This window comes from Rattus rattus, chromosome 2 (assembly GCF_011064425.1).
Source record: "Rattus rattus isolate New Zealand chromosome 2, Rrattus_CSIRO_v1, whole genome shotgun sequence".
Classification (NCBI taxonomy): domain Eukaryota; kingdom Metazoa; phylum Chordata; class Mammalia; order Rodentia; family Muridae; genus Rattus; species Rattus rattus.
The window spans coordinates 157,388,604-157,460,692 of NC_046155.1; the positions used below are offsets into that span (position 1 = coordinate 157,388,604).

General features: G+C 41.5%; 2 protein-coding genes and 1 pseudogene across 2 annotated transcripts; all 3 read right to left on the reverse strand.

The window, feature by feature from the left end:
• Positions 1 to 5,799: 5,799 nt before the first annotated feature.
• LOC116894404 (keratin-associated protein 8-1) lies at positions 5,800 to 5,985 on the reverse strand. Its single transcript, XM_032896110.1, has one exon. The coding sequence runs from the start codon at positions 5,983 to 5,985 to the stop codon at positions 5,800 to 5,802; it is 186 nt and encodes a 61-aa protein (XP_032752001.1).
• Positions 5,986 to 9,826: 3,841 nt separating this feature from the next.
• Positions 9,827 to 25,619, reverse strand: LOC116893351 (annotated as a pseudogene).
• Positions 25,620 to 27,671: 2,052 nt separating this feature from the next.
• Positions 27,672 to 28,290, reverse strand: LOC116894405 (keratin-associated protein 7-1). The gene has a single exon (XM_032896112.1). It carries the CDS (start codon positions 28,245 to 28,247, stop codon positions 27,984 to 27,986), a length of 264 nt encoding a protein of 87 aa, XP_032752003.1. The 5' UTR covers positions 28,248 to 28,290; the 3' UTR covers positions 27,672 to 27,983.
• Positions 28,291 to 72,089: the final 43,799 nt, after the last annotated feature.

A 72,089-nucleotide genomic window follows, 5' to 3' on the forward strand; every position in this document is an offset into this window, starting at 1 on the left:
TTTGTGATATTTCTCTCAGATGCCACAAAAATAAATAAAAGCGTATTGTTTCCTGGCTTAAATGATTTTTGAAAATATCATTACCATTATCAGAGATTTAAAATATGTTCACTTAACATTCATATAATTTTTACTAAAGGGCCAATATAATATATGAAAATGGTGTGTTATATTTTAAGGCTAAGGTGGTGATTGAGACAGGTGAGATACCTTGTGGCTATCAGCTTTTAGTTCTTTTGAGAGCAATGGGCACTTACTCTCTGTCATAGGAAGACAGGAAACAAAACTTCCAAGAAGCACACCCAAACAGGAAGTCCCTCCCACTTTGCCAATCTACATCTGTATACTGTGACTATGTCACTGGGACTTTCTTAATCCCAGTACATAGATGTGTGAAATTAGAACAATGGAACATAGAATGAAGCCAATCATGTGTGGTTAGAAAGAGGAATAATGTCCTGCTACAAACATAGAAATCATTACATCACAGTTCTCTTACCTATTTCCAGCTATTTTTATCTTCGAATAATGGTGAAAACATCTAAAATAAAGATTAACGAAGTCCTAAGAAATCCGTGGTTTAAAGACTTGTTCTAACAAAACATTCATCTCAATAGTAAATATGCTACTCTGAGGACTTATGCCAAACTTTATTTGAGAAATGACTAGGTAGATGGTTGATTGGTTGGTTGAATGGGCGAATGGATGGATGGATGGATGGATGGATGGATGGATGGATGGATAGATGGTTTCAAAATATACCTTATTTTCACATGTACAATTAGAACATGTCCATTAGACAAATCAATCATAACTTGAATCACTGAGAGGAGAGGAGTCATCATTTGATGGCTAGGAAATCAAATATCAGAATCACATTAACAATGAAGCATCCTTGGTGAGGATGTGGAGAAAGAGGAACACTCCTCCATTGTTGATGGGATTGCAGACTGGTACAACCATTCTGGAAATCAGTCTGGAGGTTCCTCAGAAAATTGGACATTGAACTACCAGAGGACCCAACTATACCTCTCTTGGGCATATACCCAAAAGATGCCCCAACATATAACAAAGACACATGCTCCACTATGTTCATAGCAGCCTTATTTATAATAGCCAGAAACTGGAAAGAACCCAGATGCCCTTCAACAGAGGAATGGATACAGAAAATGTGGTACATCTATACAATGGAATACTACTCAGCTATCAAAAACAATGACTTTATGAAATTCATAGGCAAATGGATGGAACTGGAAAATATCACCCTGTGTGAGGTAACCCAATCACAGAAAAACACACATGGTATGCACTCATTGATAAGTGGATATTAGTCCAAATGCTCAAATTACCATAAATGCACAGAACACATGAAACTCAAGAAGGATGACCAAAATGCAGGTGCTTCACTCCTTCTTTAAAAGGGGACCAAGAATACACTTAGGAGGGGAAGGGAGGCAAAGTTTAGAAAAGAGACTGAAGGAACGCCCATTCAGAGCCTGCCCCACATGTGGCCCATACATATACAGCCACCAAACTAGATAAGATGGATAAAGCAAAGAAGTGCAGGCTGACAGTAACTGAATGTAGATCTCTCCTGAGAGACAGACCCAGAATACAGCAAATACATAGGCAAATGCCAGCAGCAAACCACTGAAATGAGAACGGGACCCCCATTGAAGGAATCTTAGAAAGGACTGAAAGAGCTTGAAGGGGCTCAAGACCCCATATGAACAACAATGCTAACCAACCAGAGCTTCCAGGGACTAAGCCACTACCCAAAAACTATACATGGACTGACCCTGGGCTCCAACTGCATAGGTAGCAATGAATAGCCTAGTAAGGACACCAGTGGAAGGGCAAGCCCTTGGTCCTGCCAAGGCTGGACCCCCAGTGAATGGGATTCTTGGGGGAGGGCAGTAATGGGGGGAGGATGGGGAGGGGAAGCCCATATAGAAGAGGAAGGAGAGGGGTTAGGGGGATGTTTGCCTGGAAACCAGGAAAGGGAACAACATTTGAAATGTAAATAAGAAATACTCAATTTAATAAAGATGAAAAAAAGGAAAAAAAAAGAAAGAAAAAGAATGAAACATCTTCACTTTCTGGTTTACTCTCTGTGTTTGAAGTTATTATCAAATTGTAAAGAGAAACTTTCTTTAGATGAGAAAATAATATTTGAGAAAATATTTGTGTTATACATTTATTCTTCTATATTTGAAATTGTTAGCAATTGAATGTGAAATGTTCTGAGCAGGTTCCTGTGTTCAAACATTTAGTTCCCACTGTATGGCATTGTTTTTGAGAGGCTCCAGAACCTTGGAAACTGCAGCCTACATAGCAGGAATGGTCCAGTAAGATCAGGTTGGTGGAGGGTTTAACCCACTTCTGGACCTTTTTCTGCTTCTTTGTCTACCTGTATGTGAACAGATGCTCCCCCACCTACCAAAATGGAGCCCTGGTACCACACCTTCCCCTTTGTGCTGTCCTCTGAAACCATGAGTCAAAAGAAAGCTCTCTGCCCTACAATTGTTTTTCCAATCATTTTGTCACAGGATAAAAAAGGTGACTTAAACCCAGCTGTTTTTATAAAGTAAATAGAATTTGATTTTGTAAAGTGTTTGGTTATCTTCCTTAGGTATTCATTTGCGTTGGGGAAGAGTGACAATGAGAAGAGGAAATGAATCTGGAATAGAAGCCATGTTCACCTTTAGAAGGATGAATTCTTTGACTGGACGTTTCCCTGTGCTGTGGAGGATCTCTCTTGATCTCTGTAACGAGAAACTATTCCCATAGCCAATTAGAAGCTGACTTTGCCTTACAAGCTTGAATCCTCTGCTTTTCTGGGAATTCAGAGAGTTCATACTACATACACCATGAACAGATAAAATACCAGTAGAGTAAAATGAGTGGGAGGGAAAATCATTTTATTATTTTTCTTAAATGTGTGAACAATGAAATGTGATTATGAGATGCCTTACATCTAATAGACTCTGCTCTCTTCAGATTCCTGACTGTATTGTTTTATGGGAAGCACTTATACAGGTTAATATGACCAGATGCACTCGTCACATACAAAATGACACTCAGAGAATACTTCCCTAACCTCGAAGGAAGGACTGATAATAAGCATCTTCAAAACAAACTTTATGGACCACTGGGAAATGTTCACTAAGACATAGTAGCAGCAGATATTCTGTTAAAATGATCTCAGGACTTTGGAACACCCCTGTGAACCAAGATGGGTAAATAGATATTAATATTCTCATATTCAGTTGCCACTGATGAGTTATTCTTGCTCAATATCCAAGAAGTTTCAAGGTCTAATGGCCCAAGTAGAGGGTCTACCTAAAATGAATAGAAAACTTAAAATTGGGACACAGCTAATCAGAGATGGTTGGATATGTAGATTGTAAACATGTTAAAAATAACTTCTGAAGAACCTTGAAGCATTCAAACACCTCTCCTTTTATGGAGAGAAAGTGTCCATGAGACATCATGATATGTTCAGTAAGAAAAATCATAAACAGAGTGGAAATCACACTGCCTGAGGTTTAAACAAGAGCTGGAAAGTGCAATAACTCATCACAGAATTCTAAAAATACCAGGATTCATCCAAGAATAATATCTCTCTCTCTCTCTCTCTCTCTCTCTCTCTCTCTCTCTCTCTCTCTCTCTCTCTCTCTCCCTCTATAGATAGATAGATAGATAGATAGATAGAGATAGAGAGATAGAGAGATAGAGAGATAGAGATATAGAAATAGATATAGATATATAGAGACAGGTAGATGATAGATGATTAACAAATAGATGATAGACATAAAAATATATAAATAATAATGAATTAATAATAATAAATATATAAATACATAGATAGATACATAGATCATACATACATACTTAGGTGATAGATAGATAGATAGATAGATAGATAGATAGATAGATAGATAGATAGAAAGACTATAGTCTGTGCATATGTGTGTATATCTGTGCATGTATATATATGCACGGGATGTATGTGTATGCATGTAGAGTGGCACCAAAACAGTGTTCCTTAAAGTATAGGTGCAACATCACCTCTAGAATCCCTGAGATGTTTAATAAAAGCTGCAGAATCCCTGGACCTTATCCAATTGTGTACCAAATCAGGATCGCTAGAGATGAGGCATGAGAATTTACATTTCACATCAGATATGCAGGCTCCTTTCCTGCTTACATATGCTTTAGTAGCACTGGATTAGATGATATCTGATATCTGATGAGCCCCAAAATTTTATAGCAGTCAGTCATCATTCCAAATCAGTGTATTTCCTCATTCCAATTAGTTGATTTTTTTTTTAAATCTCCCTTTACCTATTCTATTGTAACTTGCAGGTTGAGCTAAATCATAGTTCTTAGCATGAGTTAACGTTGTGGTTATAAGAAGGTTGCACTGGCTGTCATGATGTCCGTTGTTTTTAAAACAAAAATTGATATGCTACAAGGTATTTCTGAACTTAGTGTTTGCTGAAATACATTTTTTGGATGAAATATGTTGAAGAAAATTATCTTATATGATCTCTCCAATTTTTACCTATTTAGCTGAATGATATGCAGTAAAATTGTTTCCAGATAGTCAGTGAATACGCAGAATTCAGGCAAATTGCCCATTGCTAGGAATATTTGTGTCATACCCAAAATGTTTTCAACAGAAGGATTGAGACGTTTTCGACATGTCTTCTAAAAGAGCTATTGCTCTCTTCTCTAATGGAGCACAGAGAAAGGCTGATATATCTTCAGAGATACTCATTCGTTATAGCTCATATCTTTTAATAGTGCAGCTCACTACCAAATATTGATTCTTCAAAGATTAAGAAGCTTCCCATCATTGTCTCTAACCTGGGTGTCTCTAAGCTATAAAGTAGACATCTAAGATGATTTGATACAGGGAATTTATTGCTTCGCTTAACAGAATCTCAGACTCTCAAAGGATGTGTGTACCTTCTCTATTACTTAATGCTCCAGAGTCCTTAAAGAGGGGACATGGTGCTAAACTCTGCAATCGGTATTCCCTGGGAGACAGATCACAGTGAGTTTCATCTACACTAACACGGAATACCTGTGGAAGTTTCTCCTGCACTGGTTTACTTGGAGAAAGGCCGGGACAGTGGGATAAAAGGGGGAGGCCAAACAATGTATACCTGACATGAGAGACGTCAGACTCATAAAATCCCTCCTTCACTGTCTCACTCCGGTCCAGCTTCCATGCCAAAATAATTCACAACATAAGAAAAGCCCAGTGAAGCAACTCTTTTTGGGAATAGTAACCACCCTCTTGCCAATTTATCACACAAGATCAAGGATTATTTGCCTCTTCACAACTCCTAAGGCTAAGTCATTAAAATTAAACCTGCTTCCCTTCCCCACTGAATGTATCAGAAAATATGCACATACCAAGAAAGGAAACTCCACTCAAGGAATGAAATGCTGTGCAAGCTCAGACAAATTTATTGAGAATTTGACAGACACGTCCACACCTTCACCATGACAGGGAATCATGAGAGTCTTGACATACTCAAAAGCAACACGTGCTACAGTGGTTGCCAAGCTTCTGGAAAAGTCCCAATAGAAAGCATCCAGGAAAGGCAGAGTAAGGCATCAACTAGATGTTCAGTTCCTTTGTTGGAGACTCAGTTGTAAGATCTGGCAAAGCGGCTTCTTGGGAGAGGTTGATGAGCAAAGGATAAAAGGAGGTGAAGCTGGAACCGGGAGGCACCATGGAGCCTTCATGAAGAGATGGATCTGTGCCTAGGGGATCACAGCAAATCAGTAGAGAGCATATGGCCAGTATCTTCTGTAAGCCCCACAGCCATTGTAGCCGTAGCCAAGGCCATAGCCAACTGGAGAGTAGGTGCTACCATAGCCACAGCCAACACTGTAGCCCAGTGGGTAGCCGTAGCTGCCCCAGTAGCATCCTGGGAAGACAGAGCCCTCAAAGTCGGTGTAGTACATGATGTCAGGAGTGGAAGGCTTAGGTAGGAGAGGAGTGAGTGTGATGGATTCTGTAGGCTCAGATGGCCTTTATATACCCTGACTGAGAGGTGTGGCTTAAGAAAACACAGGGCCCTCATTTTCATTCTTGAGACCAATTTGCACTACACAAAGCTCGTTAATTTGCCATGCTCTTGCCTAAGAGTCTATGAGAAAGCTCTTTGTGATACAATGCAAGGAGACGATTCCATCAAACAAGTTATGTGCCTTCCAAAATGGGTTATTACAGGGACTTCAAAAGCGCTTGGTCTCGCAGACCCTATATATAATTTCAGTTAGCAGGCTTTGTAACGCCAAGAAAGAGTCCGATGTTGTTAGATCTAATCCAGTCATCACCTGCTCTGAATTTACACAAGCACAGTTAGAATTCAGTAGATGTGTGTTGGACACTTTAAGTCAAATAGTAAAGCTATGAGTTTGTCTCAGAATCAGTGTCTCTCTTACCATTTGCTGGATTTAAGAATTCTTCCTTTATTGACTTTTTTTTTAGTGTGTAAGATACTTACCACAGACCTCCCCCATTTATAAGCTAATCTGTGCGGGAAACTAACCTGTGTGGAAAAGTTAATTGGTTAGACCCCCATTAGAATCATATCTAGTAGTACATGTCTGTACATGTCTATACCACCCCTGCAATTAAAAAAATCTGTGACATCAAAGTATCGTTTGTTGATGAATCCCAATGCTAATGTCATTCCAGTCTGATTTGTTGATCTAATACACTATTTCAGGCAATATTTAAAGTAGCAACATGGCAAAAAAACAATAAAAATGATAGAAATCTTTATCCTAAAATGAAGACTACTCTTCTATTAGATCAAGTGAGAGCATTTTATCTGAAAAATATGATAATTTTTATGATGCGTCAAATGATACTATGAACTCATCATCATACTTTTTAAAAAGCCATAAACTGAACATCTTTTGAATTTCAAGTAATTGTTAGATGCTAGAGATTGTAAAAGTGAGTGAGAAATGGTAGCTACCTTGGAAATGATCAATGAGTGAAATACATGTTATCCGTTTCATTTTTAGAATGATTATTTGCCCTAGAATGGGAAGCCTAGACCAGTCTCCTTTGAGTGGAGATTTAGTACACAAATAGGAATTGGAGGATGATTAGAGTTATCAAAACTGTCTTGGACCATATATGATGTAACATCATTCTCCCAAAACCTTCAGGGAGCCTTCCTTTCATGGAATTTTATATGAGACTTACAAAAGTACCACAGATGAGGGCACATGGCATGAAATAGAAAACAAAGTATGATCAAGCCAGACAATACAAACCAGAAACCTGTTACGGACCAGCCCTCAGACTTTACTTAACATCCCAGACGTGATTTTATTCTATCAACAGCCAAGGGGGCATAGGTTGATTCCAAGGACAAAATGAGCCTCTGAGAAACTCAAAGCTATGCCAGTGTTCTAACCACTAATTGTTTAATTACAGCAAAAACAATTCTGAAAACACAGAGTTGCCCCACCACCCCGCTTCATAAACAGGGTGCTCCTATGCTGATTCAGAACTTAAAATTGAAACTCTTCATGTGATGTACTACCAAAGGGGGCCAGAAAATTGCCCTTAGCTTCATTCATAAAGGTAAAGATACTAGAATACATTCCCTAAAATCCTTGGAATGAGTTATAATACATTGCAACCATCATCATGTTGTTTCATCAAATAACAAAAATACAGGTATGCTTGGGATGGAATAAAATCAAACGAAATATATTGTATAACAGAAAAAAAGATTTGGATCAATGCCAAGGTTCAATCATAAAGGCCTTATTAAATAAATTCCTCTCCCACCCCCCACTCCCCATCTAATCTGGCGCATGCTGATTTCTGCCATTGCTGATTTCTTGCCAGCTTTGTGTGTGAGTGACAGTGGGGAGTGAAGAATTTATATATGCCATCCTTTTAAACAAGCATAACCCCTTTTAATAGAAAATAGCCTGGATTCTATTCACAATTCATACAGAAAATATGCATAGAGAAATTTTCAGGAAAACCCATTGTTTCTCAACAAGCCATTTTGAAAAATAATGGCCTACTAAACCTCGATTGAATATATGAAAGCCTTTTTTCTAATATATGATTCTCAAAGAGGATCCAGGTTCCACGGTCTGATCTTTGGACATGTTGGGAGCCTTCCTCATGAAAAGGGAAACAATATAAATGCAAAATCAGTGCAAAGGTAAAACACAATTTAATTAATTAATTAACTAATTAATTAAATACTGTTTTTACTACTTAGCTGCCTGAGAAACTTCTATATTTCCCATAAACAAACTTCTGGCACTGTCACTTCAAGCTGTTCCCTCTATCATCCCGAACTGGATGTGACAACAGAGATGCACCCTGGGATATAATCTTTAGCCATGAACGCTCACAATGCCTAGTCCAGATGAATTGGCAGAGTCGTGGAGAGGAGAATTTCTGGAAGCTGTGCCTTTATGGAGTAGCATTGTTGGATACAGAAGTGGCTGAGAACCAAAGTAACCTAACCCATCTATTCCAAGTTAAGTGTGTCTGTACTTTAATTTCTGCCTACTCAGACCCTGAAAGACATCTCTCTGGACTTTATCATGGCGTCCACTGAGTTGTAGAAAACTTCTGAAGGAATCTGAACCAGTCAGCACTAACCCAAACCAAGGATAGCTCAAATGTCTCCCCTGCACCCCCTTCCCAACATGTCACATCAAGTCCCAGGAAGAGAAAAGCATATAGTCACATACGGAATGACAATATTTGAGAGGTGGTTGCTGGACAGTCATTTGCAAGCTCGGGGTGTTTTTCTCATTCAATGCCCTTCCTAAGTGTTGTACAATTAACAGTTGTATTTCATTTTTATTTCTTGTCTTCTATTTAAGTTAACTTTAATATGTGTAAAGATAAAGTGGGAGAAATCCTGTTTCTTGATTCTCTGCAAAGGAAAAAGAAATGTGCACTAATTTCAGAAGTCCCAGCAGCTTCAGGTGTAAAGCCTCTATCTAGTTCCCTAATTCACTAAACATGCTCAACAAGTAGAAGGGGCTGTTTATATTTTTGCTGTGTTTGTTTATATTCTTCTGAAGGAATCTGAACCAGTCAGCACTAACCCAAACCAAGGATAGCTCAAATGTCTCCCCTGCACCCCCTTCCCAACATGTCACATCAGGTCTCAGGAAGAGAAAAGCATATAGTCACATACGGAATGACAATATTTGAGAGGGGTGTTAGGAATCAAGGCTCTGATCCTGACCATTCTAGACAAGTGCTACCATGGGGCTACGCCGCGAGACCACTAATGAGATTCAATACAACAGTGTTCATCCTAGAATACAAAATTATCTTTCAATAAGCAAAGGTGTATTTTAAAAGTTGTAAACTGAATATTTCTTGAGTTCCAGGTAATCATTAGATGCTGGAAATTGTAAAATATGGTGAAAATGATAACTACAGTTGAAATGATCAATGAATCATTCACAAATGATCAATGAAATGCATGTTATGTGTCCTACTCTAAAAGGGCCAAAGGAGAGAAGGTACAATTCCACCTAAAGAAGTGGGGGCTGACCAGCAAAGCTCCATCATGGAAGGAATAGATGCACTGATTTTATCTTGAAAATTCACATTTTACTACTGAACACTGGTAAAGGAAACAGTTGGGTCTGTTGTAATAAAAAAAAAAAAAAAGTAATTAAGAGCAAATTCCCTAAGGAATTTGCCTTCCAGGAATCACTTGTGGTTCAATGGACTCTTGGATGTAGAAGAATGAATGAAAGGCAGTGATGTCAGAAAGGACTACTTTGACCGTCATCTCCACATGACAAAGCCATTACACTCATGGAGTCTTAGCGATGGTGATGCATTGCACAAGATCAGGCCAATAAACACTTCAATATGTTCGTGTTCAAAGTTCCTATCTCTAGTTGAGGAGCTATTGAGAGTTTATGGCACTAGGGAAAAAGGAGGGTTTTTTGAGGTAGGAGGGGGGATTTTGTCCCTGGTCAGTTGGCCACTCTCCAGTGGATGACCCTGTACATGGGCAACACAAACTATATTGAATGAGTTATAAAAACATACACTAATAACATCTCTAAAGAGGACATAAAATTACTTTTTTCAGTCTGCTACCCACAGCCAAAATGTTTAGACAACAAACCTTTATTATTATATAACAAACCTTATTATACAACACACACACATAGTTTAAAAGATTTCAATACAAGTAACATGGAAAACCAATGGCAGAGCATCATATTACTGCCTTTTCCCCATCACCATTCATGCATACATACATAAATACATACATACACACACACACACACACAAACACACAACAACAACAACAACAACAATGACAACAACGACCAAATCGGCTATCCATGAATTGTATTAGGATCACTTGGGAGACCATTTAAGAAGCTTTAGCAACATGTTGGAGACAAAACCCTGAGGGTAATGAGGGGAAATGATTTGAAACACCCATAATGTTACAAAATCATCAAAGATTCTGACTATATTCTAATTATCTGTCCTTATGCCCAGAGATGAGTGTAGTCCCAATCCCTCATCTGTCTTTACAACAGAGAACATTACAGAAAAAAACACAACCAATGACAATGCAGAGTTGCGGAGCCCAGCTCAATTTATACATCTATAACACAATTCCTAAACCTAAGACTCAAGAACTGTTTTGGAAGATGAGGAAGGAAGACCGTAAAAGCCGGAGGATCAGGGAATGTGCTGTGAGAGTGTGTCTTCTAGCAATGTCAGAAGCTCACCAGTATGACTGTCTAAACATGAGCTAAACAGGAACTGCATAAATTGATGTACTAATGTGGAAAGAGGAAGCTCATGAGACCTCTACACTACACAAAGAACTACAGGGAACTAAAGAGTCCTGAGAATGGGAGAAATAGAAATAGTCTTCCTCTGGGAAGAGCACACAATCGGTTATTCAATACCAAATGCTCATCCCTGAAAATGTATACAAATAAGTAACATTAGACATATATATATATATATATATATATATATATATATATATATATAGAGAGAGAGAGAGAGAGAGAGAGAGAGAGAGGTCTATCACAACTATTAAAGAAAATAGGGCCATGAATTAGAAAGAGAGCAAGGGGATATTCAGGGGAGGTTGGAGAGAGGAAAGGGGAATGATATAATTATATTATAATCACAAAATCCAAAAAAATAACTATTTAAAGTAAAGACAACAGCATTATTTTGCTCATACCATACCATCCCCTAGACATGTATAATTCAAGACTGGGAGATAACTTCCAAGTGTGTGGGGACTCTTCACAAGAAAATAGATAAAGTAAATCCACAGGTTCTATAGCCTTTCAAAGGGCTTGCTGGAGTTGTAACTCATGCAAATCACCAAGGAGACATCCACAAACAGCTGGGAACAAGAAAGGCAGGAACTGTGGAAATCAGCCACATGGCAGAATCCACTGAGGCCCCAGGGACCTGCTTTCCAGTGACCTTAGCAGCCCTCCCCAGTTGGTAAGTCCAAATCATCTGTGGCCAAGAAATGCTCACAAAAAATAAAAATGCTAAGGGGAGTTCTTCCAGCCTAAATCAAAGGATAATAATTACAAATATGAAAACCTATGAAAGTACAGACTACCTGGTAAAACACAGCACACTGTTTAACTCAGAGCACTCTAGTATTACAAGTGTGGTGAAGTTGTAACTCTGGGGTGGAAGTTAGAAGATAAAAAACCATTAAAAAGAACTGCCACATAATTTGTAGTGGTTATACACTATGAAAAGTTGTAAATATTTACATCAAAAAACATAAAAGTAGGAGAGGAAAAAACGCCCAAGCATTTGTGTGTAAGATCAAAGTTTGGAGGCCACTTAAAATAGTTTTTTGTATGTAACCCTCCTGACACTAAAGAGTATCTACAGTGCTTATGGAAACCAGAAGGGGAAAAAAATGAATCAACACAGAAAAGTATTAGCTGACAAAAAACAAAGCCAGAAATAAAAACAAAAATGTATAAAGCTGCCAGGGAACAGCTCGTAAACGGCGACTTACCAATTATATAAATGTTGAAGTCCAGTCAAAAGGCATTGAGAAGCTGAACGAATACCAAACAAGACCCAAGTGTTCTCGGTCTGCACGAGAATCTCTTCACTTTTCGGGACACAGTTGGACTGAAAGTTAAGAGATGATGGAAGGAGTTACACAATTGGAGAGCAAAAGGAAGTGGAAAGAGACCCACATTTATCACATCAAACATTCTTCAAAAACTGTGACATGAAAGGGCGTCCATTGTGTTAATAAAGAGGAAATTGATCAAGAAAATTAACCCTTGTTAACATGTCTGTACGCAACATCAGAGCTCTTAATTATATAAAGCAAATGTTAGCAAATCCAAAGGGAGAAATGGGCAGCAATACAACCACAGAAGACTTTAATATCTCAACTCAACAACCAGCAGGTCATTCAGATAGAAAACCGGTGAGGACACACTGGCTCTGGACCCCCCTTTAGACCAAATGGTTGAACAGACATGATCTGAACTTCATTTAGCAGCAGCCAAACAGAAATTCCTCTCAAGCACACCCAGGGCGTTCTCCAGGGTAAGTCATCTGCTAGGACACAGGGACTGTGGGGTGACTGAAGTGATATGAGTTAATCTTTTTATCTGTGGTAGTATGAAACTGGGCATTGACAATTGAAGAAATTAAAAATTTACAAATAGGACGAAATTAAGTTCAGCCTTCTCCACTCAGACAGTGAACCAGAAACAGTAATATATGAAACACATATATGAAATGCAACCAAAGGAGTAATAAGAGAAAACATTTCTAGAAATAAACTCTACATTACACCTCTAGCCCACTGCCATCTGACCCAGGTGGACAGAGAACCTCTGAAATCACCCCTGCCTAGTGTCACAGGGTCCAAATGGGCAAACCATGCCTGAGACAACCCCAGACAACCAGAGGCCCCAGGCACCAGTAAGATGAGCAAGTAAGTGGTGACCCTGCCTCAGAGATGGAAGAGAAAGGGAAGCAGAAAGATATGTGCACAATAAAGAGAAGACCTGGAATTGCAGAGTCAAGGGTATTAGGGAACAGCCTGATGTGAGTAGCCAGGAAATGCCACCTAAGTCCATGGTGAGGTCCTGACCCATACTGCTGCTGAGGGCTATGTCTGGGTTTGTGGCCCTATAGCAATGGGGTCTATTACCACCAAAGACCAGGCAGATGTCCCTGGTCTGGGGCCATGATGATGTCTGAGAGCTGTGCAGAGCTGGCCCCACCCCTTTTCTGGGCATTATAGAAGAGCTGGCCCCAAAGACCTGAGAGGAGGAGAGCTGGGTCTGCCCCTGAACAGCAATCAGGAGAATAGGCCCTGCCGTTGGCCCAGGAAGCAGAGTAGAGCTGGCCCTGGTTGTGGGGCTTTCCGGAGAGTTGGCCCTGCCCCTAATCTGCCCACCATTCAGTGGCATGGTCAAGGGAAAGATGCTCTCACCCCTCTTTGCTTTTTGCCATCTGCAGCAGGTGGGGAGCTGGCCCTGGGTTCTTAAGAGTGAGGGAGCTGGCCCTGGCCTTCACTGACTATAGCACTCTGGAGAGTGGGCCTTGCACCTCGATTGGGCAGCACAGCAGAGCTACTGGCATGGGGTGAGTGAATAAGCCTTGAGGTTGTGAGCACTGCAGAAGAACTCACCCTGGTGGTGAGGGTGTAGGGAATCTGGTGGGATGGCCAACTCAACTAACACCCAGACCCAGATCCAGGGCTTTGAGTTCACCCAACCCAAAATGCACACCATCTATGAACTGCTGGAGCACACAAAGGAACCATTCCTGGAGATCCAAACCTGCAGGCCCTCCATGACACAGGGAAGTAGCAAGATATCTGAGAGGAGTCCTGGTGAGGACCCAGTATTGATACTGCAACAGAAGTCACAGACTGATGACTCATTGCAATGAACTTCTGCAAGAAGTGTGCGCAAAAGGGTGTACTGTAGGACACACTGTCACACACTACAGCTTCCTCAGTGAGATTTGTTTTTCTCTCAAGGGGGAGGTTGCAAGGGTGGAGGGTGGGGGTTACTAAGAAACAGGAGATGAGTGGGATTGGGTTGCGTCCTGTGAAAGTACCAATAAAAAGTTAAATATTAAAAAAAAAGTACAAACCAATCAACCACATATTTCAAAGAATCAGAACAATTAAACAATGCCCAAAGTTGGTAGAAGAGAGAAAGCAAAAGTAACAATTAGAGGATCAATAGACAAAGTCATCTAGAAAGAGCAACACAATGGCTTGTCCAGACAATAAGATAGAAGATTTACATAAAATGAGGAACAAAAGAAAAGTTATTATCACTGATAATACAGATCCTAAATATAGAACCCTAAAAACCACTATGATCAAGTCAAAAGATTAGGTATTCTGAAAGAAAATAGGTTAATTCCTATAGCATGTAACCTACCAAAAATAGGAAAGAAAGATCAAATATGAGCAAGTCAATAATGACCAATGAGAGTGAATCATAGTGAAATATCTGCCCCCCCAAAAAAATATTAAATATGGAGGAAGATGACGTCACTGTTGAATGGAGGAACAACTGACAACCATGTTTCTCAAACTCTTCCTGAGGCTGAAGTAGCAGGAATGCTTCCAAGCTCACTCATCAAATCCAACATCATCCTGAGCAGGAAGCCGGGCAAAGCTCCACACACCATGAGAATTATAAACCCATGAGTATAGATGCAAATCTATTCAGTAAGATCCTAGCAGATTCAGTTCAGTGGCTTTATAAGGGCACCATAAACCATAGGATAAAAATGGCTCCCCTTAGGGGTTGGGGATTTGCTCAGTGGTAGAGCGCTTGCCTAGGAAGCGCAAGGTCCTGGGTTCGGGTCCCCAGCCCCGGAAAAAAAAAAAAAAAAAAAAAAAAAAGAAAAAAAATGGCTCCCCTTAGACAAATCAATAAATGCAATGCAGGCCCTTAATAAAGTGAAGGACTCAAGTCTCTCGGCTGTCGGAACAGATGTTGAGAGTAAATCAGACAGCATTCAACAGCTTTTCTTGGGAAAAGGAATGCACCTGAATGAAACAGAAAATAAATTAACTGCGTTCGGAGAAAACAAAAGTATATCTGTAATACCCACAATTCTCGGAATAAAGATTGTATCTTCATTTTTATGATTATGTAAAAGCCTCCAATTCATACTACTTCAGATTCCTTGTGTTTGAGTGAGGTGGGGTGCCAGGTGCCTTTAATCCCAGCATTCAGAGAAGCAGAGGCAGGGGGTTCCCTGTGAGTTGGAAGCCACCTGGTTTGCATAGTGAGTTCCAGCCAGGCAGGCCTACACGGTAAGCCCTTATCTCAAAACAGAGAACAAAACAAAACAAAGATTCTCTGTGTGTTACTCTTTCTGACTTAGCAAGTATCTGCTCATTTTCAAGATTCAGCACATGGTGCTTGCTCTGCATGAAACGGTTTTTACCTCTGCAAACTTCAAATACCAGCCAATTCACAAGAGTGAATGAGGGGGCTATGCCTTCCCATCCCCCTCGTCTAACATTTACATATAGTCTCATGTCAGCCAGCCATCTTTCTCACACCAGTTACTTATCACAGCCACCATTTAAGCGGTTCTGATGTGCCTAAGAGCTCTCTGCTTGTTTCCGTGGGAACAAAAGTGATGTTTTTAATTACATGGGTTTCCCACATCTGGATTTCTACGATGCAGGTTTTCATATACATTACTTGAATTAATTCTTGAAAGAACAGTCTAGGCCTAAGTTGGACACTCACTTGCAGCAAGAATGCTGGCAAATTACATTTTAGGGCTCAAGTTTCTCAACTGCAAAATGAGATGAGCTGGCCTCCTGGGACTTCTCACTCTGCACCTTAGGAGTCTCCCATCACAGTCCCAGCTAAGCCAAGGTCACAATTCAACCTTCTGTTTTTATAAGTTGTTCACTTAGGCATGTCACTGTGGGATGCTCTTCCAAGCACCTCATTACAATCCTGCTAAGATCCACTAATGAACTCCCACCTCCCGTTCCTTTAAAAGAGAAAGCAGAGATATGAACAGCAGAGGGGAATTGCTGAATGCATATTACGCTCATCATGGTGCCAGAGCTCCATAATTGTCTGAAACGTTAACCTGTATGAGAATCCCCAAGATGCTCTTTGGGATGAATACTTCTCAATTCCGGTTCTGTGTGTTGTGCTTCCATGGTTGGGGGTAGGGACAAGAAAACCTCCATCATTAGGGAGACCAGGTGATTCCCATGAAAGTGGCACACGGTTATACCTAGAGTGATACACAGTTCCCTGTAGTAAGGTATCTGAGGACAACTATTCTAACAACATAGAAAATAGTGAGGAACTAGAGAGGGACCCAGTCACAGCCAGGCTTTATAAGCAGAGGTGATTTGATCTGCTATAAGCAAGTTGGCCCTTCTCCAGATGTTTACAATGCTGAGAGGCATTTTGTCATGCCTGAAAGAAAGGAGGAGTGTGTTACTTAGAAAGCAATAGATAGAAGCTAGAGACCCTGAAAACCATCCCAAAATGTGCAGGGCCACTCTCCTCAACAAGAATTATCTGCTTCAAATATTGGTAGAGCTAAAGTCAAGGCGCCATCAAGTCAAATGTAGCTGCCATGTCAGGAATGGTTCTACAGCCCTGTTATCCCAGCATTTGGGAGGTAAAAGCAAGAGCTCCAGGTGACAAAAGTTATCCTTTGGTTTACAGCAAGTTCAAGGACAGTTTGAGCTACAGTGATCCTCTTCTCTCTCTCTCTCTCTCTCTCTCTCTCTCTCTCTCTCTCTCTCTCTCTCTCTCTCTCTGTGTGTGTGTGTGTGTATGCCTCTCTCTCTCTCTCTCTGTGTATGTGTGTGTGTGTGTGTGTGTGTGTGTGTGTGTGTGTGTTTTACATGATACTATGAATATTGGGCCATATGCCAAAAATATGTCACTTGATAACATCAAACTGCTGACTAAGCCTAGGTGCTAACCTAAGACATCATTTCAACACCTTGAAATGCTACCTCAGTGCCTCAGGGCTAACCACATTTGGTGAGACAAGTTCATTAATTATCAAGCATGAGTTTCATTAGTAAGGCTTACTATTTGATGTAGAACTTGTGTGGTTTTCTAAAGAAATAGCACAATACCACAACAATGCCTGGGTGTGAAATAGGCTCCCTGACTCCTGCAGACAAAAACCTCACGTGTGATTCATACCAACATGAAAAGGGTACTGCCAGGAAAACACAGCTTCTCTTTTGGGGACCATAAGCTTTTCATCATGAGTAGGCTAAGATGGTCTCTCTTCTAACTCATTCTACTCTTTGAATTGGGAGAGCCCTGGTCTGCTTACACAACATAAAAGTAGCATGAAGCCAAACACCTAAAGGAATGTAAATGTGTTGGTTAGTGGGGAGCAGTTCCTTCAAACATTCTAAGACAGGCCCAGCCTCACTGCTGAATGAAGTTTGACATTGACTAATCATTCATTGGCCTCTGGACCACATGTGGAGTATTCCACTCATGATCCTTGAGATGAGGACCATATTCTCCCCAAACAGTGCAGTGGAAAGACCCATCCACTGCCATTGGCAATCCTTTATGGTCTTTACTGGCCAAAGTGCATGATGAAATTTAATATAGATCTTAACTTTAAAACTAAGACCATAACTAGTATGCCGAACCGTCCTATTCCATTTGAGAATGCCGTGGTTGGGAAGTCATTAAGCTAGTGCAGTGTTACCGTGCAAGCTTGAAGACTGAGGTTAGCCCCAAAATCCATGTTAAAAGTGCTCGTGCTTGTCATCACAGAACTGGGGACATGACTAGACAGGTGGAACCCCAGACTTCATTACACAGCCATCCCAGACTACTTAACAAATTCCAATGAGTCTTTTACAAAACAAAAGGAAGAATGTCCCCGAGGATTGGCAACTCAGGTTGACTTTGACCTCTGACCTACACACACCTACACACACACACACACACACACACACACACACACACACACACACACACCAAAGTAAAGACTTAACAGTTCTAAAAGTGCATCCTACTGCCTTGAACCTAGAAGCTTCCAACCAGAAACAGTAAGGTGTACATGCAGAAGACATTCTTTAGACAGGAGAATGATTAGAAAGACAGAAAAAACAATAAACTGTATAAAATAGATCAAATTGCATTCTCAAGGTAATGTCAGAAGGCGCAGAGACAAGACGCTACAATAAAAATTGGTGTGTAAGAAATAACAGCACACTCTCAGCGACAACAATATTTAATGCACTTGGAGACATTGTAGAATACCCAAAGAGCTTCCTGCCTAGGAAGCCTTAGAACCAAGAGAATTTCCCTTTATTTAACACACGGCTCTCCTGCTCCAATTATAACTGGTATTCTTATACTCTCCTGGGAAATAAATCACATGATCCAGTTTTCCCATAATAGCAGTGAAAAGAGAAGAAAGTTATAATAGAAATAATTTTTGAGAAGAAAACTTCCTTTTTGGTGAGGATGGTAATGCTCTCACTGGCAGTTTAGGAGTCAACAATGAGAGGCATCTTCCTCTCCTGCCTGTGGGATGAAATCAGTAAGACAGGACTGGTGCTCAAACCTTATGTGCACACAGATCACCTGAGACTCTTATTAAAGTCGCAAGTCCAATTTGACAGCAGAGGCTCCCAAGATGCTGCACTGGGTAAGCTTCCCAGTGATGTCTGTGTTTCTTGTCTGTAGACTAAATTTTAAGTAAGTAGCAATGGATTTGACTTTTTCTACAAAATTGCAAATAATTTAATTACTTCAGCTGATATTTAATAAGGGTGTAAAAAATGGTGCTAAATGTAACACAGTGCTTATCCTGGAGAAATTTACAAAATGAACAAAAACATTGAGAAAATCGGAGCTGTCCATTAATGAAGGCACTGGTGGCAGGGTTGGGGAATCACTAACAACCCAGAAAGACTGATGGTCAAATAAGGTGTCCATTCCTTTCTTCCCAAGCACAACCTTTCGAAATTTCTTCCCGACCCAACAACTGCAAGTCAAATGAGGTCACTATGAGACAGTGAGGATCAGAGTCTCCACTCCCTTCCTCCTATTCACAGCCTCAGAACTCAAATGAGACCAGGTCACCTGGAGGCAATGGGAACAAGCATGCTAATCCCCTTCCCATAAACAGCCTTTAGAACTCCAAATCAGATGAGGTCAATCGAGGATGATAAGATAGTAACACAACCCTTGCAAGGACCATTTCATAATCGTGTCTGAAAACAAACAGAAGGAAGGACATTACCCAGTGAGCTTAGCAATGATTACAACAATTACATCGTGAGCTTTGTTCGAGCTCTTAAGTAAAACTTATCAACACAAGCAGTTATGGTCTCAAGCTCCCTTCCAAACAGTACCTGAGGTAGGCATAGTAATGGTCTTTCAGAGGAGCAAGGACTCTAATCCCTGAGATCTACAATGTGCTGGACACACAAGAGAAGATAAGGTTGGCAATAAGCTGGCCTTGAGGTGGGAGGTTTTTGTATTTTGTCTTAGTTGTCCCTGATGCAGTAACAAGAACCTTTCTAAGTGGGAGAGAAAGCCAGGGAAACTAGTGCTGGAATCTTGGAGTGATTTACAGCTGTCTTTGAAGAATGAGGGTGTACAAGCTAAGAATGGTGGGTTTCCTATAGAAATTTGAAACTCACCAACTGTCTTCTAGGAACTCTGGAATGAATGTTAACTTTCCATGACTTTATCTCTGAGCCCAGGAAGAGCCACTTTCAACTCCCAACCTCTAGAGCAGTGAGAAGATGAACGTATGTTGCCTTAAGCTGCTGAATCTGTGGTAGTTACAAGAGAAATATACAACTACTATAGTCTCTAATGCAAATAATTCTCCTACTTCCCTCAGTGCCTTCCAGAACACCCAATCCAAGACCAAACTCTGTAACAATCCCTAGAGACACCTTCTGGTGAGATGCCCTGCAGTTTCCAATGTCATGGAGTCATAGGGCAACAAGTTAAGAGATCTAACTTCACTGAGTAAAAGTATATTCCTGCAGTTGGTGGAAGATACTTCAGTGGAGATCCCGTCAATGCAATGGAACAATATTAATAAACTGAGTCATATCTTCTAAAGTAGAACAGGAAAGGTTACTAGAAGTTGAGTAAGACTTCCTGAAGGCTCTGTAGGAGTTTTCTAGAAGAGAGTAGAAGAGAACAAAGAGTTATGAAACTCCCCTCTTATCTGAGGGGAACTGAGCCTAGAGAAAAGAGTGGGCTTCTGTGCACTTCTGACTGCTCCTTTTTCAGAGGACTATGAGGAAAATTTTATATTCCTAAACAACTTATGAGAGCTAGCTACATTTTACTTATACATTTAGCTTGTTTTGTGTATCTATGGAAGAAGGATTAAAGACTAGCAGGTAGAATAGATCTATACCTAAGATAAGGATACACCAAGAAATGATGAAGCATGAATTGAGGCAGAAACATTAGGAACAAAGATTTAATGTCATTTCTTAGACATAATGAAAAAGAAATACCATAGGACTTGGCACTGAGATTTAAAATGGAAACTAATAATTACTTAATCTTTTTTAAGCATGTGACCATTCTGAAAGATCTTGTTAATGTCAGTTATGAATCAATTGGCAAGCCCATAGCTAATGTTTTTTCTTTTCTTGTCAATGGCAAGCCGGTCAGCATGTGCAGCACCAGAAAGACTTCTTCATCTTGGTACTATCAGTTCAAGACTCGTTTTCCCATTTGCTAAATATTTACCCATTGGGACAAATTAATCTCTAGCAACGTTGTCAACTGAAACCAGTCTCTCCCAAGATATTTGTCAGATTTAAATAAAATTCTATTCACACATTTTATAAGCTGTTACTGACTAGGACGAATTGCAGTGACTGTACCAGTCGAGGGGGTGGACTTCTGCATGATGGAAAGGAGGAAACAGAAAAGAAGGAAAGGCTGCAGAGCTTTTCTCCCTTAGCATTTGCATGGCATCTCCAGATACTAAGAGAGGTTGTCCTTGGGGAAGAGGTCATTGGGTCAGTTCCAGCTTGATTCCTTCAAGTCCTGTTTTCAACGTGTGCAGTGTCCTCAGCAATTGGGCCCTCGCCTTTACATTTTGGGATGTAGTCATATGAAATACCTATATTGATTCTGGAATCTTGTGGAGTCCCTTGACCAAGAACTAAAAGAGAGGACTCCCATATCTGGCACCAAATTTTTTGTTAGATGGTCTATAGCTTTGGGAAGAGCATTATCACCACAAATGGATTAACTTCATTTAAACCATTTAATGCATATAGTATAACTATTTTTAAGTAAAAATATACTGTTTCCTTGTGGCTCTTTCAAACATCCGTGGTGTTATTTATCCCTCTTGCTTCCCACTCCCTTCAGGTATTACCCCCTCTTCTTTTTTTCCCAGTTAAAGTCTTCAAAGTTTTTCATATTTATCCATCCTAAGAGTGCAAAAATCAAAGAATTATATAAAGACCCCATTATAAAGTGGGCTATAGATTTGCACATAGAGTTCCAAATAAAAATGTCTAAGAAATGACTTTTTAATGCTGAAAATCCTTAGCAATTAGGGAAATGCAAATTAAATTAATTAATTAAGATAGATAGCCAAGATAAAGAAAAAGACTGACAAGGCACACTGGTTCCAATGTGGGGTAAGGGAAACTTTGATTGGATATTAGTGGGAATGCAGACTGGTGCAGCCACTATGCAGATCAGGGTGGAAATCTTTCAGAAACCTAAAGTAGATCCCCATTTAACCCAGCTATTTCACTCTTTGGAATCTGCTCAGAGGAACTGACATCTGACTGCACAGTTGCTCAGCCATACTCATTGCAGCTCTAGTCATGATAGCTATGAAAAGAAAACAACCCGGATGCCCTTCAATGAATGGCTTAATGATGAAAATGTGGTACACACACATAACGGAATTCCATTCAACTGTAAAGATGCAGTTAAGTAGATGGGACTAGAAAATATACTAATTTAACCCAGACCCAGAAAAACAAATGTCACATGTTCTCTTATAAGTGTGGATCTTAGCTCTGACTCTTTAGATTTAAATAAGTGACTTGGCATAATCAAAGAAACTAGGAAGGTAAGGGGAGACCACAATGGGATGGAAGACCTCTAGAAGAAGGGTAGTAAGACACGGGTGCTATGAGGAGAGAAATACGATGGAGGGGAGGGGACAGCTTTAACTGAGAGAGCAATGGAGACTACTAAAGAAATCCATTGATTTTATCAAACCGAAGATAATAATGGATGGTGTGGCCTTCCCAAGGTGATTTACCTACGTCTCTGGAAACATCAGACAGATTGTAAGAACCAAAGAACCACACTGTCTGCTACCAAGCACTGTCTTCTCTATGAGAGGAAAGCCACGCCCATGAAATACCAACACCATGGTTACCCAGGAAGACCTATGTCATAACAACACCAAGTCATATGCCAGTATGGATGGGGGGTGGAAATCTCACAAGGCCCCACCCTTAGATGAGAGCTATGGACAGCTAATGACTGCTGAGAGAGGGACGACCATAATCAATTATCCAGGAGCAAGTTGTCAGCCCCAAGCATACATATATGTATTATAAATATGCATATATGTAACTATTTAACATTAAACAGTTAAAAAGACATGAGAGAGAGAGAGAGAGAGAGAGAGAGAGAGAGAGAGAGAGAGAACATAAAGAGAGGAGTAAGCAAATGTTTCCTTCAAATTCTGAGGAAAATAGTAATACAGACACTAGGACTAGATCAGAAACATGGACAAGGTAGCAAAAAAAAAAATCAGCTAAAGACTGGAAGACTGGGAATGAAAATTAACAGGGTCACTAGTGACCTGTGCTTTACAGCCTGGTCTATTGTTTAGACTAAAGCTTGGTCTCTATCACGTTAAAGTGGATCCTGCTTGTCAGTGAACTCTGTTCAATGCGTAGCCTTGCAGAGCATCTTAAGAGCAGGCCATGATAAATGGACGATTATCTACAATTGTAAGACTGTGGTAGCTTACATTGTGATGTCAATGAGAATACTCAACAATGACAGTGCGGCAATGCAAACACTTAACATGGATATAGTTCATGTTTCCCAAATTCATTCTCACAAAGGAACTCAGGATTCTGGGAAACCCTATACACACAACCACAAAAAAAAAAAAAAAAAAAGTCCGAGAAGAGTTCTTGGACTAGTTTGTTGAACTGCAAAGAAGTGAAACCATCTAATATGGACATAGGCCATTTCACAAGACATAGGAGCCGGTATGGGCTTTACCTCCATGTCCAGAATACTCTGAATAGTACATTCAACAACAATATTAACTAATGTAAACAATTAAGTAAAATAAGAAACTATGAACCAGTGTCAATATTTGTTGAAATAAAAAAAAATAAGCAAATGCAACAAATGAAGAAGAAAAGCACAATACTAAATGGTAAATGCAATAAGACTTTTAAAAAAAATGTTATTTCTAAATAGGGAAATGACTTTACAGGGGAGAAACTTAGAGATGAACTGATATTATCAACCAAATCTGCATAAGCCAACACAGTCCAGCTCTGGTGAGGAGCACTGAGGTCACAGCTTCACTTCTTTGGTTCTGCAAGATGCACCACATGACTCAGTAGCAAGGAAAGCCAAGAACTTTCAACAGAGCATTTGGTCCATAGTCTTCAATTTGACTGATGCCAAGAAACATAAAGGCTGAGGATTGATCCAGACTGAAGAACACTAAAGAGACATACATTATACATGTTTGGGCCCTGAGGGGAAAGGGAGCTACCAGCGTCAATTCCAGACAACTGACTGAAAGTTTCTCAGTGAATGTGCACTGTGGGTTGGGTGGGGGAGAACAACAGCAAAAGACCTTGCCTCAGTGCAAACTGTAGAGTGACTGACATACTTTGAAGGAGACTATTAATGCCCTTTACTATTAAATCGTGGATTTAACACCCTTTTAATGGCTTTCATATTAAATAGTGAACAACTAGGGAGACTGTGTTTTATCTCATTGCCCCTAGAACTTAGAGTGGTGCCCAGTGTTGTCATGGCATAGTGAGTGTCTACCAACTGAAGGGATTCCCTCTTGAAGACATTCAGCTTCCAAGTCAGGCTCTACCTGTGGAATGGTTACATAGTTTCAAAGGACTAAACACAGTGCCCAGAGCCAATACTTTTTTTTTATTATCAATCATTCCATTCATTTACATCTCAAATAATATCCCTTTCCCAGTTATCCCTACACAACCCGTCATACCACATCAACCCTCTACACCCTACCCTTTGCCTCTAGGAAAGTGCTCTCCCATCCACCCACCCATTTCCCCCTGTGCTGGGGCATCAAAACTCCACAGGACCAAGGAGTTTTGGTGCCCCTCCCATTGCTGTCAGGCAAGACCATCCTCTGCTACCTATGTATCTAGAGTCCTGGGGTTCTCCCTGTACACTCCTTGATTAGTAGTCTAGTCCCTGAGAGCACTGGGTGGTTCAGTCAGCCAGCATTGTTCTTCCTATGGGGTTCAATCCCCCTCTGTTCCTCCAGTCCTTCTGCCACCTCCCCCAGCAGGGTGTCCACGCTCAGTCTGATGGTTGGAACCAAACATCTGCATCTGCATTGGTCAGGTGCTGGCAGAACTTCCCAGGGAGCAGTCACACCAGTTCCTGTCAGCAAGCACCTCTTGGAAACAGCAACAGTGTCAGGCGAGGTGTCTGCAGGTGGGATGGATCCCCAGGTGGGGCAGTCCCAGGTCAGCCCTTCCTTCAGTCTCTGCTCCATTTTTTATCCCTGCCTTTCCTTTGGGCAGGAACATGTCTGGGTTAAAAACTTTGAGGCGGGTGGGTGGGCCTATCCCTCGACTGGAAGCCATGCCTACCTACTGAAGGTGGTCTCTTCAGGTTTTATCTCCCATTCATTGCTCCTTTTGGCTAATGTCATCTCCATTGGAGGCAATACTCCTCCTGCCCCTCTAACAGATCTTGCCTCAAGTTTATTTGTAAAAACAGCATAGGACACTGGTCATCTGCAAATAGCATGTAGGTAGGTGTGTCACAGCCGTCCGTCTTCACACTGGCAGGAGCCTTTTCTGTGCAGCCTTCACAGGGGCCTGGGCACCTTTGGGAGCCTGAGCTGGAGCTGAAGCCTGGACCTTAGCTGGAGCTTTGGCCTCTGTCATGGTTTGAACCTTGGGCTTTGGTTGGCAGAGTCTACAACCCTTGGCCGTGTAGCTTCAAATCCTCTTCCCAAGCTTGGGGTGAGCAATGAAAGCCAGACGGCTGAGTTTGCAGCTGGGGCCTTTTGGCATCTTGGGCTTGACGGCCTGAGGCTTCACAAGGGCCTTGATGGCCTCTGCTCGAGCACTCACTGCCTTTGCATTGTTGGCCTGCATCTTCTTCAGGCCTTTCTTGTTCTGCTTCTTGGCAAAGCACATGTTCCTCAGGAACTTGTCAACCTCCCTAAGAGATTTGTATCTTTGTGACTGGGATTTCTTGATGCCATTCCTGTGCCATTTGATGGACTAGTTGTGTGTGGTGTGGTTCTTAGATTTGGCCATGTCTGTACTGTAACCAGCAGCTCCTGCAGCACCTGGGACCAGAAGACACAGCCAATACTTCTTAATGCATGAGTATATGAGATTTTTTATGGTCTATACCATATTTACTCTTATAAAGCAGAAACCCAGAGCAAATACTTCTTCATGCATGAGTATAGGAGATTTATAATGGACCATACCACATTTACTCTCATAAAGCAGAAATTTAACAAGTTCAGTCCATGAACAATTAATCGAGCATATTCTTAGAGTAAGAGTATAACAAACACTTGACATATGAATGAATGGTTCTCAGCTCAGAACCTAACCTGAGAACAGGACAGGGAATGGATTGCCAGTGTACCCCTCACTCCATCTCGAGTGCTCTTGATGGTACCCATCATTCCAGAGAAAAGACTTCATTTTTCTTACTAGATATCCGTATAATTAGAGGTGAAGAAGTCAGAGAAAATGAAACCCACCTACTGAAAAGGGGGAAGTACACCATATGAGTTCAATAGTTAGCCTCACTTTATCGTTAACACCTTAGGAGTTTCTAAGCTGAATCCAGTTAATTGTAATTAACTCCTCAATCTGCGGTCTTTGGGTCTCACAAAAGCAAACAGTACAGATATTAAGAGAATGATCACTCTGCACTGAACTATTTGTCTAATTAAAAGTAACAACTGCCGGTTGTTTGGACTAAGTCTGGGACAGTTCACTCTTCTACATTTATTTGCATTTGCTCTTTAAAGTTTCACACAATGTGTTTTTATCATAGTCTTTGTCCCCTCTCCCTTTTGCACCCTTGTTTGTTTGTTTTTTGTTTGTTTGTTTGTTTGTTTTGAGTCCTTCAAGGCCAGTTTGTGCTGCCCAAATATTCTTAGATGTGTTATCTTCCACAGTTGTGTGGTCAACTGACCAGGGGTGACACTCTTAGGGGAGACATCCTCTTCCCTCTCCCAACAGCTGACAATTGTCAATATCCTTACAGCCTAGGTGAGATTGTGTGACCAGCCCTTATCTACATGCAGAGACCTTCTCTGGCTTGGGCTTTAACAGGCATTTCACACACTGCCACAACCACTGTGAATACATATGTGCAGCTGCCCCATTCTGCCCACAAGACACTGTTTCCTGATAGCCAGCAGCTGCTTCCGGCTCTTACATTCATTCTGTCTTCTCTTCTGCAATGGTCTCCCGAGCCTCAGACGGACAGAGGAGGTGCTGCCTGTGTGTTCTTCGATGCCTAAGCATCTTTCTTTTATTCTCTGCATCTCGGCTAGTTGTGGGTCTCTGTGTTAATCATCATCTGTTATGAGTACGAGCTTCTCAGATAAGTGTTGAGGGATGCATTGATCTGTGGGTATAATAATATCATTAGCATTTGGTTTTATGTTAAATACAATTAGTAAAATAATGCTAGGTTCTCCTCCAGGGAGTTTGGCCCAATAATAGTGCCAGGTATGAGTTTCTTGATCTTGTGGAGTGGGTCTTAAGTTCGGTCAGAGAGTGACTCTTATTTCCTTGATAGTCATACCACTTTTACACTGGTGGCCTGGTGGCCTTGTTTCATACACACACACACACACACACACACACACACACACACACACATGCGCACGCGCGCACAAACATGAATAAATAAGGCAACAATGCCCCACCTAGCCAATGCCCGTGACCATCCTTGACACTAGAGGCTAAAAGATAAAAAGCCAAGAGCAAGGAACTGGTTGCTTCCTTTGGAGTTCCTGGCCAGTGAGGACCCAACAACATTAAGGTTAGTACCATTGTTCTTGGTTACCTTCCAGAACGTGATGCTAAGACCCTATTGCCGAAGACACCCTATACTTGGGTCACAGAACGTGGAGAAATCAAGCTGGGACCGACCTGGAAGCTTCACCCCTGCTTGCTAGCTTGCACAGTGCTGGAAGGTGCTATGCACACTGCTGGAGGAGAGCACTGATCCTCAGCCATACCCACTGTGGACTGTAGTTAAGATCAGCCATTGGGGATTGAAAGTGGTTGATGAATTCAAGAGCGGACAAAACAAAAGAGCAGAACAAATGTATGTATAATGCATGAAACAAATTTATTGGAAGACTAGCACTAAGACCCTGCCCACACACCCCAACTGGAAATACATTTATGTTGATGTAGTTTCCAGCCTCTCATGAAAGAGCGCGTCTTGCTTCTCTTAGCTGTAGATGAGTTTCAGCTCGGAGATGGGCTCCCGCTCAGCATTACTGAAGAACCAGACCACAGTGTTTTGTGTCTGTGTCTTGCAAGCGCAGTGGGAGGCTGGGAGGCAGACATTGCTTTTCAGGTTGTTTCTTGGGACGGTAGCTGGTTGAGGGTCCTGTAGTCTCCAGAGCCGTTGGTCCATCAGTAGGTGCTGTAGCCGAAGCCAGAGCCAGAGCCCCAGGGCCTGTAAAAGCTGCTGCCATAGCAACAGCCTGGATTCTGGAAGTTACTAACGCCACCATAGCAGAAGTTGCGGGAGCTGTAGATGGTTCCACAGCCATGGTTCAGGGGGGAGCCCAAAGGCACGACACAGTTCAGGGGGGTGGCTCTGTAGGTTCCGTGGAAGTTGGTTCCATAGCAAGGATACCCTGGGAAGTAGTTTCCACAGCAGAAAAAGCGAGTCATGGTGGCAGGTGTGGAGAGGGAGTGGATAAGTTGTATAGACAGTGAAGAACAAGTGACCCAGGTGTGAATGAAGCATCTCCCCCGTGCTCCCCTTTTTATACCTTGAGCTGGTGGACAGGACACACCAGTCACTGCATGCCTGCCCACAAATTTGCATAAGTAAACCTATTATGAAATGTGCATAAAGAAACCCACAGACTCTTTGCCCACATTTTTGTTAGCTTTTCTGTTTACAAAGGAATGTGTGCTATCTTCAAAGCCGGTGACCATCCTTGACACACCAAGGAATGCTTTTCATAGGTGCCCCATGCTTTAACTACTGTTCTGATTGCATCATCCGAGGCTCTAAATCTTCTGCCTAGAAACTCCTCCCAGTTGACATTACAAGGCTAAACGAGGCTAAAATGCTTGGTCAAGAACATAAACACCCAAACCAGGACATAACCACTCTCTGAGACCTTTTACTCTTGGGTAAAAAATCATTCTAAAACACTAGGCAAAAACACTATAGACCTTACGAATTTCACTTCCTGTATCATTCCAAAATACTGGCACTTGAGAGAAGAGTTTATTTGGTGGTGGGGGACATCGTTTAGAGCCTGTAGTGGCTGCAGAATGGTGTGAATACATTAGATATTACTGAACCATTGGCTTTTAAAGTGCTTGCTTTGTATAAATTCATCTCGATACTTTTTTTTTCAAGAGCACTACTATAAAAAAATCATCTGACCAGTTCTTTTTAAAATGGCATGAAGTTGGAAGGGAGATGGAAAATACATTGGTGAAGGGGTGGAGGAGGGAGAGGGAGAGACACAGTGTAGATGTGTATTAATTTTTAATTAAAAATGAACAAATCTTTTCACAGAGGCTATAAGAGCACCATATAATATGATAGCTCATGGAAAAAAAAACTACCAGTAATTTTTATTTGTCTCCTTTATGAGCATCTTCCTTGTTAACACATATTTATTTTTTTATGGAGAACATACAATCTTTACTTGTAAATCTTAATCATTGCCAAACTATCTTGTTGTGGTAGCGGTGTGCTGGAACCGAGTGGAATAGGGCCCATTTCAAAGTCAAGCTGTACACATTTGGTTCTAAGTGGCTGCTAGTAAACCAAGCCTGAAAGCCATGACCCAGTTAAAAAAAAATACAAGTATTCCTGAATGTAGAATATCCCCTTCTGTCCCCCAATGTGTTTTGAGCAATCTTCCTTGTGTTGAGGGAAATCACACCAAATTTGAATTTAAAATGCTAAATCTGTACGAAATTAAACAGTTAATAAACAGCCATCCTCCTGTGTGAATAGAAGTCTGTATTCATTAAAAAGAAAAGTAGCAAATTTAGCTGGGCTTTATGGTATACCAACAATCCTAGCACTTCAGAGTTCAAAGCCAACATCAGTTACACAGTGAGGCCCTGCACAGAAACCATGTTTTATGGATATAAACAGGCAAAATGAAGTATTCCCACCAGAATTGATTTACTGAGATTCTTTCTTGGGTTCTATCTACAGAACATCTTCTAAGTGGATATCACTTCATAAAGTTACTAAATTTGTGAGTGTTTGTATTTACAGAAGATAAGAAACAAAACCATCTTTGAATTCATTTTTAGGAAAAAGAATTTCATCTCACACCAGTGAGAATGGCTAAGATCAAAAACTCAGGTGACAGCAAATGCTGGCGAGGATCGGAGAAAGAGGAACACTCCTCCATTGTTGGTGGGGTTGCAGACTGGTACAACCATTCTGGAAATCAGTCTGGAGGTTTCTCAGAAAATTGGACATTGAACTGCCTGAGGATCCAGCTATACCTCTCTTGGGCATATACCCAAAAGATGCCCCAACATATAAAAGAGACACGTGCTCCACTATGTTCATCGCAGCCTTATTTATAATAGCCAGAAGCTGGAAAGAACCCAGATGCCCTTCAACAGAGGAATGGATACAGAAAATGTGGTACATCTACACAATGGAATATTACTCAGCTATAAAAAAACAACGAAAGTTTATGAAATTGCAGGCAAATGGTTGGAACTGGAAAATATCATCCTGGAGCTAACCTAAATCACAGAAAGACATACATGGTATCCACTCATTGATAAGTGGCTATTAGCCCAAATGCCTGAATTACCTTAGATGCCTAGAACAGATGAAACTCAAGACGGATGATCAAAATGTGAATGCTTCCTCCTTCTTTAAAGGGGAACAAGAATACCCTTGGCAGGGAAGAGAGAGGCAAAGATTAAAACAGAGACTGAAGGAACACCCATTCAGAGCCTGCCCCACATGTGGCCCATACATATACAGCCATCCAATTAGACAAGATGGATGAAGCAAGAAGTGCAAAGGCCGACAGGAGCCGGATGTAGATCGATCCTGAGAGACACAAATAGAACAGCAAAAAGAGGCGAATGTCAGCAAACCACTGAACTGAGAATAGGACCCCGTTGAAGGAATCAGAGAAAGAACTGGAAGAGCTTTGAAGGGGCTCGAGACCCCATATGACAACAATGCCAAGCAACCAGAGCTTCCAGGGACTAAGCCACTACCTAAAGACTATACATGGACTGACCCTGGACTCTGACCTCATAGGTAGCAATGAATATCTAGTAAGAGCACCAGTGGAAGGGGGAGCCCTGGGTCCTGCTAAGACTGAACCACAGTGAACTAGATTGTCGGGGGAGGGGCAATGGGGGGAGGGTGGGAGGGAACACCCATAAGGAAGGGGAGGGGGGGGGATGTTTGGTTCGAAACCGGGAAAGGGAATAACACTCAAATGTATATAAGAAATATTCAAATTAATTTAAAAAAAATAATAATATATTTCAACATACTAATTTATTCTAATATACAAATTACCTCACTTGGACTTACAGGAAAACCAAATACTATTGTCTGTTAAAGGAACATAGCAATAAACGGACTCCTTATGACATTCTGTTATACCCATAAATAATGTCTCACTCAGCTATCATAAGCTTCCTCCTGCAGCAGATGGGAACTTATACAGAGATCCACAATGGACAAGTGCAGAGAGTAAGAGACCTTGGAACATCCAGTCCTAAATGGAATGTCTTCATCAAGCCCCTCCCCTCAGAGTTCAAGGAGCCATGCTGAAGAGGAGACAGAAAGAGTGTAGGAGGCATAAGGCATGGGGAGCACTAAGAACAAAAGACCCTCTAAATTAACAAGGTCAATATACATATGAACTCAAAGAAACTGAAGCAGTGTGTACAGAACCGAGCTCAGTCTCAGCACTGAGGGCAAGAAATGAACACAAGCTCCCATCCCTAATGGAGAAGCTATCACCAACTGAAAACTGCTTACACAAAAGAAGAAAAGAAAGATTATTCATAAATAGAAAATAGATAGATAGATGATAGATAGATAGATTGATTGGTTGATTGATTGATAGATGATAGAAAGATAGATGATAGAGATAGATAGATAGATAGATAGATAGATAGATAGATAGATAGATAGATAGATAGATAGACAGACAGACAGACAGACAGACAGACAGATTGTTTCTCCAATGGAGTCACACTGAGTATACAAACTATATATTTAAGGGCAAGCCCCATGCTCAGCAATATAGCTCAATGGTATTTTTGGAGGTTTTTGTGTCTCATGCTCTATCTGTGCATGTTTTACCTTATTGGTCTTTTGCTTATGTATCATGGCTTCCAATTTAGTGTTTTTATGCTGGGGGAGGGTATTTGTGTGTGTGTGTGTGTGTGTGTGTGTGTGTGTGTGTGTGGCAGGGGGTGTCTCATGATTTTTATTTTGTTTTATGATTTATTTTATTTATGATTTATTCTCCTTTGTTTGTATGATACTTTTATTTGCCAGTTTGTTTTCTAAAGAGAAAGAGAGAGAAGGCATAGAGTTGGAAAGTAGGGAAGTGAGGAGAATCTGGGAGGAGATAAAATGGGAAAACTATGGCTAGAATACATTGTATGAAGGATGAGAATTCTATGGACTCTACATCAGATAATACAGGAAACTTGAGGTGTTTTTGAGTACGCAAGGGCAGTAGTAACTAAAACTGACCTGTGACTATTGGGTAGTTCCTTCTGCCAGATCACTGAAGCCTGCAATTTAGATATAGTGCCACAAGATGGCAGGAGCATTTTGCTTAGAGAGTCTGCCCTCAGGGGTTAGGGTTCTCTGACAGAAACAGGCGAAGTCTCCTATGTAGGCAATCCAGGATTCCAGGAGCTCTTCTTCCAACCAGTGTTATGAGATTTTGGAAGTAATTGCTCTTAAAACCTCAGATGATTTTCATGAATAAAACCATTCTCATGAGCTCAGGGTCAATCTTTGCAGGGGCGTTAAGCAAGCATCCTTGCTTGGCTACTGCGTGAGACTGCCCTGAGCTGTGTTTCCCCCAGGGGAAAGAATGTTACAAGTGTGTTGCATGTATCCTGGTTCCTTCAACTCAGGGTAATAAGGATTAAAAAAAATGCAGATTCCTCATTTGTCTTTCTCATTCCGTCTGCTCTCTGCCTCCTGTCTGATTGGAAATGGAGGGTGAACTAATGACACTCCAGGTATCTCCCCAGAGAAAAATCCCCCTCAATGGACTGTTTATGTTAATCCAAGTCAAAAGAAAACGGTTCATTTTCTCTCCTCTCTACTTGTTTTCCTGAGTCCTTTTAGACTTTCCTGGGACAAGATCTCAGCCAAATATTTTATTATTATTCAGTATTTATTTTTTATTCTAAATATGAGTAATAATAAATATTCATGAGGAGCTCGTTCAGTGTTAAGCTCTGCTCTACACACTACCTATGACGTTTACCTATATATTTTCCAAATAGAATGCTAAATGATAAAGAGATGAGATGTGCCATGCACTCTTCCAAGCACTTGACAAACACTAATTTAATTTTCACAATGACCCTATGATGTGAGTATTGTGGTATTTTATATGAAAATGGCTCCCAGAAAAGGTGAAGAAAATTGCCTGAGGCGACCTACTTACCACTCAGCGGAATCAAACTGCAAACCCACGTAATCTTCTCCAAGCATTATCCCAGTGGCTTCCCTATGCTGCATCTGTGATGTCATTAAATCCTTTAAAAGGGCAGCTTGTGAAGCGTGTCAGATATGCAATCCATCACGCTGTTTTTCTTGACCCTGCCAGCCAGGAAGGCTCATTTTGGCTGCAGGAGCGAGCTATTCCGAGGTGCCATGCTTTGAAAGACCTAAACAACTTCATATCCACCTCACTCCCATTTCTTGGGCTGGTGAACAGAGCTGGTGCACACTTACGACCCAGAGACTTAAGGTGGAGTAGAGCTCTCATGACCTGGACTATCACAGGCAGGGAACACCGCCACAAACAGCACTAGGTAGTTCTTGGAGAGCTTCTGCAGCCATCGAGACTCTGCCCTCTTCTCAAGGTTCATGTTAGGAAGTATGACTCTACTTCATACCTGGGTTGTTTAGTGTGTCCCTTACACACACTAAACAACCCAGACAGACTTTAAAAGAAGGGATATATACCACCACTGCACTGTACCATACAAACAACACAGTCATGATGTGAGCCCAGGAAGTGTAGGCTTTAAAGCAGCATGATCTTCCACCAAAGCCCATTATGCTCCCTTCTGCCTGGGAACGGAAGGTCCTGCTCAGTAGAAGGACTTGTGTTTGACCCCAAGTCTCGCTGATGCCTGCATGCTCTTGAGACTGACAACCTGTTCCAGTGTAGAGGTCACACAAAACACTCACAGGAAAATAGCTAGCCTTTGGCCAAGCCCCTCCAACAAAGGTCACACCTGACGCAGTAGAGCGTAGCTCCTTCATTTTCTTTAGCAACCACACCTCAGTGAGGAGGTTGTTTGACTCACCCATCGGAGCAACAGCCTAGACTCCAGAAAAGGCCACTGAAGAATTCATAAACCTCGATGAGATCACTGCCGCTCAGAAACTGTGTGGATCCACCTGCAACCACAACAGCGTGCCCCACACAAGCAACATCTTAACATACAACTTCGTTAGACGTCTCTCCTAGAAAAGCAACTCTGTAAAATCGCGGAGACAGCGTGAACACAGGGACAGGAGAAATGTGGAAGCATGGAAATGTGGCATCACCAAAGAACTCCATTCGCTCTCCTGTCACTGACCCCAAAGAAAGAAAACTGCTGTAAAACGATTTCAAAATCATGATCCCAGCAAGAGGCTCAGTGGGATCCAACACATACAGACAGGCAGTGCAACCGGGCCCACAAAGTAGGTCTGATCTGAACTAAGATGTGAACAGGGAACTAGAGATCATTTGTTTTTTAATTGTGGACCTGGGGACTCTAGTTAATAGTCAAAAGAATATTCAAGAGCACCGATAACAGACTAGACCAAGACGAAGGAAATTCGCTTTCAAATTTAAAGACCGGGATTCGAGATAAACTCGTTAGAGGAAAAACAATAAATGAACGCAACAGAAATTTATAAATCAAGGCAACCCAAAAGATACATGAGGCACCATGGAGCCGGTAAATGTCCAAGCCTCAGATGTTCACGAAGAAGAGACACAGACAAGTTAATGAGGTAACAGCTCAAAGTTTCCCAAGTCTTGGGAGAGATACAGATATCCGGTCCACAAAGCCCCATGGTAGAATCAGAACAACAGAGAGAGGGCTTCTCTGGGACAAATGATGAAACATGAAAATACAGCGAATGAAGATTCCTGGAGAGGACGGTGTGCACCAGGGTGAGAGTCTGATTAACAACATTTCAGTGAATGTGGAGAGGTTGGCGAGCTGCTGGCCCACAACCTGGTAAAATTCATCTTGGCTGAAGTAAGTCAGTCTTTATGTCAGAGCTAGAAACCTGTTAGTAGCAGGTAAAGCTGACCCTAACTCCTGAGAAACAGATTTTATAAAATTGGAAATAGATTAACTTAACAAAACCCTATGCTCCGCCAGTGGAGGGACTAAGAATGATGTCAGATAGCAGATAGCATGCAAGGCTGGCAGCTGGGATTCCCCTGCCTGCTATTCCTACCCACTTAATGTCTTCGCCAAGGAGCTTGGTAAACTCCTTGATTTATACATGTCTTTATTCTGTTACTATAAAAGCTCCCTGAAACCACCTCCACCTTGAAACACTGTAATCTGCAGGAACCTATATTCCCCAGCCACACCCACTTTAATTCAGTTTAATGTGTTGTTTATTCAGCTGAGAGATACAGCTTTTGCATCAACAGAGGTAAAAATTTATAATCAATTTCCGAATTATCCATTAATCTAATACTGAAAAACACCCATCCCCGAATCTCCAGTAAGAAATTTAAAAACAAAATTTCAGACAAAATGACCACAGCTACAACAAAATGATAAAGAGTATTAAAAGGTGGCTCTTAGAGGAACAAAGTTACTGTGTAAGATTTTTATGCAAACCTCGCAACACATATAAAAATTGAAAATAAAAGCTTATCACCCAGAATCAACCCGGCAAACTACAAACACAAAGGAGAGAGAGAGAAAGCAACAAAATATCTACAAACCAATCAGAAACCAACAACAACGCTGCGGGAATCGGTGCTTCCCAAAACATTCCATTTGGCTGCAGCGAAATCCACGCTCTCCCCCCAGAGCGAACAGAACACTGTCCAAGATAAATTACACAGCAGACCCCAAAACAAATGTGAGTCCCTTTAAGTCACCTCAAATCTTCTCCTGGTCACGTGGTACAACATTCAAACTCACGCATAGGAGACCCTTTAGAAATTTTATGGATATAGAAAAATGGAACAGCATGCTCTCAAACATGTGTGTCTATGCAGAAGGATTTTTTTTTTAATTCCACATGCAACTGAAAAGAGACACAACACACCAAAAGATGTGGGAAAGGGTGGGGAGAATCCCTAAATCCCACGCTGTAAAGTCAGCACCACTTTGAGGGGCTGGGAAGGACTGGCCGCTGGGTGCTAAGCTGCAGACAAGCAGAGAAAATTGTGGTGGTGCTCTTGGTCCTGCCCAGGCTGGACCCCCAGTGAACGGGATTCTTGGGGGGAGGGTGGTAATGGGGGAGGATGGTGGGGGGAACACCCATATAGAAGGGGGGGGAGGGCTAGGGGATGTTGACCTGGAAACAGGGAAAGGGAATAACATTTGAAATGTAAATAAGAAATACCCAATTTAATAAAGATGAAAAAGGTAACAATGGTCAGCCACAAGATTTTGTGCGTTTCAGAATTCCCAGAAAAAAGGCTTCCAAGTGCTCTCTTCCTCTCTTCCATGGAGAGCTGATGGATTCGAGAGATGCTTAAATATGCTAATTACCCCAATTTAATCACTAAACAGTGTATGCACGTAAGTTAATGTTCACATTGTACGTCAAGAATAGGTGCTGTCATTACATGTCAATAAACGTATATCTTAAACATACATTAATATTGGTTTTGAAAACATGTTCTAAAAGATCATATTCTTAAAGGTGAGGGGAAATGTAAAAATGTTTTAGAACTCATATGAGTTGAAGAGACTTTTAAATACATAGATTGAATGTCTTAGATGAGAAATCTGATCAGCTGTTATTTCAGACCGCCCAGTAGGTTTTTTCCCCCTTTGTTCTTCTACAAGCAATCACTGATGTAACTGAGGGGAAGCTTGTCACGTTAGTCTCTCAAAGAAAACCCCTTAATTATCACTGGAAAAAAATAAGAATTTATTTAGAGCATTGTTTTTATTTGCGTATTTATACACATATGTCATTTAAAGAAATAATTGATAACAGTGTCCATAAGGAAGAAAGGAGGCTGAAAAGGATTGCGGTTGTCATTTATGTTCTGCCCTTTGTCATTTTTAGTGACTATCTGTATGGGGCATCGAGGCACCACACCACCTCTCCTACCCTTTCCGATCTATATAGCTGCACACACAGGAATCCTCTTGCTGTGAATTCTAATCTGCTTCAAGCAGGTACAAAGCTGTAACCCTCACCACCTCCCTCCTTGAGCAACAGTTATCACCTCCCTGAGGAGTCTAGGTGGTGCTTGACTGGGCAATTGAGGCAGGAGGCCAGACAGGTCCCACAGATAAACCCTTAACCAAAGCCCATGACGGCACAGCATCTTGAGGAATGAGCCTACGGAACCTGGCCCATGGCTTTGCTGTGCTCAGCATGCTCAGATATTGTCATCTGAAATCCCGATCCTCCTGCTTGCTTCTCCTTTTGCCTTGTCCCTGCTCCTAAAGACATGGTCACAAGCAACCCTTTCTCTGGGACCTCACTTTCTGGAAACCCAGACCAGACTACCGTCTCAGACGTTGTTTGATAATATCTCTGTCGAAATGTAAGTCACGTGAAACAGCTTGCTGTGAGGATGCAGCTCCTCGTAATGCCGGAGGCTACATCCACAGCGTCTCACCAATCAGACTACCTAAGCACGATCTGGACAAGGGTGGCATCAATGGCCATGCCAAGTGGAAAGCTCAGGAGGTCTCAGCCCTATGCAAAGAACTACAGGCAACTAAGGAATGCCAAGAGCAGGAGAAAGCATCTTCCCAGGCAAGAGCACACTGACAGGTTATGCAGTACTGAATGTTACGTGTGAGTAAGGTTATTCAGACTGTACAGGTTGTATGTTAGTAATACACCTGTGCACACATCGACACAGCTAACAACACATTTTTTTACAAAAAGAAGCTATGAACTTGAAAAGGAGTAAGGAAGGTTTTATGTGAGGCTTTGGATAGAGTAAAGAAAAGGTAGATATTATGTAACTATTATTAATAGAAAAATAAAATTATGTGTGTGTGGGGTGTGTGTGTGTGTGTGTGTGTGTGTGTGTGTGTGTGTGTGTTCTTTTAAGAAATATACTTCTTTGAGCTTTAGTGTGTTAAGGGTTGAATAGCTATCACTTTGATCACCCCAAAAGGGTGGTGATATTCATTTCCCATTCTCCACCATTAAGCTACGGATTTCCCCAGTCTGGAAATTTAGCACTGACGGAACCACGTAGCCTGTGGCCTGCCACGCCTGGCTTCTCTCCCCTCGTCTCTCTGTGCTGTACCTCTTATCAGTAACTCATCCCTTTTATTTCCAAACGGCACCCCGCCGCACATCTGCTCATTGGTTCATTAGTCAACAGGCGTGTAGTTTATCTATACAGTGGGGCTAGCAGTCCCAATAGTGTGAGCATTCGTGTGCAGATGAGTTTGAACATGTGAAAACTCAGCCTCTTCCTTTTCCTCAGGATAGCCTGTCACGTTTCAGTAAATAGCAGGCACCTTATTTCTTGAAGCGGAACTTAATTTTCTTCTTCATCGTGATTTCCTCATCTAGCCTGTCACCAGGCCTAGTCAGTTATACCTCAAAAAATATATTTCAATTCCAGCAGCTTCTTCTGTCCCCACTGTCGCCACATGTTCAGACACCAGCACCCCTATCCTGGACTCTGGGCCACAGCCGGCCACTGCTCTCCTCTTCTGTCCTCACTCCTCTGTAGGATTCCTCTGCCACTGCAACCTTTCCGAGATAAACTACTTCACCTCACCTAAAAAGCCTTCGATGACTTCCTGTTCTTAGAGGAAATGAAGGTTAAACGCCATGATCGGTTTCCGAGCTCACTTCTCGTTACTCATTTCTCCTTTCTCACATTAGAGCCAGGATGCTCCCCTCTGTCCTTCGTCCACACAAAAGGCATCGTCCCTGTTAGTCTCCATCCTTGTAGGTCCACCTGCATCTTGTGCTTTCGCTAGTGAAACAGCAGACGGCAAGTAATACGGAGACCAGCAGCCAGCCGAGTAATACGGAGACCAGCAACCAGCCACGGTGCAGAAAACAAGAGTCCGTGAAGTGCTTGGCTCTAAATGGAACGTCTATATCGCATTCTGCCCCTCAAGACTCAGGGATCTTTGCAGAAGAGCAGCAGAAAGATTGCCAAGAACCAGAGGGAGTGGATATCTATCACAAAACAATATTTGTGGGACCCAATAACACAGTTGCACATATCAGCTCATAATGGTGGGGACTGTGTGCATGAAGCTCACACAACCTAAGGTCATGATGGGTCTGAGAAGGATGGAGAGCGCCCACTGAATGCGACAAGGTGTTGATGTCTAATGGAGGAGGAGGAGGAGGAGGAGGAGGAGGAGGAGGAGGAGGAGGAGGAGGAGGAGGAGGAGGAGGAGGAGGAGGAGGAGGAGGAGGAAGGAGGGGGGAGGAGGGGGAGGGGGAGGGGGAGGGAAATTTCATCCCTGGTGAAAAAAAAAATCAGTCAATGATGTACTAGACTGCAGGGTCCTGAACTCTGCCAGCAATGGACTTGGTCATGGATGAGACTGAGTCCACAGCCTCAGGAGATGCCCTGCTGCAGAGTATAGAGCAGAGAGCAAAGTGGTTCCCAGGATCTTGACCCCATAGAAACTGAGATAATAAATGGGTGCTATTTTTACACTTCTAAATGATACTGGTTACCCAGTAATTAAGAAATTAACACACACACACACACACACACACACACACACACACACACATACACACATCTCTAATCCATTATTTTTTTTCATCATCAATTTCTTTATTTATTCACTTTGCATCCCAATTGCAGCCCTCATCCCCCCTTTCCTCTCAGTTCCACCCTCACAAGCCCCTCTCCCCATCTCCTTGTCTACTCAGAGAGGGGAGCCTCCCGCCATGGGTACCACCCCACCCTGGCACATCAAGTCTCAGCAGGACTAAGTGCATCCTCTCCCACTGAGGCCAGACGAGGCAGCCCAGGTGATCCAGTCATTTTAAAACATTATCTCAAATCTATTCAAGTGTATCCTCTCTGTTAATGCCAGCCACCAAAGCACATCTCACGAAGGCTCCATACTCCCTTTGCCTGAATTTAAAAGATGCTAATCTACATATCGCTCTACACAAGAAGGGAAATGCCAGTCAGCTCCACAAAGTGTTCCAAAGCAAGTGACTTCCCTCTGCCTTGTTACTCTCCAAAGACCCTCGTCCTCCTGCGCATGCTCAGTCTGTACTTTCTTCCAAGGCGGCTGCACTTCTGTTCTCCACCGAAGTAAAGCCTCTCTTATTTTTGCAAGGTTGTTATGATTTATTCCTTTTTAAAGATGTCCTCTTTTTCTATCATTTCTAGGCATGTGGGAAAGGAGGAGGAAGTGGGCGCCTGTATTTAGCTTGTCATTTTGATACACTGTCCTTTTCCAGGCAATTTTCAAAATATTATGCTGCCTCCCCCCAAAATCCATTTATAGACTTTTTTTTTTCCTGTAACTAAAGTCTGCCAGGGACTTTTTTATAGTAGTTCTTGTAAGCATTCTGTGCCGTTATAAATTATATTTATGAAGAGCAGGTGACGGCACTGCCAGACGTCCACACTATAAGTTAAAGCGCAGTATAAACCTGATGTGGATCTTTGTCCTCCTTGAAGTAAAGCATTGAGCTGTGTGAGTAAATGATGTCATTTGAAGCTGGAGAAGAGGCTGAGACGCAGCATGGAGATTTAGACAGACAAAGTGAACGGGAGGAAGATGAGAGGCACCAGACACTGAGGGACCTGAGAAACCTCGAAGGTTCCTGAACTAAGGCACAAGCGAGCTCATTCTTTTTTTTTTTTAAATATAATATTTTTATTGGTTATTTGGAAACTTCTCATGATGCACCTGGATCACATTTTTTAAAAATGAAAAGAAAGAAAAGGAAAAAAATCACATTTAATTTGTGTTGCCTATATATTCACTGAGCAAGGACAAACTCCCGGTGGGTAGCCCTGAAAGAAAACTTTGTCCTTCCTCACCCCAACCCCGATGCCTGCCAGAAGCCATCATCTGTGAGGAGCTACCTGTGAGGAGCTACACTTCGGCATCCCTGTCAGTTTCTAAGGTGATCAGAAAGCAGCTGAGAGAAGTGACCAAAGGAATGTCAGAAGGGGGAGGGGAAGCCACAAAGAAAAAGATCTGGAGAAAAGCACCCAATATGTGGCCTTAGAGACTTTGATATTATTATTACCCAGAATGTGGTAGATTCTAATAATTATTTTGATACATTAGTAAAATAGTGCTAATTGATTAATAAAATCAGAGTAAATTCAACATTGTCTCTGTTTTAGTAACAGCCAAACATACAGTACAGACCATGTACTACTCCTGGACGGGACTCTGCTGCCCTCTGTAGGTCATCACCATCACCTGCAAGACCAGGCAAGAGAACAGTGGCCTTGGTGGATGATCTTGCTTGAGCCTTTGATGACTCTGTTCCTCAGGGAACATGTAGACAGAGGCCAATGGAGTGACCCCAGAAAAATGTAGCTAAAAGAACGGAGACAATTTTATTAATCACTTCAGATTCAACACAGCTATGTTTCTTGTGAGAGCAGACTGTCCCAGAACAATTATCACAATTATGCTGTCTCTCGCTGAGCCTTCTGTCTGAGCTGTCCTAGGTTTTATCGGTGGAGAACATAGCGTGGAGCTTTGAGAGAAACCTAGAGACGTCTGTTGGCTCAGTTAAGTCCAAGAATATATTTCCCCAGTTTCTCAAGGAAAGAAATTTCATGTTGTTGCCTAGATTGTCAATGTCTTTATTGCTACTCCTGCTGCTGCTCCTATTACTAAAAACAGGTCATCAAGGATCCTCGACATAAGGAAACAATAGGACCTAACCTGAATTTGTTTATTTTGAAATCCAATGCACGGTCTCTCACCTCCAAATCAGAAGACTGTTCTGTCTGTATACAGATGTTATGTCCAGAACATTCAGTAGTTTTCCTCCTCTCTCTCTCTCTCTCTCTCTCTCTCTCTCTCTCTCTCTCTCTCTCTCTCTCTCTCTCTCTCAATTTTGAGAGAATACAAATATTAGCACTGAACAAGTAAACATCTTACCTGGGGAGTCATTTTTTTTTAAACTGCTATTAAAAGTCCCAGTCTCATTCAAAAGAGGAATACTTATTAAATGTATTCCTTCTTAGTGAACATCTTGGTCGGGGTTTTTAATTCCTGCACAAAACATCATGAACAAGAAGCAAGTTGGGGAGGAAAGGGTTTATTCAGCTTACACTTCCACATTGCTGTTCATCACCAAAGGAAGTCAGGACTGGAACTCAAGCAGGTCAGGAAGCAAGAGCTGATGCAGAGGCCATGGAGGGATGTTACTTACTGGCTTGCTTCCCCTGGCTTGCTCAGCTTGCTCTCTTATAGAACCCAGGACCACCAGCCCAGGGACGGCACCACCCACAATGGGCTGGGTCCTCCCTACCTTGATCACTAGTTGAGAAAATACCTTACCGCTGGGTCTCATAGAGGCATTTCCTCAAGGGAGGCTCCTTTCTCTGTAATAACTCCAGCTTTTGTCAAGTTGACACAGAACCAGCCGGTACAGTGAACATCCTTTATGTGCACAGCATTTCTGTCATTTTCCTAGTCACTGGTGAAAGTGTGAGGTTGAAGATGAGGGAAATGGATATGAGTTCTGCTGATATCCACTACACGACATGTCATTGGGGAGAAACAGCATAGTTCTGGGCACAGAGTAAGGTAGCTAGGAGTCGGATCAGAGACCTGACATTCATAGAAATCATTTTGAGAAACTCTGGGGAGGGGCCTGAGGAGGAGCACAATGTAACTAAATGTACAGTGAAGAGAGCACTGAGGAACAAACAGCAGCACTGGTGAGAAACACCGACAAGTGTTACCTTTACAATATCCTTAGTAGCTGATCAACAAGCCCACAGAGAAACAAGGTACCAGCCTCAACTGGAGAACCAACTCATCTTCCCAAGTTGGCCAAAAACAGACTTGTCAACAAGAGAACCACACTTTTAACTTGCCCTAGGCAAGTTGCATGTGTGCTTTCCAGATGCAGATTATTTTCAAAGTTTAGGAGTACATGTGTATGGTGAAGAGGGGGAATAAAACCACTCCTACGTGAAGAGTGAGTGTTGGCTAGTTTTATTTTGAAAGTAAAGAGTGTCTGTTTGAAAGCTTGGGTCTTTCTTAAGAAGCTGTGAAATTCAAAATTACTCCCTTAAGTCAAGACATAGAAACTCTCACTTACCAATAGTTCAGTGGGTGAGACTAGTGAATAAAAGTAAAAATGTTATAACTGTGGCTATGACTCAAGATCAAACGCCCCTAGCGTCTCCAATTAACATAAACCATAGTGTTCCTTCAGACCAGTAATGCCTGCTATTGTATTTCAAACAGTTCTAATTCAAAAATAGACAGGTCTGATTGACAGGAGATTAATAATCTTATACTTTATACGATAACAATAAAAATAAAAGGTATTTTATTGAGTACTTAATACAAAGCAGATCACAGAACCAACCCTCTCTAAGGCCACTTGACTGGGTGTTAAGTATGCTGGAGGCATAGCTCATCTGGCGAAGAGTTTACCTTGTAAACACAAAGACAGAATTCAATGCCCAGAACCCATGGAAAAAGTCTTGCACGGTAATGCATACTTATAATCCCAGTGTTAAGGAAGTGGAGATGGAAGGATCTGAAGGCCTACTGGTCAGCCATTCTAGTCTAATAGCTGTGGCCTAAGATGAGGAGAAATTGTCTCGAAAGAGGGAGACAATACTCCTGAGATGAACAGGACCTTTTCCTCTGACATTCACAAGCACACATGAACACACGCACATGCACACACAGACAGACACCCACACATACCCACATGTGCATGCATTAAAAAGTGTTAACTTCATGTTAGGGCTGATTGTTGGCACAGTTCATTCTTTTCATCTTTAAACGGTCAAGACTGCATGGAAGCTTTTGGACTGTCGGTGCCTGTACCAACATGGTACCGAGAATTGGGCGAAAGCCTGTGGGATGAAAGAAACACACACACACACATACAGGTTATCATGTCGAGCCAGGAGACGAAGAGAGGAAGGAAGAGAGAGAGAGAGAGCACAGAAGAGTGGAAGAGTCTCCTGTAGCTTTATTCACCACTTATATACCCAAGTCTCCAGGTAGAAAATATCTGGGAAGCACAGTGGGAAACCCTGGCTCCTGACTACCTGTCTCGTGACTTTGGTGACAAAAGACCGACTATGAGACCTGAATTAATTAGGGAGAAATCCGAGAAGACCAGCCTAAATCTCAAGGATAAAGGCTGAGGAAGCAAAAGGCAGAAGTAAATTGACCACCACCCAGGTGTGGTCCAGGTGTGTCAGTTCCACATGCATCAGCCGGGCTCAGCAGAGGTCATGCAGTGGAGACACCGGGTGTTTACTACTTGGTCTTTTCTTCCTGTGCCGTAAATACATGGGAGAGGCCTCTGTCCAACAATCCCATGACTTTATGGCAGTAATCTTAACTGTGGCCATACAGTTACAAAGCAGCCAGGCCCAAATCCAATATGGCTCACTACATTGGACTGCTTGATTGAAAGTTGGCAGCCTCTTCTGCTGACTCAAATGTTGTCTTAGAGAGTAGCCATTAAAGGAGTTCCAGAGAGCTACCAGGAATGGTCATTTCTGGCTGCCAAGGAATCACAAAGTGGAGTTAAGAAGCTCCTAACACTCAAAGATTAGAAGCTGTAAGACGACCACTTGGCACCCAAAGTCCAGCAGAGCAATAAGCCTCTCACTTTGAGAGCACAGAGCCATAAGTTTCTGATTTTAAAAGCCTAGAACTATGAATTTCTGCTTACCACAGCCTCTAACTGTAAGTCTTTAAGCCTGGAGCTATAAGTCTACAAGCATGAAGCTATAAGTTCTTAAGCCTGGAGCTATAACTCTATAAGCCTGGATCTGAAAGTCTTTAAACCTGGAACTGTAAGTCTATGGAGTTGAAAGTCAAGTTACTCAGCCTCTGGCATTTAAGAGCACAGTGTTACCAATACCAAGGTAGCTAACCTCACCTGTTCTTGATTTCCACTCAAATGGAGGAAAAGAATCGATCTGTGACAACACACCTGACACTCCTCTAAGGACTCTGGATATATTCTTTGTTATAATCTTTGCAAATCAGTGTGAGGTGCTTACTGTTGATTCCACATTTTGGCTGAGGGGACTGAGGTGGAGTAACTCACAGATGGTGAGCACAACCCTTGAGTAGAGAGGCAGGAGTAGAACACAGGCAGTCTGAATGAATAGCTAAGTCTGCCAGCATCAGTAAACAGAGGATAAGGCTTGAGTCAGGTCACATGAACTGGTAGCTACCTTGCTATTACAATTTCATTGTTTCTTTCTTCCTTCCTTCCTTCCTTCCTTCCTTCCTTCCTTCCTTCCTTTCTTTCTTTCTTTCCTTCTCCCTTCCTTTCTTTCTTTCTTTCCTTTGTAGCAAACACTACTTCAGAAAGAAGACAGCAGTGCGTGACGAATCCCCAAGGCTGAGACTCAGAAACAAATCAAGGACATAAGGAGAGCTGAGGTGCTGACCTCCGTCAAATTAAAGTGGTAGACTGTGGTATGAGGGGCAACTGCATTTTCAGTCAAGCATGGTGGCCAAAGAAAGCTTGACTCCACCTGTGGTGTAACTTTGACTGTAGAAGTTGCTGTTTAACGCTGTGAATTACTAATTTGTCCATAGCCAAAAGGCAAAATGGCCCCACTCTGCTAATGGCAATTTTCAAATCTAGCAGAATTGCAAGTGCATTAACGTTTTGAATGCATTATGTTTTGACTTACAGGTTTCCAGCTAAATGGCATACCAAAGAGGTGAGGGCAGGAATTAGAGCAGACAGATACACAAAGCTCTCCACTACATTGCTATGTGGGGAGATGGAAAATCCAGCCCTCCCACCCATCTGTAAGTGTGCAGCTATGATGTTCTACATGGAGCCAACAATGAAATTGAATAAATGAAGCTCTCTGTGTAATAACAGAGAGTTACATCCACAATTTTCTCCATGAAAAGGCATATTACAGTGGGTGATCACACTTTACTACGTTTTGATTTTGGAGTGAGAATGGCAGCCCATATTTCCCTACAGTTTTTAAAAGAAACAGTAGAATGGTGTTGCAGTATTCTCTCCAACCCAAATCGGCCCATACAAAGAAAACGCAACTCTATTAATATGAAAACAATCTAGCATCTAGATTGGGCAGATCCACCCTACACTGTCCTATTCCTCGCTCCCAAATCCCTCATCACTTGCACCTTTTATTTGCCAGGTCTCCAGCTTCTCCTTCTCCCACGACTCCTCTCTCCTCGCTTTCTCCTTTCTTCTCCCCTCCTCCTGACTCCTCCCCTCTCGCTCCCGACTCCTCCCTCCGCCCAAATCTCCCGCTCTTGCCTTTATTTTACAAATTCAGTGGGAGCCTCTGATAAGGTCACCTGAGTCCTGAGCATGTGACTAGGCAGCCATCCTTGAGGGGAGTAGAATCAGCATCAAAACAGAGAGAACTCCAAGGCAAACCACAACAGAATGGCAAATCAAAAACCAGTCATAAGGACCGAGAACACGGAGAAGAGTGCGCCTCATTTTCTGTGTTTATTTTGGAATCATATAATATTATTTAAAGTTAAAATAAAAGTTCAATCTGAAAGAGGAAAGCCCTGGTCTGTAGAACAGTGGTCAGCAAAGGTTCAGAGGAGGCTCAGAATGAAAGGAAAAAGTTTAAAATTGCCCCCTAGACAAAAGTTGAAGCCAAAAGTGGGCCCTGGAACTGCCTGCTCCAGAAACTAGCTGATCACAGAAAGAGTAATTGCACCAGCTGGTTCAGTCACTCTGTTCCAGAAACTAGCTAACCATAATAGCAGCTGACCATAATAGCAGCTGACCATAATAGCAGCTGACCATAATAGCAGCTGACCATAGTAGCAGGAACTGGTTAACCATAAAGTTAAAGTCTTAAAGAACAATCATGAGAAACAGGAGGTTCTTCCTTGTGATTCGGTAACAATTATAAGAAACAGGAGGTTCTTCCTTGTGATTCGGTATGGTTTTTCCTTTAAATACCACTTCTCCCAACCATTCAAGGTCGAACTCCTCTACCCCTTCGTGAAATACGAGTCTCGACCCCAGTGCACTGGTTTCTGTCATCCCTATCAACAAACCTCTGGTTGATTGCATCAAGATCTGTCTCTCATGAGATTTTGGGGGGGGGGTCATGTCATCCCGAGACCTACTCTGGGGGTCTTTCATTTGGGGGCTTGTCCTGGATCGGTGACCACCCTTTTCTCCAGAGATCCACTTGGAGGTGAGATATAGTCTGTGTCTGTGTTTCTGTGCTGGCTGAACTCTGGGTCTGTATTTGCTCGCAAATTCTGGTTTTGCAGTCGCTCTCGGTCTCAGGTAGAGACAGAGTCTTGTATCTCAGGAAGAGACGAGGTGTGAGCATTGGTAAACATGCCAGGGGCTCACCCACTGCATCACCCTGGGAGATATCCTGGGAGGTCTGTAGGGACCCCAGGGATGCCTGAGAGATTCCCATCTGGGTGCTGGTGAGGATTCGGTGATTCTCCTGGAGTTGGAGAAAAGACCCGCCCTCCCAGCTGTCTGGGTGCTGGTGAAGACACAGTAGTTCTCCTGGACTGTAGAAGTGAAATGCCCTCTGGCTGTCTGTTTTTCCAGAGTTGTCTTGCCTGTCTAGGTGGAGACGGGTGTCTGTTAGTCTTTGTCTGTGTGTCTTAGGTCTCTGTTTTGTGTTACTTGTGACTTTGATGATGGGACAGATGGTGACGACCCCTCTGATTTGACCCTGGACCACTGGACTGAAGTTAAACCTGTTAGTTTGTCTCTTTGTTTTCTGTGTTTTTGTCTTGTGTTATTTGTGACAATGGGACAGACTGTGACGACTCCTCTGAGTCTGACTTTAGACCATTGGACTGAAGTTAGGGCTAGAGCACAAAACCTGTCAGTTAAGATTAAGAAAGGACTGTGGCAGACTTTTTGCTCCTTGGAGTGGCCGGCATTTGATGTTGGCAGACCTGCAGAGGGCACCTTTGACTTAATCATTATTTTTAATCTGCTCCCCTTGGGAAGGAGGAATGATGTGGAATCCACTCCCCTCTTCATCTGTCTGTGGTGAGCTCACAGAAGCTACCATCTGAATCAGTTCAGTTTTGTGATGATCTCGCAGTGGCAGCTTGTTTTTGATTTTGTGCGCACTTCTGTTTTTGTCTGTTTATCTTTTGATTGTCTTTCTGTGTGACTGAATGCTATTTGTCCTCTTTGGCGGACCTCTATTTTCTGGACTCTCTTCTTGTTTTCTCACCATCCCACTTGAGATGCATGTTAGTAACTGTTACATGGATGGAAGGCCCTCACTTCTGCCTATTGACTTCAATACACCTGATGATAGGGAGGGCCTGGTCTACCACCAGGCTCCAATGGTGGGTCTCTGAGGGGCTGAAAAACGCTCCACCAATTTGGGTAAGGTAAGGAAATATATGAAGAGAAAGTTGCAGAAACTTGAAGGGTTAAGCTAAATCGCTGAGAGAGTTAATGTAAGTTGTAGAGAAAGTGAAGTTAGAGAGACTGAGGAAGAGAAGCAGGAAAGAAAAGAGAGAAAGGGGAGACAGAGAGGAAAGGCAGATTGTAAGCAAGAGAGAAACTTGACTAGAATATTGGATACAGTAGTGGGAGACAGAGATAGAGAGAGGGCAGGTTCTAGACAGACAGAGAACCTGGGCAATAGAAGACCAAGACCAAATGGGAGCAGAGAGATGCAGAGACAGCCATTGGAGAAAGATCAGTATTGCAAAGAAAAAGAACATTGAACCCAAGATTGCCCAAAGAAGAAAGGTCCCTAAGGTCCTGTCTCTTGAAAAATATGATTAGGGGAGACAGGGCTCAGACCCCTTCCCCAAGCCTATGGTAACCTTAAACGTGGAAGGGACCCCTATAGACTTTCTGGTGGATACCGGAGCAGAGTATTCAGTCCTAAAACAATCACTGGGAAAATTAAAAGACAAAAAAACCATAGTTGTGGGGATAAGAATCAGCTGTGATTAACAGGATACCAGACTACTAAAGCAAACTTTGCGTTACTGGGACGATATATGTTGGTCAGCTGGAGCTAAGAAATTAAGAAGAGACCAGCATCATTGATGCGAAATCTTCTGGGAAGTGTTTGCTGAGAGCACAAAGGGGCTGTGTTCCAGAGATAGCCATCAGGTTGTACCTGTGCTGTGGCTGGACTTGGTAATCTGTAAGAGTCACCCAGTTGGTACTGGTTTTGAAGGCATGAAGAGCAGCTGAGGAATTGGCTTTGTGAGAGGCCATGGAAGGTCATGTGTTAAGGTGCAGCCTCAGTTGCAATTGATGGCCTAGGACTGAAGGGGTCATGCAAAGGAGTTGTGACTTGGCACCATGAAGAGAGCCTGTGAGAGGCTATTGGTAAAGCCTAGTTGCAGCAGAAGAGAGCAGCATTTTGGAGGTGCCAGTACCATGAGATGACCAGCAAGAGCAGCAGCAGCAGCAGTGGAGTACAGACATCTGGAACCTAGAAGACAAGGTGTGTGCTACAAAGGGCAGAGCTGGAGAAGTGACCTAAGTCCTTGGAGGAGCCCGGAAGATTGTAAGTGGATCCCAGATGTTGGAAATTAGAATTTGATTTTGCTTTGGGTTGTATTGTGATGATTGTGATTTTGGTTAGCTGGACTGGTCTTCAGTCAAGGGTATACAAGTAGCTGCACTCTCCTGCTGAAACTTCCAAACAAGCTCTCAAGGTCCATTGTAGGAATGTAGGGTAGTAAAGCTTATGGACTACCCGAAGAACTGTGGACCTGGGTGTGGGCCAGGTAAATCACTAGTTCATGGTCATCCCTGACTGCCCCTATCCCTTGCCACCTCTTGGATGCCCTGATGAAGTCAGCAACTGTGAGTATCATTCATTGCCCAGGACATCAGGAGGGATGAGACTCAGTGGCATGGGGCAATAATGAAGCAGATCAAGTGGCTTGAGAAATGGCTATGCAGGAGCCTATCCTGGTTGCAGGCCTGCAAGAGATAGCCACTGGGAACTGGGATTGGACTAAGGGATGGCCTCAGTTAGAATGTACAACAGAAGAAAAGACCCAAATTGCTTAAGGACAATGGCACACTTGAGGGGAAAACTATACTCCCCAGAGAATAAACAAAAGACTCAAATGGACTCATTTAGGGGGATAAGAAGCTTATCCAAGTAGTTAAGGTATATGTAATAGAATTTAGGATTTTAGCCAGAGAGACAGTAGAAAAGTGTAAGGTATGTCAGCAAGTGAATGCTTAGCAAGCAAACAGGGCAAAGAGACCTAGGGAGTTTAGTGGGAAGTCAAAGTTAATTTCACTTAAACCAGGAGTGCTTGTAGATATCTTTTTAGGAATAGATAGAAGCTTTCCCCACCAAGCAAGAGATGGCTTTTGTAGTCTTCAAATAGATACTGGAAGAAATCTTCCCCCAGTTTGGAGTGCCCAATGTAATCGGGTCAGGCAATGTCCAGGCTTTCTTTGCCAAGGTAAGGCAGGGTGTGGCCAGGTATTTAGAGGTCAGTTGGAAATTGCATTATAGACCTCAAAGCTCAGGACAGGTAGATTGAATAAATAGAACTCTAAAAGAGACCCTGACCAAATTGACCATGGAGATTGGAGCAGACTGGGTGGCACTCCTTCCTTCTTGCTCTCCTCAGAGCAAGAACTATCCCTTCCAGATTCAGCCTTACCCCCTTTGAGATGTTATATGGGGCCTCAGCACTTCTGATTGTATTAGATGTTACTGAACCAACATGTCATAGTAATAATGATTTGTATGCCAGGCTAAAAGACGTAAAGGTGATACAGAAAGAAGTCTGGTCACAGCTGGCAATAGCCTATGTCCTGAGGACCCCTGAGACATCTCACCAGTTTCAGGTCAGAGATGCTGTCCATGTATGACATAATCGGGTCCAGACACTTGAGCCTTGCTGGAGAGGACCATACCTGGTGCTGCTGACCACCCTGAGAGCCATCAAGTGTCAGACCTCACCAGCCACATACTAGCTGTTGGGGTTGGGAGCTGAGAAAAAACTAAGATAAGTGGATACATCAGAGACATGAGCTGTAATGCTCACTTGAGGAGTGAGCATTGAAAGCAAGCATTTCATGTTTGCCCTGGGTTCCAAAGAGATAGGTCCCCCAATTGCTGGTGTGGGGATAGGCTTGATTTCTATTGCAAATGATGTAAAGGTATTGCATATATTAGTACTCCTAACACTTTGTGAGACTGTGCCTCAGGGATCACAACCTCTATAAGTTTAGAAGTTCTAAAAGGCAGTCATGACTTTTGTGTGTAGGTTCAGATAGTGCCCAGATTTGAATCCTGATGCTAAAGACTTAGTAAGACACAAAGGAATTACTCTGAGGGCTGAGTTTATGTGCTAAATTGGAAACAACTACTGATCCTTTTAAGTCGTATCTACGATGCAAGTGTCTTATAAGTAACTGATAAATATCTAAGTTCGAGGAATCCCTAACCTCTCTCTTGGAGGTGGTCTTACAAAACAAGAGGGGGCTAGATTTAATCTTCCTCAAAGATGAAGGGCTATGCGCTGCCTTAAGAGAGGAAAGTTTTTTTTTTCTGCTTTTTTTTTTTTTTTTTTTCTTTTTTTTTTTTTTATTAACTTGAGTATTTCTTATATACATTTCGAGTGTTATTCCCTTTCCCGGTTTCCGGGCACACATCCCCCTCCCCCCTCCCCTTCCTTATGGGTGTTCCCCTCCCCACCCTCCCCCCATTGCCGCCCTCCCCCCAACAGTCTAGTTCACTGGGGGTTCAGTATTAGCAGGACCCAGGGCTTCCCCTTCCACTGGTGCTCTTACTAGGATATTCATTGCTACCTATGAGGTCAGAGTCCAGGGTCAGTCCATGTATAGTCTTTAGGTAGTGGCTTAGTCCCTGGAAGCTCTGGTGGCTTGTCATTGTTGTACATATAGGGTCTCGAGCCCCTTCAAGCTCTTCCAGTTCTTTCTCTGATTCCTTCAACGGGGGTCCTATTCTCAGTTCAGAGGTTTGCTGCTGACATTCGCCTCTGTATTTGCTGTATTCTGGCTGTGTCTCTAAGGAGCGATCTACACTTCTGCACTTCTTTGCTTCATCCATCTTGTCTAATTGGGTGGCTGTATATATATGGGCCACATGTGGGGCAGGCTCTGAATGGGTGTTCCTTCAGTCTCTGTTTTAATCTTTGCCTCTCTCTTCCCTGCCAAGGGTATTCTTGTTCCCCTTTTAAAGAAGGAGTGAAGCATTCACATTTTGATCATCCATCTTGAGTTTCATTTGTTCTAGGCATCTAGGGTAATTCAGGCATTTGGGCTAATAGCCACTTATCAATGAGTGCATACCATGTATGTCTTTCTGTGATTGGGTTAGCTCACTCAGGATGATATTTTCCAGTTCCAACCATTTGCCTACAGATTTCATAAACTCATTGTTTTTGATAGCTGAGTAATATTCCATTGTGTAGATATACCACATTTTCTGTATCCATTCCTCTGTTGAAGGGCATCTGGGTTCTTTCCAGCTTCTGGCTATTATAAATAAGGCTGCGATGAACATAGTGGAGCACGTGTCTTTTTTATATGTTGGGGCATCTTTTGGGTATATGCCCAAGAGAGGGATAGCTGGATCCTCAGGCAGTTTAATGTCCAATTTTCTGAGGAACCTCCAGACTGATTTCCAGAATGGTTGTACCAGTCTGCAATCCCACCAACAATGGAGGAGTGTTCCTCTTTCTCCACATCCTCGCCAGCATTTGCTGTCACCTGAGTTTTTGATCTTAGCCATTCTCACTGGTGTGAGGTGAAATCTCAGGGTTGTTTTGACTTGCATTTCCCTGATGACTAAAGATGTTGAACATTTCTTTAGGTGTTTCTCAGCCATTAGGCATTCCTCAGCTGTGAATTCTTTGTTTAGCTCTGAACCCCATTTTTAATAGGGTTATTTGTCTCCCCTGTTAACGGTCTAACTTTTTGAGTTCTTTGTATATTTTGGATATAAGGCCTCTATCTGTTGTAGGATTGGTAAAGATCTTTTCCCAATCTGTTGGTTGCCGCTTTTCCCTAACCACAGTGTCCTTTGCCTTACGTAGAAGCTTTGCAGTTTTAGGAGATCCCATTTGTCCATTCTTGATCTTAGAGCATAAGCCATTGGTGTTTTGTTCAGGAAATTTTTCCAGTGCCCATGTGTTCCAGATGCTTCCCTAGTTTTTTCTTCTATTAGTTTGAGTGTGTCTGGTTTGATGTGGAGGTCCTTGATCCACTTGGACTTAAGCTTTGTACAGGGTGATAAGCATGGATCGATCTGCATTCTTCTACATGTTGACCTCCAGTTGAACACAGCACCATTTGCTGAAAATGCTATCTTTTTTCCATTGGATGGTTTTTGGCTCCTTTGTCAAAAATCAAGTGCCCATAGGTGTGTGGGTTCATTTCTGGGTCTTCAATTCTGTTCCATTGGTCTATCTGTCTGTCTCTGTGTACTAATACCATGCAGTTTTTATCACTATTGCTCTGTAATACTGTTTGAGATCTGGGATAGTGATTCCCCCTGAAGTCCTTTTATTGTTGAGGATAGTTTTAGTTATCCTGGGTTTTTTGTTATTCCAGATGAATTTGCAAATTGTTCTGTCTAAATCTTTGAAGAATTACATTGGTATTTTGATGGGATTGCATTGAATCTGTAGATTGCTTTTGGTAAAATGGCCATTTTTACTATATTAATCCTGCCAATCCATGAGCATGGGAGATCTTTCCACCTTCTGAGGTCTTCTTCAATTTCTTTCTTCAGTGTCTTGAAGTTCTTATTGTACAGATCTTTTTACTTGCTTGGTTAAAGTCACAACCGAGGTATTTTTTATATTATTTGGGTCTATTATGAAGGGTGTCGTTTCCCTAATTTCTTTCTCGGCTTGTTTCTCTTTTGTGTAGAGGAAGGCTACAGATTTATTTGAGTTAATTTTATACCCAGCCACTTTGCTGAAGTTGTTTATCAGCTTTAGTAGTTCTCTGGTGGAACTTTTGGTATCACTTAAATATACTATCATATCATCTGCAAATAGTGATATTTTGACTTCTTCTTTTCCGATCTGTATCCCCTTGATCTCCTTTTGTTGTCTGATTGCTCTGGCTAGAACTTCAAGAACTATATTGAATAAGTAGGGAGAGAGTGGGCAGCCTTGTCTAGTCCCTGATTTTAGTGGGATTGCTTCAAGTTTCTCTCCATTTAGTTTAATGTTAGCAACTGGTTTGCTGTATATGGCTTTTACTATGTTTAGGTATGGGCCTTGTATTCCTATTCTTTCCAGGACTTTTATCATGAAGGGGTGTTGAATTTTGTCAAATGCTTTCTCAGCATCTAATGAAATGATCATGTGGTTTTGTTCTTTCAGTTTGTTTATATAATGGATCACGTTGATGGTTTTCCGTATATTAAACCATCCCTGCATGCCTGGGATGAAACCTACTTGATCATGGTGGATGATTGTTTTGATGTGCTCTTGGATTCGGGTTTGCCAGAATTTTGTTGAATATTTTTGCGTCAATGTTCATAAGGGAAATTGGTCTGAAGTTCTCTTTCTTTGTTGGGTCTTTGTGTGGTTTAGGTATAAGAGTAATTGTGGCTTCATAGAAGGAATTCGGTAGTGCTCCATCTGTTTCAATTTTGTGGAATAGTTTGGATAATATTGGTATGAGGTCTTCTATGAAGGTCTGATAGAATTCTGCACTAAACCCGTCTGGACCTGGGCTCTTTTTGGTTGGGAGACCTTTAATGACTGCTTTATTTCCTTAGGAGTTATGGGGTTGTTTAACTGGTTTATCTGTTCCCTGATTTAACTTCGGTACCTGGTATCTGTCTAGAAATTGTCCATTTCCTGTAGATTTTCAAGTTTTGTTGAATATAGGCTTTTTATAGTAAGATCTGATGATTTTTTTGAATTTCCTCTGAATCTGTAGTTATGTCTCCCTTTTCATTTCTGATTTTTGTTAATTTGGACACACTCTCTGTGTCCCTCGTTAGTCTGGCTAGGGGTTTATCTATCTTGTTGATTTTCTCAAAGAACCAACTTTTGGTTCTGTTGATTCTTTCTATGGTCCTTTTTGTTTCTACTTGGTTGATTTCAGCTCTGAGTTTGATTATTTCCTGCCTTCTACTCCTCCTGGGTGTATTTGCTTCTTTTTGTTCTAGAGCTTTTAGGTGTGCTGTCAAGCTGCTGACATATGCTCTTTCCTGTTTCTTTCTGCAGGCACTCAGCGCTATGAGTTTTCCTCTTAGCACAGCTTTCATTGTGTCCCATAAGTTTGGGTATGTTGTACCTTCATTTTCATTAAATTCTAAAAAGTTTTTAATTTCTTTCTTTATTTCTTCCTTGACCAGGTTATCATTGAGTAGAGCATTGTTCAGTTTCCACGTATATGTGGGCATTCTTCCCTTATTGTTATTGAAGACCAGCTTTAGGCCGTGGTGGTCCGATAGCACGCATGGGATTATTTCTATCTTTCTGTATCTGTTGAGGCCTGTTTTTTGACCAATTATATGGTCAATTTTGGAGAAAGTACCATGAGGAGCTGAAAAGAAGGTATATCCTTTTGTTTTAGGGTAGAACGTTCTATAAATATCCGTTAAGTCCATTTGGCTCATGACTTCTCTTAGTCTGTCTACGCCTCTGTTTAATTTCTGTTTCCATGATCTGTCCATTGATGAGAGTGGGGTGTTGAAATCTCCTACTATTATTGTGTGAGGTGCAATGTGTGTTTTGAGCTTTAGTAAGGTTTCTTTTACGTATGTAGGTGCCCTTGTATTTGGGGCATAGATATTTAGGATTGAGAGTTCATCTTGGTGGATTTTTCCTTTGATGAATATAAAGTGTCCTTCCTTATCTTTTTGATGACTTTTAGTTGGAAATTGATTTTATTTGATATTAGAATGGCTACTCCAGCTTGCTTCTTCTGACCATTTGCTTGGAAAGTTGTTTCCCATCCTTTCACTCTGAGGTAGTGTCTGTCTTTGTCTCTGAGGTGTGTTTCCTGTAGGCAGCAGAATGCAGGGTCCTCGTTGCGTATCCAGTTTGTTAATCTATGTCTTTTTATTGGGGAGTTGAGGCCATTGATGTTGAGAGATATTAAGGAATAGTGATTATTGCTTCCTGTTATATTCATATTTGGATGTGAGGTTGTGTTTGTGTGCTTTTCTTCTCTTTGCTTTGTTGCCAAGACGATTAGTTTCTTTTGCCTCTTCTTGGGTATAGCTTGCCTCCTTATGTTGGGCTTTACCATTTATTATCCTTTGTAGTGCTGGATTTGTAGAAAGATATTGTGTAAATTTGGTTTTGTCATGGAATATCTTGGTTTCTCCATCTATGTTAATTGAGAGTTTTGCAGGGATACAGTAGCCTGGGCTGGCATTTGTGTTCTCTTAGGGTCTGTATGACATCAGTCCAGGATCTTCTGGCCTTCATAGTTTCTGGTAGAAGTCTGGTGTGATTCTGATAGGTCTGCCTTTATATGTTACTTGACATTTTTCCCTTACTGCTTTCTTTATTCTTTCTTTATTTTGTGTGTTTGATGTTTTGACTATTATGTGACGGGAGGTGTTTCTTTTCTGATCCAATCTATTTGGAGTTCTGTAGGCTTCTTTTATGCCTATGGGTATCTCTTTTTTTAGGTTAGGGAAGTTTTCTTCTATGATTTTGTTGAAGATATTTACTGGTCCTTTGAGCTGGGAGTCTTCACTCTCTTCTATACCTATTATCCTTAGGTTTGATCTTCTCATTGAGTCCTGGATTTCCTGTATGTTTTGGACCAGTAGCTTTTTCTGCTTTACATTATCTTTGACAGTTGAGTCAATGATTTCTATGGAATCTTCTGCTCCTGAGATTCTCTCTTCCATCTCTTGTATTCTGTTGGTGAAGCTTGTATCTACAGCTCCTTGTCTCTTCTTTTGGTTTTCTATATCCAGGGTTATTTCCATGTGTTCTTTCTTGATTGCTTCTATTTCCATTTTTAATTCCTTCAACTGTTTGATTGTGTTTTCCTGAATTCTTTCAGGGATTTTACATTCCTCTCTGTAGGCTTTACTTGTTCTCTAAGGGAGTTCTTCACGCCTTTCTTGAAGTCCTCCAGCATCATGATCAAATCTGATTTTGAAACTAGATCTTGCTTTTTCTGGTGTGTTTGGATATTCCATGTTTGTTTTGGTGGGAGAATTGGGTCGGCGATGCCATGTAGTCTTGGTTTCTGTTGCTTGTGTCCTGTGCTTGCCTCTCGCCATCAGATTATCTCTAGTGTTACTTTTGTTCTGCTATTTCTGACAGTGGCTAGACTGTCCTATAAGCCTGTGTGTCAGGAGTGCTGTAGACCTGTTTTACTGTTTTCTTTCAGCCAGTTATGGGGACAGAGTGTTCTGCTTTTGTGTGTGTAGTTTTGTCCTCTACAGGTCTTCAGCTGTTCCTGTGGGCCTGTGTCTTGAGTTCACCAGGCAGGTCACTTGCAGCAGAAAAGTTGGTCTTACCTGTGGTCCCGAGGCTCAAGTTCGCTCTGAGGTGCTTGCCCACGGGCTCTCTGGGTGGCAGCAACCGGGAAGATCTGCCGCCTCTTCCGGGAGAGCCTCCGTGCACCAGGGTTCCAGATGCCTCCGGTGTTTTCTCTGTGGTCCCGAGGCTCAAGTTTGCTCGCAGGGTTCACGGGCAAGCCGGGAAGATCTGCCGCCTCTTCCGGGAGCCTCCGGCACCAGGGTTCCAGATGGCCTCCGTGTTTTTCCTCTGAATCAGCAAAGTGTGTAGAGAGCAGTCTCTTCTGGTTTCGCAGGCGTGTCTGCCTCTCTGAAGGTTTAGCTCTCCCTCCCACGGGATTTGGGTGCAGAGAACTGTTTATCCGGTCTGTTTCCTTCAGGTTCCAGCGGTGTCTCAGGCAGGGCTCCTGCCTCACCTGGGCCCTCTCCCACGGGAGCCCAGAGGCCTTATACAGTTTCCTCTTGGGCCAGGGATGTGGGCAGGGGTGGGCAGTGTTGGTGGTCTCTTCTGCTCTGCAGCCTCAGGAGTGCCCACCTGACCAGGCTGTAAGGTATCTCTCCCACGGGTTCTGGGAGCAGAGAGCTGCTGCGGGCCGGGATCCGCGGGTATGGGGGGAAAGTTGCTTTTAAGAGACAGAGAAGAACGACAAGGAAGAATGGTTCAATAGATCTTTCTGGTTGACTACTTTAATCTCCTCATTAACAGGGTCTCTCTTAATTTTACCCTTTCTCCTTGCCATGTATCCTTAATAAGTTAGTAACTTTTGCTAGAGAAAGTGAGTGCTGTACAGATTTTGATGTTACACCAACAGTATCATGCTTTACAAGGACAAGAAAATCAATATTATGAAGATACTGAAGTTTAGTTCTATAATTAGAACTAGCCATTAGAAGAAGTGGGGAATGAAAGGAAAAAGTTTAAAATTGCCCGCTAGACAAAAGTTGAAGCCAAAAGCAGGCCCTGGAACTGCCTGTTCCAGAAACTAGCTGATCACAGAAGAGTAAAGAAGAGTAATTGCGTGTAGACCCCAGTGCACTGTTTTCTGTCATCCCTATCTATAAACCTCTTGTTGATTGCATCAAGATCTGTCTTGTGAGTGCTTGGGGAGTCGAGTCATCCTGATACTTGAGTGAGTGTCTCTCCACTTCGGGTGTCTTTCAGGTGGATGTTTATATTAGATACTCAGGAAAAGTTTTTCAAGAGTTCAATAAAGTTGTTAACTGGAGACTAATAACATCTTACCTATTCATTCATTTTCTGATATTTTGGCTTTTCTTACTCTTACTCTAAAGCGTGCCCCACCTGGCTGACTCCCATGTCTCTTATCTCAAGTAGCAGGACTTCTTCCCTTTTCTCCTCTTCCAATTAGCTGCTAAGATTTACAGCTTGTTTGCTCTAGGGCTCTGGAATGTCCATCTTTTGGGAGGCCCCAAGACCTGACACCATTACTGAAGCTATAGAGCATTCACAAAAAGGGACCTACCATGACTGCTTTCCAAATGACCCAACAAGCAGCTGAAAGAGTCAGATGCAGATATATGCACCCAACCAAAGAACAGAAGCTGCTGACCCCTCTGGATGAATTAGGGAAAACCTGGAGGAAACTGAAGAGGAGGGCAACCCTGTAGGAGTACCAGGAGTATTAATTAACCTGGATCCTTGAAATCTCTTAGACACTGGATCACCAATGAAGCAACATTGATGAGGCCTCCAGCTGAGATGAGGCCTCTAGCACAGGTCTGGGTTCAGTCAGAGAAGATGCACCTAATCCTCAAGAGACTGGAGACCCCAGAAAGTTTAAAGGTCTGGTAGGGTGGCTGGGTCAGGTGGGGACATTGACATCCTTGTGGAGACTGGGGTGGGGAGTATGGGGGCAGAGATGGCAGGGAGGAGGTACGGGATGTGGAAACCTCATAGTGGGAGGTGTGGACCAGGAAGGGAATAAAATCTGGAGTGTAAAAACAAACAAACAAACAAATAAATAGAAAAAATCTAGTAACATTTTACTTAAGCTTAAAGAAAACCAACAAATCAACAAAAAGCAAATAAAACAAAACAAGTAAAATGCAAAAGAGTTCAATGTAAAATTAAGCACACACATTATTCAGAAGATTTAGTCTTCTAAAGAAGTCATAAAAAATAGTAAGAAAAAATTTAGAATTTTGCATAGATAACACACACACACACACACACACACACACACACACACACACACACACACCTCACAGATATACAAAGTTCAGATAATCCTAAACAGAATAAAAACAGAACAACACAACACTAACTATAGAAAATCTCCTGAAGGCAAACCAGAAGAAAAGAACGAAGAAACCCATTACAAACATAAGATTACATAGAGGTTTACTGTATAAACCATGGAAATCAAAGGGCAATTGACTTTCCCTTTTAACCTTCTCTCCTGTGTTCTCCCACAACACAATGACACATAGTTGGAACAGTTTACTATCCTGTTTAACTTTCAACAATGGATTTCTTCACTTGGTAATTTTTTTTTATTGCTCACATTTTTAGACTTGTATATCCACACCTTGGTTAATCAATCTTCACTCCATGCTGTTTGCTATTCAATGGAATTTAATTATCTATCATTTGTTTTCTCCCATTTTAGGCTATCTTTTTTCCTTCTTTTCTTTTCCTTCCTTCTTTTTTTTTTTTTTTTTTTTTTTTCATTCTATTCATCTTTTTTTTCTTTTTTCATCTTTATTAACTTGGGTATTTCTTATTTACATTTTGATTGTTATTCCCTTTCCCGGTTTCCAGGCCAACATCCCCCTAGCCCCCCCCCCCCCTTCTCTATGGGTGTTCCCCTCCCCATCCTCCCCCATTACCGCCCTCCCCCCAACAATCACGTTCACTGGGGGTTCAGTCTTGGTAGGACCAAGGGCTTCCCCTTCCATTGGTGCTCTTACTAGGCTATTCATTGCTATCTTTGAGATTGGAGTCCAGGGTCAGTCCATGTATAGTGTTTGGGTAGTGGCTTAGTCCCTAGAAGCTCTGGTTGGTTGGTATTATTGTTCATATGGGTCTCAAGCCCCTACAAACTCTTTCAGTACTTTCTCTAATTCCTTCAACAGGCGTCCAGTTCTCAGTTCAGTGGTTTAATGATGGCATTCACCTATTTGCTATATTCTGGCTGTGTCTCTCAGGAGAGATCTACATCCAGTTCCTGTCAGCCTACACTTCTTTGCTTCATCCATCTTATCTAGTTTGGTGGCTGTATATGTATGGGCCACATGTGGGGCAGGCTCTGAATGGGTGTTTCTTCTGCCTCTGTTCTAAACTTTGCCCCCTATTCCCTCCCAAGTGCTTTCTTGTTCCCCTTTTAAAGAAGGAGTGAAACATTCGCATTCTACGCATCCTTCTTGAGTTTCATATGTTCTGTGCATCTAGGGTAATTCGAGCATTTGGGCTAATAGCACTTATCAATGAGTGCATACCATGTGTCTGGTCCCGGGGCTGAAGTTGCTCCTGGGGTTGCTTTTGAGCTCTCCATGTGGGCAGCAACCAGAAGGGCCTGCCCCACCTTTTCCTGGGCCCCTGTGCACCAGGGTCCCAGATGGTGTTAGGTGTTTTCCTCTGGAGTCAGAAATGTGGGCAGAGTGTAGTCTCTTCTGGCTTCCCAGGCGTGTCTGCCCTCTGAAGGTTTAGCTCTCTCTCCCATGGGATTTGGGTGCAGGGAGCTGTTGACCAGGTCCCTTCAGAACTGGGCAGTGTCTGGACCACAGGTGACCTGCCGCTTGAATGCCCCTATCTTCCATTACCCAGAAGCCCTATACAGTTTCCTCTTGGGCCGGGGATGTGGGCAGGGGTGGGCAGTGCGCTCTCTCCCAGGGTGTTTGGGAGCAGGCAGCTGTGGGCAGGGATCAGAGAGGTTCAGGCTCCAGCTAAAAACTGGAAGTGTCCGGACACAGAGGAATTTTGCCTCTGTGTGTCCTAAGTCCACCAGGCAGGTCACTTGGAGCAGAAAAGTTGGTCTTACCTCTGGTCCCGAGGCTGAAGTTGCTCCTGGGGGGCTGCTTTTGAGCTCTCCATGAGGGCGGCAACCAGAAGGACCTGCTCAGCCTTTTCCAAGGGCCCTGGTGCACCAGGGTCCCGGATGGTGTTAGGTGTTTTCCTCTGGAGTCAGAAATGTGGGCAGAGTGTAGTCTCTTCTGGCTTCCCAGGCGTGTCTGCCCCTCTGAAGGTTTAGCTCTCCCTCCCACGGGATTTGGGTGCAAGGAGCTGTTGAACGGGTGTCATCTATCTTTTTAACTGAACAATACTTTTTTCTTTATTTATTTTGTTTCAGAATTGCTTATTTCCAAAGATCCAATGCCTAAATTATCACTACCTGAAATGCAAATGCTGAATGAATTTTTTTATAGCTGTGTTGTTGGATATTTATAACTCTGTTAGTTCTTATTAGGATCCAGCCTACACCCCTCAAATAATTGAGACAGAATACTATCAATTTATTTCATCAGCTTTATCAAAATTTCTGGGTGATTATCCCTAAACCATCTGTACTAGACTTGAGATTCCACAGCTCTCCAAGTTACTTGTCAATAGTTCTGTCACAATTGCCTGGTTCTCCATCTTCTTCCACCACTCTCTTCTCTCTCTTCCCTTCTTTCACTTAGCTTCTGCCTGTTACCCCCACTCATGCTTATCTCTATTCTCAGTAGTTATTGGCTTTTAGCCACTTTTATTTCACCCATCAGAGACCATCCTCTACCAAATTTACATAACATCCTTTGGATTACAACTAGATCCAGGGTGAGTGGTTTATTACAGAGCATTTGCATGTATAGCAGCACCAGATCAATCCCCAACCTACACTGGAAAAGAAAATTTTACAGAAAGGAAAGACAAGCCTTAAATACCACCTTCTAAGACAGGAATAGATTCATTAATGCTGAGTATATATTGATTAGATTAGATCCTCTGGTTAGTATACATGTGAATTACTTTGTATTATCTATAGTGTTCCACTTTACTTTTATGTTCCTGAAATAAAAGCAGAGGAATTTAATTGTTCTATTAAAGTTCTGTATCCTATATGAAGAAGATTATCATAACTCATTACCAAATAATGAAACTTTCATATGGAGATAGCAATGCCCCCAAATTTTAGCTGAATTTCACTAACCAATGGATACCTTTATTTTTAAAATTAGGCCAAGAATATTTCAAGATTAGATTTCAATAAAGGGTTGTAAACACCACATTCTTCTGAATTTTGGTTTAGTTGGCAAAAGGTTGGGAGTCCGAAAATGAATATTTTTAACTGAAGCTCTCTGAATATTTGCAAATACGTAAGTAAAATGTGTCTTGATCTGAATCCATTTAAACAGCTTGGAGTGAACTTTATCTTTACATATGTCTACAGCCCTAGTAATGATTGTATACTCTTTTTATGAGTCTGTAGAAGGAATTTGAGGTTAATCTCAATTGTAAACTTGACTGCACCTATAATCACCACAAAATGTGCCTCTGGTTGTGTCTAAAAGTGTGTTTCTAGATGTGTTTTGCTGAAGAGGAAAGACTTTCTGAATGTGTATTCCTGGCACAGTTGATGACTGAGTTAAAGGAGAAAGCTAGCTGGGTACCAGCCTTCAATTCTTTCTGCTTTCTGACATTGGATGTCATATAATGAGCTGCCTCCTGTTTCTGTTGTCATTTTCCCCTCACCATGACATGCCCAGCGTCTTAGAGATATATGCCATGCTAACCATTTCCTTCCTCAAGTTCTTCCTGATGTCACAGCATAGATTTTTCAAATATATCTGAAGGGAAATTTTGAGTTATAGTAATAACAGAATTTTAAGTGATTGCTGTAAGAATAATTTGTGACCCACGTGATTATGGCCTAAATCAGTTTTTTTCAAATATATAGACTAATATTGGACTTTCTACTCAGCAACAATAACCTCTATTTTTGAGGTGACGCTGCCTATGTACATGGAGAGTTCAACCTTTATTTGACTAGCTTATTCAGTATAATTGTTTCTATTAACCCACTAAGATGACCCTTTTATATTCTCAGTATCTTTCCATTAAAGTCAATGTGTTGATCCTTTCCTTATCCTGTCAAGAGCTATTCTTCATGAAATCACTCATTGTATGTAATCTATAAGCTGCTTTTGCATGTTAATATGAACTAAGTCCTCTTTGTAAGACACAGTTAAGGTATCTAGATATTCCAATGGGAGAAATCACATTGTGTGAAGGTGTGAAAAGTCGGAAACTAGGTACAAAGCAGACAAGTACGAGCACAAACTTCATATATTTTTCCTTATTTGATTATATGAAACTATTTCCTATACTGATCAAATCTGAAAAAGTGTACTCATTAAACAGCAAATTAAACATACATAGATATGAATTACAAGACAGTACATCACCTTTGTATTAAGGATGCTTATAAAACAACAGCCTTAATTTTTCTTATATTAAGTTTTTAGTCAATTTTCGGTCTTTGCATCTCATTTTAATATAAAAACATCTTGGGAGTATATTCAACTAATAAAGCTTAAAAAATAACAATATTTATTTCTTCATATTTTCTTTGAAAATTCAATATAATATAGATTATGTGAGTGTGTCTGTGAGGTGCTAAGTTACAGGTAACTTTGTATTGAACTCCATGCTCTGTGTGCCCTTCACAATAAAGACGCTGAGTATGAACAGTGCCTATTTCAAGAAGCATGGCTATCTGTGCTAGGAACAGACTGCTAAGCCATTCCAAGTTTTATTAATATAATCAAACTAACTACATTGCCATTTTAAATTTCAACATTCTGTTCATTTTAGCACTAGAAAGAGATTAATACCATGTTAATGACTACACAAATGTGAAATGAACTGGGCCATGGTATTGTACCAACAGCTGCATCTATTTAAAGTCCGTACAGGATAATTTTATATGCCAGCTTGTCTGGGTTTCAGCATCCAGATATTTGGTTTTGAAAATCCACCAAAATATCGTTACAAAGAAATTTTGGAAAATTTCGCCTTCAGGTTGATATACTTTTCGTAAAGCAGATTAATCTCCATCATATGGCTGGGCAATGGTTGCTGTTGAATAAGTTGAAGGCTTTGAGGAAAATCAGTCTGACAATACGTAGGCAATGGAAATTCATGGTCCATCAACACTGAATACTTTAGTTACAAAATCAGCATCCCCTTGCATCTCCAATTTGATAGTCTATCCTGAAGATGGTGGGATTAACAATTCTTAAAAAGACACAGCCAGAATACAGCAAATACATAGGCAAATGCCAGCAGCAAAACCACTGAACTGAGAATGGGACCCCAGAGAAGGAATCAGAGAAAGGACTGAAGAGCTTGAAGGGCCTGAGACCCCATATGAACAACAATGCCAAGCAACCAGAGCTTCCAGGACTAAGCCACTACCTAAAGACTATACATGGACTGACCCTGACTCTGACCTCATAGGTAGCAATGAATATCCTAGTAAGAGCACCAGTGGAAGGGGGAAGCCCTTGGTCCTACTAAGACTGGAACCCCAGTGAACGGATTGTTGGGGGGAGGGCGGTAATGGGGGGAGGATGGGGAGGGGAACACCCATAAAGAAGGGGAGGGGGAGGGTTAGGGGGATGTTGGCCCAGAAACTGGGAAAGGGAATAACATTCGAAATGTAAATAAGAAATACTCAAGTTAATAAAGAAAAAAAGGGGAAAAAAAAGAAAAAGATTCAAAGAGTAATATACAGTAGCAAATAATAAAATACACTTTTAAAATAAAAAAACCTCTATCTTTTAAAAAAAAATGTTATTTCTGTCTCTCTCTCTGTCTGTCTCTGTCTCTGTCTCTTTCCCAGCTTTACTTTCTCTCTCTTATTTTCATTACCGCACAGCACTTACACATTTGCAATCACACAGATATCTTGCTAGTTCTGTTCATCTTTAAAGAGCTACTAAAATATTCAAATACTTAGATCAGATCATGAAGATATAGAGGAAGAGAAGGGAGGAGATGAGACAGAAGGAGAGGAGGAAGAGAAGAAGAAGAAATCAGGTGGGAGTTGAGGAGAGGGAGAAATGACATGTATAGCCTTGTATTTTATGTTGTACCTTCATTAAAAGAGTTATCTTCTGTTTAGACTTATATTTTAGTTCTGTCTCCAATATCAAAATTGAAAAAGTCATGCAGGTAGACCAGTGGAATAGAATTGAAGACCCAGAAAAATACCTACACACTTATTTTCACTTGATCTTTGACAAAGGAGCTAAAACCATCCAGTGGAAAAAAGACAGCATTTTCAACAAATGGTGCTGGTTCAACTGGAAGTCAGCATGTAGAAGAATGTAAATCAATCCATTCTTATCTCTTTGTACATATTTAAGTCCAAGTGGATCATGAAACTCCACATAAAACTAGATACATTAAATCTAATAGATGAGAAAGTGGGGGAGAGCCTCAACCGAGTGAGTTCAGGGGAAATTTTCCTGGATAGACTACCAATGGCTTACATACAAAGATTAACAATTTACAAATGGGACCTCATAAAACTGCAAAGCTTCTGTAAGGCAAAGGACACTGTCATTAGGACAAAACAGCAACCAAGAGATTGGGAAAAGATCTTTACCAATCCTACATCTGATAGAGGGCTAATATTCAATATATATAAAGAAATCAAGAAGTTAGACTTCAGAGAATCAAATAACACTTTTAAGAAATAGGATACAGAGCTGAATAAAGAATTCTCAACTGAAGAATATTGAATGAGTGAGAAGCACCTAAAGAAATGTTCAACATCCTTGGTGAAATGCAAAATAAAAAGAACCTGAGATTCCACCTCATGCCACTCAGCATGGGGTCACCAATGCAGGAATTAGGGGAAGGACTGAAGGAGCTGAAGGTGTTTGCAACCCCACAGGAAGAACAACAATATCGGCCAACCAGACTCCACAGAGCTCCCAGAGACTAACCTACCAACCAAAGACTATACATAAAGGAACCCATGGCTCCAGCTGCATATGTAGCAGAGGATGGCCTTATCTGGCTTCAATGGGAGCAGAGGCCCTTGGTCCTGTGAAGACTCAATGCCTTAGTGTAGGGGAATGTCAGAGTAGTGCAGTGGGAGTGAGTGGGTGGATGGGGAAGCACCTCATAGAAATATGGGGAAGGGGATAATCTAGAGGGTTTGAGGAGGGGAAACCAGGAAAGGGGATAATATTTGAAATATAAGCAAATAAAATATCCAATAAAAATATTCTAGTCAGAGTACCAGCAGTTTTAGTAATGGCAATTTGATCTATATTCCTTTTGTCAACAAATAATAACAAATAACAAATAAATTTCAGAATATTGTATGCTGGAAATGTGAGTAACGTGCTTCAAGTGACTGTGGGCTCAATGCATGATAGTTTTAATTGGTAATATCATCACAAAAATTACAATGTAAAAAACAGTATTTTGAACTAGACAGAGTTTTCTCTGAGTACACATTAATCTCATAGAAGGGGAAGTGACAGATGAAACAGCACCCAGTCATTTTATTCAAAAACATTTTAGAAGAGATATATTCTTTTTGTTAACATAATTTTTATTTTCCAGAAACCCTTATTTTTACTGGACCGGTTTTTCATAAAAAATACATGACTTTTAACTTTATTTAAGGAATGGTAGCCTGTTTATGGAGAAAGGGCTTGAGGACGGCTCCAGGGGAAATGTCAGTACCTGTTCAGGAAGAATGCAAATGCCATTTCACATTACAGACACAGGATTGTGGCTTCTCTGTGAAATTCACAAAGCCTTTTATGGTAGGAGAAAACTTTCCTTGATTAAGTGGCACCAGACATAGATGTATATCAAATTATAACTACAGTGCTTACCAGAGAAATGTGCTTTGACATGCAGGGAAGGCAAACCCCTCAATATTGCGGTGTGATTTGTGTTTTCATTCGAGAGGGAAGGCGGCACAAGGGCTCCAAGTTAAACTCTGTCAATGCTTGAGTAGCAGTTGTCTGCATGAGTAAGCACCGCTTCCTAATAATAGCCAGCTAGCCTGCTTTCATTTGTAAATGCTTTCTCTTTTGATAGAATAACTATTCATATCCTTAAGAAGCCTGTACATCTCTTGTCAACTCTAGTTTCCTTGGTGTTTAGTTACATTGATGGCCAAGGTGCAGAATGATTTGATGTAGCACTGTGTTCAGAAATGAGGCTTTTCCCATTAGGGATGGTTGGTACTTATATGTTGAGTGAGTGAATTAATGACTACCTAGAACGATTTTTTCTTTAATCCTTATTTACTTATTTATTATTCGAAGTTGTTTTATTTTTAACTGTGTGTGTGTTTGCTTGAGAATATGTATACATGAATGTGTGAGGATGCCAGAAAAGTGGATTAGACTCCTTGGAGCTGGTGTTACAGTCAGTTTCCAGTGACCCAACATTGATGGTAAGAAAAGAACTCACGTAGTCTCAAAAGGGAATATGTATTCTTACCAGCTAAGCCATTTTTTCATCCCCTAGAGAGTACGTTTTTAATAATGCATTTAGTATTTATGAACCCATGCATTACTTTCATTTTACATTTGTGCTTTGTTGCTAATATTTTAAGTGCGTTCAACTGTCATTCCACGGTTATGGTCTAAGAGCCCCACTCACTAGGAAGTGCTCTCCAGAGAAACATAACCAATAGAATGTGTATATTAGAAAAAGAGTATTATTTGGTGGACTTACATAGTAGGGGATGAGCAATTTAACAATAGCTACTTGCGTCTTGAAAGATTAGATAACCTGGAAGTAGTTGCTGGTCCAGGCACCTGGATACCACAGTTGCCCCAATCTAGTACTGAAATATTGAAAGCTTCGTTGTACGTATTGAGTCCATGCTGGACGTTTGAAAACCTTGGAACCTTGCTATCAAGTGAGGATGGCAACAATAGCAATGAACTCAGTGTTCAGAAGAGAGGGGAGCCAGGCTGCCAGACACTGCTTTTCTGTAGACATTCATATATTTGGCTTTCAGTATGAAGGTGCTACTCACTTTGACGGTATCTGTTTCCCTCTCAATTAATTCTGACTAGTGCTGCAGAGGAGTTCCTTCAAAATGATTCCAAATCCTGTCATACTGAGAATCAGGATCATTACAACCTCCCAAGAGGGTATGCTGTTGCAGGTGTTCTGAGGAAGGTGCATTTATTGGAATACGGTAATGTGATTTAAGAAGAGGTGGTTTGGGGTAAGAATAATAAAGACAGTTACTATTTTGTCAGGCTTGCATAGTAAACGTAATACTGTTGGCAGAACCTGTTCAGCGTAAAAGGTCCCATAATGAGGCATGCATGAATGGCTCATTATCTTAATGAAAAAATAAAAACAGACCTTTGGTTTTATCTGAAAAAACAATTCACCTGCTTAAACTTGTAAATACATGTGTATTTTTATGATTTTGTGGAGAATATCATCTATTTTATATAATGTATTATACCCTTTTGTCTTTATGCCAGCCAGGGTTTTGTTCTGTCATCAAAATCTGGGATGAGAGGACAGGGCTAGTTCTTGCTTTATTGGTGACAGGGATGTAGCCTTTTGCCTAGCACTGCCAAGGATACACAGTAGTCTAAGGACTGTGGTCTATTTCATTGTTCACATTTCAGACAAGAAAAATGAGAAACTGCGTCTCCAAAGGGGCCATGAACCTGCATTAGTCATCTCAAGGAAGCACACTGCCAGCTGCCAAACAAAATTTTCACATATATACCATTAGAGAAAACACTCATATACACCTGCTGAGAATGCTGAAATGTGAAATATTTATTATAGTGTCCAAACGTGTCTAGCTGAAATCTATGTAAGTTCAAAATAAGGAACAGATTATGTATTTCTTTGGGATAACTTGTTTTTGTGCTTATTTTTCTCTTAAGGTTGAAAATAGGTTGGTAAATAATATTGCAAAAATAGCTTGTTAATTACGCCAATCATGAACTTTTTCATGGTAAAACTTTTTTAAACATGTTTTTCTCATGTGTGGCAATGTGCATTGATGTTGAAACAGGCTCAAACATGGAACCAGGAAAACTCAAGGCCTCAACCTTAGAAAAATAGGTAGTTGCAACTAGGAAATTTGAGATTGGGAGAAAGAGTTTTCCTCAGAGAAGAGTTCCCCATTGTTTATCTAATCTAATATGAGTGAGTCAGGCCTGAGATATTATCTATATCTATATCTATATTTATATCTATATCTATATCTATATCTATATCTATATCTATATCTATATCTATATCTATACACATACACATACACATACACATATACATACATACATATATATACATACACATATACATTCACATACACACACACATATATATAATATGAACTTATCAGACTTCATTTATGAATTTAAGAATGTATATACATGTGGGAGAGACAGAAAGACATGCACACAGAAGACAGAAGAACAAGCAAGGGAGGGAGGGAAGGGGAAGAGGGAAGGGGAAGAGAGAGAGAGAGAGAGACAGAGACAGAGACAGAGACAGAGACAGAGACAGAGACAGAGACAAAGGGAGAGAACAAGTAGAAAGTGGCCATGAGTTTAAAAAAAGCAATTATGGAAGAAATGTTTAATCCTAGCTATCCCATATAGAAAACACACAATCCCAATATTTTATTTACAAGATTGACAAGTCGTAAGCCTAGATTGGCAGGCTTGGAGCTGTATAAATTTATTCCCAATGCTAGAAAAATGACTGAGTGGTTGAGAGCACTGAACTTCAGACCAATTTCCCTTATGAACATTGATGCAAAACTACTCAATAAAATTCTTGCAAACTAAATCCAAGAACATACCAAAAGTGTCATCCATCATGATCAAGTAGGCTTCATCCCAGGGATGCCAGGATTGTTCAATATACTGAAATCCTTCAACATAACCCACTATATAAACAAAGTCCAAAAAAAACACATGATCATCTCATTAGATGCTGAGAAAGCACTTGACAAAATTCAACACCGCTTCATGATAAACGTCCTGGAAAGATCAGAAATTCAAGGCCCATACCTAAATACAGAAAAAGAAAAATACAGTAAACCAGTAGCCAACATTAAACTAAATGAAGAGAAACTTGAAACAATGCCACTAAAATCAGGGAATAGACAAGGCTGCTCATTCTCTCCCTACTTATTCAATGTACTCAGAGTCCTAGCCAGAGCAATAAGAAAACAAAAGGAGGTCAAAGGGATACGAATTGGAACGAAAAACGTAAATATCACTATTTGTAAAGGATGAGATTGTATACTTACATGGTCCCAAAAATTCCACCACAGAACTCCTAAACCTGAAAAACCACTTCAGCAAGTGGCTGGATATAAAAATAACTCAAACAAAATATGTAGCCTTCCTCTACTCAAAAGATAAACAGACTGAGAAGGAAATTAAGGAAAGAGCACCATTTACAATAGACAGAAACAATATAAAATACCTTGTTGTGACTCTAACCAAGCAAATGAAAGATTTGTATGACACGAACTTCAAGTCTCTGAAGAAATAAATTGAAGATGTCAGAAGATGAAAAGACCTCCCATGCTCTTGGATTGGCAGGATTAATATAATGAAAATGGCCACTGTGCCAAAAGCAATCTACAGAATCAATTCAATCCCCATCAAAATTCCAACTCAACTCTTCATAGAGTTGGAAAGAGCAATTTCCAAATTCATTTGGAACAACAAAAAACCCAGGATAGCTAAACTATTCTTAAGAATAAAAGAACTACTGGGGGAATCACGATCCCCAACCTCAAGCTGTAGTACAGAGCAATCATGATAAAAAGTGCATGTTATTGGTACAGAGACAGGCAGGTAGATGAATGGGATAGAATTGAAGACCCAGAAATGAACCCACACACCTCTGGTCTCTTGATATTTGACAAAAGAGCTAAAACCATCCAGTGGATAAAAGACAGCATTTTCAACTGTCAGTCAGCACGTAGAACAATGCAAATCAATCCATTCTTATCATCCTGTACAAAGCTCAAGTCCAAGTGGATCAAGGATCTCCACATAAAACCTGATACACTGAAACTAATAGAAAAGGAAGTGGGGAAGAGCCTCGAACACATAGGCTCAGGGGAAAATTTCTTGACACAGAACTCCAATGGCTTATGCTCTAAGATCAAGAATTGACAAATGGGACCTCATAAAATTGCAAAGCTTCTGTAAGACAACGACATTTTCAATAGAACAAAATGGAAACCAATAGATTGTGAAAAGATCTTTAGCAATCCTTCATCTGCTACAGGAGTAATATCCAATATATACAAGGCACTCAAGAAGTTAGATTCCAGAGAAACAAAAAATTCTCAACTGAAGAATATCAAATGTCCTAGAAGCACCTAAAGAAATGTTCAACATCCTCAGTCATCAGGGAAATGCAAATCAAAACAACCCTGAGATTCTACCTCATACCAGTCAGAAT

Coding starts and splice junctions, on each gene's coding strand:
- LOC116894404 (XM_032896110.1), bottom strand. CDS start 5,985: ATGTACTACACCGACTTTGAGGGCTCTGTCTTCCCAGGATGCTACTGG.
- LOC116894405 (XM_032896112.1), bottom strand. CDS start 28,247: ATGACTCGCTTTTTCTGCTGTGGAAACTACTTCCCAGGGTATCCTTGC.